This window comes from Notolepis coatsorum (genome assembly GCF_963971535.1).
Source record: "Notolepis coatsorum genome assembly, chromosome: 1".
NCBI lineage: Eukaryota > Metazoa > Chordata > Actinopteri > Aulopiformes > Paralepididae > Notolepis > Notolepis coatsorum.
In genome coordinates, this window is record NC_140165.1 from 228,167,377 (window position 1) to 228,239,465 (window position 72,089).

Here is a 72,089-nt window from a genome sequence, read left to right on the forward strand (position 1 = left end):
TGTCTTCACTGGTGTCTTCTCTTCAATGGTGTCTTGTCTTCACTGGTGTCTTTTCTTCACTGGTGTCTTCTCTTCACTGGTGTCTTGTCTTCATGGTGTCTTCTCTTCACTGGTGTCTTCTCTTCACTGGTGTCTTCTCTTCATGGTGTCTTCTCTTCATGGTGTCTTCTCTTCACTGGTGTCTTCTCTTCACTGGTGTCTTGTCTTCACTGGTGTCTTCTCTTCACTGGTGTCTTCTCTTCACTGGTGTCTTCTCTTCACTGGTGTCTTCTCTTCAATGGTGTCTTTGTCTTCACTGGTGTCTTTTCTTCACTGGTGTCTTCTCTTCACTGGTGTCTTGTCTTCATGGTGTCTTCTCTTCCCTGGTGTCTTCTCTTCCCTGGTGTCGTCTCTTCACTGGTGTCTTCTCTTCACTGGTGTCTTCTCTTCACTGGTGTCTTCTCTTCAGTGGTGTCTTCTCTTCATGGTGTCTTTGTCTTCACTGGTGTCTTCTCTTCACTGGTGTCTTCTCTTCACTGGTGTCTTGTCTTCATGGTGTCTTCTCTTCCCTGGTGTCTTCTCTTCCCTGGTGTCGTCTCTTCACTGGTGTCTTCTCTTCACTGGTGTCTTCTCTTCAATGGTGTCTTTGTCTTCACTGGTGTCTCCTCTTCATGGTGTCTTCTCTTCCCTGGTGTCTTCTCTTCCCTGGTGTCGTCTCTTCACTGGTGTCTTCTCTTCATGGTGTCTTGTCTTCACTGGTGTCTTCTCTTTACTGGTGTCTTCTCTTCATGGTGTCTTGTCTTCACTGGTGTCTTCTCTTTACTGGTGTCTTCTCTTCACTGGTGTCTTCTCTTCATGGTGTCTTGTCTTCACTGGTGTCTTCACTTCACTGGTGTCTTCTCTTCACTGATGTCTTGTCTTCATGGTGTCTTCTCTTCACTGGTGTCTTCTCTTCAGTGGTGTCTTCTCTTCATGGTGTCTTCTCTTCACTGGTGTCTTCTCTTCACTGGTGTCTTCTCTGCATGGTGTCTTGTCTTCACTGGTGTCTTCTCTTTACTGGTGTCTTCTCTTCAGTGGTGTCTTCTCTTCACTGGTGTCTTGTCTTCATGGTGTCTTCTCTTCACTGGTGTCTTCTCTTCACTGGTGTCTTCTCTTCATGGTGTCTTCTCTTCACTGGTGTCTTGTCTTCATGGTGTCTTCTCTTCATGGTGTCTTGTCTTCACTGGTGTCTCTTCACTGGTGTCTTGTCGTCACTGGTGTCTTCTCTTCATGGTGTCTTCTCTTCATGGTGTCTTGTCTTCACTGGTGTCTTCTCTTCATGGTGTCTTCTCTTCATGGTGTCTTCTCTTCACTGGTGTCTTCTCTTCATGGTGTCTTCTCTTCACTGGTGTCTTCTCTTCATGGTGTCTTGTCTTCACTGGTGTCTTCTCTTCATGGTGTCTTCTCTTCAGTGGTGTCTTCTCTTCACTGGTGTTTTGTCTTCATGGTGTCTTCTCTTCACTGGTGTCTTCTCTTCACTGGTGTCTTCTCTTCATGGTGTCTTCTCTTCATGGTGTCTTCTCTTCATGGTGTCTTCTCTTCACTGGTGTCTTGTCTTCATGGTGTCTTCTCTTCATGGTGTCTTGTCTTCACTGGTGTCGTCTCTTCACTGGTGTCTTCTCTTCATGGTGTCTTCACTGGTGTCTCTTCACTGGTGTCTTGTCGTCACTGGTGTCTTCTCTTCATGGTGTCTTCTCTTCATGGTGTCTTCACTGGTGTCTTCTCTTCATGGTGTCTTGTCTTCACTGGTGTCTTCTCTTCATGGTGTCTTCTCTTCATGGTGTCTTCTCTTCACTGGTGTCTTCTCTTCATGGTGTCTTCTCTTCAATGGTGTCTTCTCCTCATGGTGTCTTGTCTTCACTGGTGTCTTCTCTTCAATGGTGTCTTGTCTTCACTGGTGTCTTCTCTTCACTGGTGTCTTCTCTTCACTGGTGTCTTGTCTTCATGGTGTCTTCTCTTCACTGGTGTCTTCTCTTCACTGGTGTCTTCTCTTCATGGTGTCTTGTCTTCACTGGTGTCTTCTCTTTACTGGTGTCTTCTCTTCACTGGTGTCTTCTCTTCATGGTGTCTTGTCTTCACTGGTGTCTTCTCTTCACTGGTGTCTTGTCTTCAATGGTGTCTTGTCTTCATGGTGTCTTCTCTTCACTGGTGTCTTCTCTTCAGTGGTGTCTTCTCTTCATGGTGTCTTCTCTTCATGGTGTCTTCTCTTCACTGGTGTCTTCTCTTCAATGGTGTCCTTGTCTTCACTGGTGTCTCCTCTTCATGGTGTCTTCTCTTCCCTGGTGTCGTCTCTTCACTGGTGTCTTCTCTTCACTGGTGTCTTCAATTCACTGGTGTCTTGTCTTCATGGTGTCTTCTCTTCACTGGTGTCTTCTCTTCACTGGTGTCTTCTCTTCATGGTGTCTTGTCTTCACTGGTGTCTTCTCTTTACTGGTGTCTTCTCTTCACTGGTGTCTTCTCTTCATGGTGTCTTGTCTTCACTGGTGTCTTCTCTTCACTGGTGTCTTCTCTTCACTGGTGTCTTGTCTTCACTGGTGTCTTGTCTTCATGGTGTCTTCTCTTCACTGGTGTCTTCTCTTCAGTGGTGTCTTCTCTTCATGGTGTCTTCTCTTCATGGTGTCTTCTCTTCACTGGTGTCTTCTCTTCAATGGTGTCTTTGTCTTCACTGGTGTCTCCTCTTCATGGTGTCTTCTCTTCCCTGGTGTCGTCTCTTCACTGGTAATAATAATAATAATTAATTTAATTTATATAGCGCTTCTCAATAACCCGAAGTCGCTGAAAATGGTGTCTTTGTCTTCACTGGTGTCTTCTCTTCACTGGTGTCTTCAATTCAATGGTGTCTTGTCTTCATGGTGTCTTCTCTTCAATGGTGTCTTGTCTTCACTGGTGTCTTCTCTTCACTGGTGTCTTGTCTTCACTGGTGTCTCCTCTTCACTGGTGTCTTCTCTTCAAGGGTGATGCAGGGATCTCTGATCGGCCATATCATATGCCATTGGATACATGAAAACGTTGTTACAGATTCCTCCAAACCGACTTGTTAATGTTGCTTTCTTTGCTTCCTTAACACATTAACTGCCACGCTTCTATCCATCAATGTATGATCACTGCCATCAGTCTAAGCCTATGGAGATGTTCACCTTCTTTGCAGGGCTATAACTTTTTAAATTGTATTGCTAAATTGACATTACTATGGCCCATTAAGTATGTTTTTAGACGGCAGCTAAATTGTTTTAGAGGCCGACTTCCGGTGATGACGTCAGTGTGAGAGAGACGCTTCTGCTGTTCTCCCCAAACCCCACCGAGAAAATGTTAGTTTAAACACTACTTATAGTCAACAAAGTTTTAATCCATGGTAGAGTTGAAGTAACCCTAATAATGTCAACCAACGAGGAAAAGAAGAAGAAAGGACAAGGACGCGCCACAATTGAAACTCGCTCAGCGACAAACAAACAGGACGACGCCGACGTTGAACTTGAACCTGGCGCTGCGGGTGGCTGCGACGAGGAAAGTAAATGGGAAAACATCGCTGCCCGTGTGGTTCGCGATGTGACTGAAAAGTTAAGGGCCCTGATGGACCTAAAGCTTACTGCCCTGACTGCAATACTGGAGGGCTTTAATAGCCGACTGTCAGACAATACCAAACGCATTACAGAGGCGGAATCCCGCATCTCAGCGGCCGAGGACAACTCATCAACAATAGAAAACAGACTGAAAAAGCTGGAAAAAACAGTGACGACTTTGCAACAGCGGGCGGAAGATGCCGACAATCAAAGCCGACGTGAAAGCGTTTGTATTATGGGTTTGAAAGAGGGGACAGAGGGCACACAACCTGTTAAATTCTTCGAGACCTGGCTTCCAACTCTGCTTAATATCGATACAGAAAAAGGCAGTGTGAAGATTGACAGGTGTCGCAGGGCTGCAGGAAACATCCAGCCTGATAAAACCAGACCTGTGGTCATAAAATTTCAAACCATGCGAGATGCACAACGAATTATGACAGCAGCACGGGCGAAAGGCGTACTGAACTACGAGGGCAATAAACTTCTGATCAGACCAGACATCTCCTATCAGACCAGGATGGAAAGACGTAAATACAACACCGTGTGTGATCAGCTCATCAAAAAAGGGATACGATTTAAAATGCGCTTCCCTTCGAGACTAACCATTACACACAACGGCGAGGACCACTCTTTCAAGACCCCACAAGAAGCGGAAGACTTTCTGAAAGAAGGGGATTAAAGGTACTGCCCACCCAACACATATCGGACTGATGGAATGCGCTCATGCAGAACGGACTGAGATCTCTCTCTCTCTCTCTCTCTCTCTCTCTCTCTCTCTCTCTCTCTCTCTCTCTCTCTCTCGTTTTGTTGCTTGTTTTTTTTTTTTTTTTTTTTCTTTTTTTCCTCCCCATTTTTTTTTACTGGCTCACTTCACATTATACTGGTATAGGTTATTAATTATTATGTATTAAAAGACTAGTTTTTATGATTGAAATGTCCAGCTTTGATTTCAGACACAAATATTGGGGCTCCCCCCAACCCCCACAATGAGTTGGAATGGAGTAGTCCGGATAAAACTATGGCAAGCATATCTATAACCTATGAAGTGCTACAGTAGTTCATGGTTAGGATGATATTTTTTTTATAGTCACCGTAATCTCCCGGGCTCTCCCCACATTTTTTTTTTTTTTTTTTTTTTTTAATTTAATTTGTATCACTTTGTCTGATATGGGCTATACAGTTTCATGATATGCTTTAGTCACGTGATTTATGGTTTAAATACTCTTAACTCCTTCAGATATCAAACAATGGATTCAAAATCATGATTATAGATCAGTGGTACAACTATCTTTGTCTTATTATTATTATTATTATTATTATTATTATTATTATTATTATTATTATTATTATTATAATTTTTTTATTATTATTATTATTATTATTATTATTATTATTATTATTATTATTATTATTATTATTATTATTATTATTATTATTATTATTATTATTATTATTATTATTATTTATTACACTGTATTCATGCAATTCAGACAAACAAACAGACCAATGTAACTCCAATTTGAATATATACACAAAAAAATATGATTCATTCCCATAGTTTATTATTATTATTATTATTATTATTATTATTTTTCTCCTGATTGCAATTTTTCCTTTAAATCCATAAGGGCCACAATATGTGGACAAAAATAATGGTAGTAATAGGTGGGGGGGATTAAACAGAAGAAAATGGTCATACTATTTTTGGTCAAATTATCGGATGCGAGTAGCCTATATTATCTTTAAATATCTGATTGAAATTACACCTACAGACAAGGAGTGAAGCTCCAGTACTGTTGGGTTTTGTAACTATTTACTACCAATTGATACGGCGGTGTGGGGATGGGGGGGGTGTGCGGAGAGGGGCCGATTTTATCACTCGATAGATTGGCCTTTTACTCCCCCGCGGCGGGACTCCTCTCAGCTTCACTGGAACGATGTTAATCATTTTAGCCCATCCATTAGGGATGGGCCGTATGTGTTTTATGTGTAACCCGTCTGTACAAGACGGCAGGGTTATTTTGTTTTATGTACTTCACCCCCTCCCCCCTCCGTTCACCTCCTCCTTATTCCAGCCATTTAGAGACCTGCCCACATTAGCCTCAATAGAAGCGTCAAAAAAAATATTGCATTACCAACAACCATACAACAACATGTATAGATTATGGCTAGTTTGAACATAATGATATGGAACACTGGTGGAATAAATAAACAACACAAACGAAAAAGCGTGCTCACACTGATGAAAAAAGAACAGGTGGACATAGCTCTGCTAAGCGAAACGCACATTTTAGAGAAAGACATAGATATGTTAGCGGACAACACATATCATAACATCAGTCACTCTTCCTTTGGAACGAGAACTCGGGGAGTAGCCATAGTCGTTAGACGGAAGTTGAATATTGAATTGAAGGGAGTATGGTCTGATGCAGATGGTCGGATAACTATAGCTAAGATTTTACATAAGAACAGAAAAATAGCGTTGGTAGCGGTATACGCCCCAAATTTATACGAAGTTAGTTTCTTCACTACACTTACCAGAGCAATGTTAGACCTTCCCGAATACTCATTTATAATCGGTGCGGATTTTAATGCCATTTGGAACCCAAGGATGGACAAATCAAACCCCTCCTTTTCCAATGAACAAAAAAATGCATCTAATGCATTAAAGGATTGGTCGAAGATTACAGGTGTAAATGACTTATGGCGTTCACTCAACCCCATGACCCGGAAGTACTCTTGTCGATCTGCGAGACATAATACATTATCCAGAATAGATTACGTTTTCACAACCCCGAGACTATTTGATAACTACGATGTGGAAATGATACCCAATGCATTGTCTGATCACTGTTATTTACTCTTAAAAGGAACATTTGGTATACTATCATCCCGAGCCCCAAGATGGCGATTTAACACGATGCTGCTTAATAACAAGGAATTCATTACACAAATCAAAGAAGCTCTTACGGTATTCCTACGGATAAATGTGAATTCGGTGCAGGACCCCAGAATATTATGGATGTCGACAAAGGGAATGATCAAGGATTTCACTGATAGCTTTTCCTCCCAAATACGCAAGAATCGATGCTCAAAACTGGCTGAACTGGAAACACTTTACTCAACGTTATTTAATTCTTTGCAATACAACAACTCGGTTCAACTGGAAAATCAAGTCAATATACTAAAAAAAGAGATTAACGCCATATACAGACAACAATCTGAATTGCAAATACGTAGCACAAGACAACAGCAGTAGTCCCAAGGTTCCAAACCAAGTCACCTATTAGCTATGCGACTAAGAGTCAACGCAAAATTTGCAGATATAACTACCATTAGAGCACAACAAGGACTTGTTACAGAACCCAAAGAAATAAACACGACATTCAAAGAATTCTACTCCAACTTATACAAATCAGAAACGACCTTCGATCAAAACAAGATGGACACATATCTTAATCAAATTAACCTCCCTAAACTTTCAGAGGATGACGCTAAACAGTTAGAAACACCGATCACACTAGATGAACTTAGGGAGGCCATATCTGAAATGCAAAGTGGAAGGGCCCCTGGAAGAGACGGTATCCCACCAGAAATGTACCTCTCTTGTTGGGACATAATTGGACCCTTATTACTAAATATGATTTTATACTCAGTCAAGGAGGGGAACTTCCATAAGAATGACAATATTGCACTCATAACAGTCCTCCTCAAAAAAGACAAAGACCCCACCGAGTGCGGTAGTTACAGACCTTTAAGCCTCCTCGGAACCGATATCAAACTGTACTCTAAGGTATTAGCCATCAGACTACAAAAGCATATGACGTCTTTAATTCATCCGGACCAAACAGGCTTCATAAGAGGCCGCCTGATCACTGATAACATAAGACGATTACTACACGTACTAGATGCTAACAAGGAAGACAACACACCTAAGGCGATGCTGTCCCTGGATGCAATGAAAGCTTTTGACAGGTTGGAATGGTCGTATCTATGGGCAGTGTTAGAAAGGATGGGGTTAGGAAAAGGATTCATTGATATGATTAAAGTATTATACAAAGACCCATCGGCCATGATTACAACAGGTACAATCACCTCCGAAATCTTTCCAGTATCACGGTCTTCCAGACAGGGTTGCCCCCTTAGTCCCGGACTATTCGATCTATCATTAGAGCCTTTAGCACAATATATAAGACAATCCCAATCCATAGAACCAATCGTAATCAAGGGCACACAACACAAAATTAGTTTATATGCGGACGACGTAATACTGTTCATGCAAAACCCCAACACCGCATTGCCTCATATTCTCAAGTTGATTGAGGACTTTGGAGATTTATCGGGATTTAGGATAAATTGGCCGAAGTCGGCCTTCCTCCCACTTAACGCCCCTGCAAAAAGAAATATAACCCTCCCAGAAGAGATACCGATGGTAAAACACTTTAGATGTTTGGGAGTTGAAATATTCCCTACCATAAGCCAAACGGTGAAGCACAATTACATAAAAATCCAAAACAAAATCAAATACGACCTTGTCAGGTGGTCAAAACTTAAAAACTCAGTACAAGCACGAATATCAATAATTAAGATGGACGTCCTACCTAGAATCAACTTCTTCAGCTCAATGCTACCGTTACCCCCTCCAAAGGGTTACTGGAAAGAATTACACTCCTCCACATACAAATTTATTTGGAATAACAAACCACCACGTATAAAAAGATCCACCGCACAGAGAAACAAAGCAGACGGTGGTATGGCATTTCCAGATTTCCACCACTATTTTAAGGCATACACTTTAAGACCACTGACAACATGGTTTGATCCCCAAGCATCAGTATCCTGGAGAAATTTAGAAGAAAATATAGTAGCTCCACATAGGCTGAAGGACATAGTGTACACCAAATTATCAATTAAGCAATGCGAACGGAAATTTGGCCCCATAATCACTCATGCAATCCGGATATGGCGTGAAACACAAAAAAAAGACTCTATCCCACATACATGGCATAATCATACTCCCTTATTCAATAACAATGCACTCTTGATTGGAAAACAACCTATAAGATTCCCTAGATGGGAAAAGCAAGGCATACACACATTAGGAGACGTTTTCAACAAACAGGGTTTTTGTAGTTTTGATGAGATATGCAAAAAATTTAATCTCACCAAGTCCTCATATTATTTTTACGCACAGTTATTGGCATGTTTGAAGGCTCACGGTGTTCCATTAAGGATACCAATTGTACACCACAGATACCACAAATTCTTCTATGAAAGAGAGACATCGAGAGGTTTTGTTTCAGATTTTTATCATCAATTACTAACGGCCTCGTATGAAACCCTACATCTAGACTCAGTCTGGAGGAGGGATATACCAGACCTGGAGATAGACTTTGACTGGCAAGAAGCCTGGGCAAATGTACGCCTTGCATCAAGGAACCCGGACCATCAACAAATCAATCTTAACTATATTCACAGGACATACTTAACTCCTATAAGACTGAACAAAATGGGTCTTAAACAAGACTCCAAATGCTCCTTATGTACAAATGGGGATGAAGGGACATTTATGCACATGTACTGGGACTGCCCACCAGTTAAGATATTTTGGAAAGAAGTGACCCAGCAATTGTCAAATCTCTTAACTCTGGATATACCTGTACACCCCTCTGTATTACTGCTGAATGATGTCTTTGAGCATGCAGTACCTCCACAGCTAAAGAGATTGGTTTTATCCGGTATCACAGTGGCTAAAAAGCTGATAGCATCACGATGGTTTCAACCGGAAAAAATGTGCCGTAAGGTCTGGATTCTTACATATCTCGATGTGATTTATCAAGAAATATCAACAGCTAGAATTTTGGGTCTCAATGAATCCAAAATGGCAATGTGGTTAGAAGTGGTGGAGAGAATAAAAGCCAGCATATAATGGTAGTGTCTGGTTAGGAACAAATTATAATGGTTGGATTATCCAATGGGGGGTCCGGGAGAGGGGGGTACGAGCTGGAGCATATGTGTATTTGTATATCCTATTGTGTGTTGTCATGTTTGTTTATGTGTTTGTTTAAAAAATAATAAAAAAATAAAATACAAAAAAAAAGTATGTTTTTATCGTTTTCTGCAGTAATTCCTAGAACGCTAGTTATAGGCCTAAACGCATAATATAGATTATCGATTGCAGTTTATTCGCGATACACGATATATAAAAAAATCCAACTGAATACGATCCTAAACGTTATGACTCATCATGCGCGGATGAAAGGGGGGGGGGGTCATTTATAATTCCGTGATCGTCAGTAAATGCTTTATGTAGTATGGGTGATATATTGATCAGAGCGGTTTGCATTGAAAAAGAATAAACAATCAAGCTGAAAGTAACGTTACTGTCCTCTTACCATTCGCCGATGAGACTGGAGGAAAAAGATCCCACTTATTTGACGTTGATCAACTAGATCCATTTCCGGTTTGTATGGCGCAATAAACGCCCAAATCATATCGATTATTGAGTTATGGCAGCGATCCATATACACGGATGTGTGTCTAGAGTCCCACAACAATATGTGACTGCCGGACGGATTTCCCAGATGCACCGAGATCACCAGAGATCCATTTCCGGTTGTAACTCGCCCGATCATCCACCAGGCGGCGGTATTGAAGCGTTGCACGGTTGTGCAGAGTCCCACTGTCTCAGCAGAGGCTGGGTGGCGGAATTATGAATACCATGGCGAAAAAATTAAATATGATCTCAATAACGGCGTACGCCGTGGCTTGGCGGAATTCGCATGATCAGCAAACCCGTCGTACAACGTGTTTGGCGGTCAATGTGTTAACCCTCGAGTCACCCTTGTCGCAATTCTGGTCAAATGGGTTAGGGTTTTCTTCACGTGTGTTTGTGGATAGCGTTGGCTATATTTTATGTATATGCCAGGAAAGTAGCTCAGTATCACATCTTTGACCTACATTACAATAATCCATGTTTGTTTTTTTAAAAGCAGTCACTATTAACACATTGGGCGCCGGGGGTTGTGCCCATCATTGTACCCAGTCTGCCACCGTTGAAAGCCTATGGAGATGTTTACCTTCTTTGCAAGGCTATAACTTTTTAAATGTTATTGCTATATTGACATTACTATGGCCCATTCAACATCGATTATCTATCGTTCAGGATGTGGGAACGTTATATTTTTTCATTCATACATTGTTGTGTTAATACCGTCTAGAATATAAGTATGTTTTTAAGGTTTTCTGCTGTAATTCCAAAAACGCGAGTTATAGGCCCTGACGCATATGATAGATTATTGATTGGCGTTTCTTTCCTATACACGCTATATTAAAAAATTCAAATGTATATGATCAGTATACATTATGCTTCATCATGCGTGAAGGAAAGGGGGGGGGTCGTTTATAATTCCTTGATCGTCAGTAACGGCTTTATTTAGTATGGGTGATATATTGATCAGATTGTTTGCAGTGAAATGAATAAACAATCGGGCTGAAAATAACGTTACTGTCCTCTTACCGTTCGCCGTTGAGACTGGAGGAAAAAGATCCCAATTATTTGATGCCGATCTCCTAGATCCATTTCCGGTTTGTATGGCGCAATAAACGCCGAAATCCTATCGATTATTGAGTTTAGAAAGCGATCCAAATGCACTATAGTGTTTGTCTGGATCCACGTAACAAGATATTACTGCCGGAGGGATTTCCTCGATGCACCAGCGCCACTTCCGGTTATGGCGAGAGTGTAACTTGCCCGACCATCCACCAGGCGGCGGTATTGATGCGTTGCAATCTCATACAGGGTGCCGCTGCAGTCCGGAGAGAGACTGGATGAATTATGAATGCCATGGCTAAAAAATTAAATATTGATCCCAAAAACGACTTACGGCGTTATTGGCGTTCAACGCATGGCGGGCAAAAATGGTGTAAGTCGTTCTTGTTAACCAATGTGTTAAGCGCATGAACAACACGTGTCACAACTTTCACCCTAGACGCAGAACTGGACAGGTTAGGGTTAGGGTTAGGGGGTTAGGGTTAGAGTTAGGGTTAGGGTTAGGGTAACCCTAGGGTAACCCTAACCCTAACCCCCCAACCCTAACCCTAACCCTAACCCCAACCCTAACCCTAACCCTAATTTAAGAAATGGTTAAAATCCTGAAAATGGATAAATATTCCATATGTATGGTGAGGACTGAAGTTAATAATGATATTCATGAAAGAAAATGGGAACAATACATGAAAAAGAGATCGCAATTTCGGTCACTAGGGAGACAGGTAGTGGGTTTTTTAAAGGTTGACTCGAGGGTTAACTCAAGTTTGGTCTCTGTCTTTTTCTTGCTCTCACTCCCCACTTCTCTCTTGCTCTGCTCCACTTTCAATCAACTCAGCTGAGGGCTTATATGGCAATTAATACCGCTCGTCTTAAAGGGGCAGTACCAACAGGCCACTCTGCTACAAGTAGGGATGGGCATTTTAAAGAAGAATACAGATCGATTGATCGCAAATACTCGAGTGATCGTGAATTACTCGTCGAGGAAAACGCTGTACAAAATAAACGTCTTTCCCGGTGTTTTAGACTTTGCTCTTTTATTTTGAAAACGACCAGAAGTATTGTTGTTATTATCGCTAGTGGAACCTATCTATGAGCGTACAACTTGTGTCGTCCGGTTCTGTGTTTTTGAGTTAACCTTAATACAAATGTTGAGATTGTTGGTGAACAACTAACTTTAGGTTAGTTTTAACGTTAGCTAACGTTAGATCGGCAGCGCGTCAAAGCCGTATAATAGAATAGCCCTGTGGTACATAGGCACGACAGCGCAGATCGAAACTACCTGTTGTATTAAATTAATTGATGTTTAACTTGTCCCTGTGTCCATGTCCTTTCGGTCACTAGCCCCACCCGTTCATTGTAAACAATGATGAATGTAATTGTATTAATGTTATTGTGTGTTGTAGCTATGTTATACATTCTGAATGGCATTAACGTTAGTTGGTTAGCTATTTAGCTAATGTTGATAGCATTGAATAGCATCAACGCTAGCTGGCTACAACGAATTCTCACAAGCTGGTTCGAGTTTTCTCATAGCCGCGAGTATTCTCATAGCCGCGAGTAATCGATTACTCACGCCATTCCCTAGCTACAAGCACAACGAAAAACGGTTTGGCAGAGTGCAAATGTAACAGTTAAGTGAAATAGTAATATACAATGTGCAGGAGATTAAAGTGAGTATTAAATATATAAATTAGTACTACTGAGTGTGATATATGATATGATCACACTCTATACTATATGATTTTGATCTGTTTTGTTCTTATGGACTGAATATGTAATTTTGTATTTTATGGTTGAGAATTGTGATATCTAACTATCTATTATGAATATTGAGTGAGCTTTTATTCACTGTTTTGTTCATTGTGATGTTTTCTTGTGAGTACTTCAATGTTTGTGGTTTTATATTTCTATTTAACCGTTTTTGTGTGTGTTTGTATTTTTTATGTTTGGACCCCAAGAAGAGTAGTCTCACTTTGGTGTAGACTAACAGCTCGGGCACATAGAACGCGCACGAATTTCACGCACGGGTTCCGTGCGGGATTGCGCGCCTGGCCAGACACACTGCCGACTTCAGAGCGCGCTGCAGCGCGGAGCCCTCCATAGAACCAACAGCAGCACTCGCTCTCTCTCTCTCGCTCTCTCTCTCTCTCTCTCTCTCTCTCTCTCTCTCTCTCTCTCTCTCTCTCTCTCTCTCTCTCTCTCTCTTTTTCTCTCTCTTTTTCTCTCTCTCTCTCTCTCTCTCTCTCTCTCTCTCTCTCTCTCTCTCTCTCTCTCTCTCTCTCTCTCTCTCTCTCTCTCTCTCTCTCTCTCTCCCTCTCTCTCTCTCTAGAGGGAAAACGAGAAAGAAAGAGAGGGGGAGAAAGAGACTGGAGAGAGAGAAAGAGAGAAAGAAAGAAAGGCAGGGAGAATAAAGAGAGAGAAAAAGATAGAGCTGTACTGTATTGTACTCATTCTGCAATCTGTTAATAAAATTTCCAATCAATCAATCAATCAATCGCATGGCACACGCCTCCCGCGCCGCCTCGAATCCGATTGAAGCGGAAAAGATAGCTTGCCGCCCGGGAGCCGCCCGCGAGGCGCGCTCCCGCTTGCGGCCAGGGTGCACGGTAGTGTTTTTTCTGGACCTCCAACGTAGTTTTCTGCTAACATGAAGCGATGCCTATAGACTGTAGCTTGGAATACATTTTGGGACGCGGATTTCAGTGTGCAGTAAAGGAATATATCATCAGCCAATGGACATATCGATCTACCAGATGGCGATCGATAACTGGTAAATCCTTTGGGGGATCCAACCGGCCCACGGTAAGATATTTTTCACGTAAATTACATGCTGATCAGGGCTTGTTATGATAGCCATCCACCCGATCAGCGAATGTGGCTACTGAGGCTAACGCGTTTATTGGTAATCAATAATCAGAAACGACGTCCCCCGCCCCCCCCTTTCATGCATTCATGGTGGACCATCATACCAATCATATGCAGTTTGAGTTTTAATTGTAGCTTCTCTATAGCCAAAATGCCATTGGATTTAACGTTAGTAGCTTAGCGGCCTGTATCTCGCCTTCCAGGAAATATACTAGCCGAAATCCCTTATAGCGCTTATATTCAAGACGCTATAAAATGAGAACGTATTGATGAAAAAATTATTTCTTTAAGCCATTTTGAAGGGACGGTTTATGGTGTCAATTGACAATGAGAATGGACAGATAGCAATACTATAAAGTATAGATTTAGCTCTACAAACAGCCCCATGGACTATGCAAGTCTGTTTAGAAATGCTGGCCGTCTAGAGTGATTTTAGACGGATCCAAGTGGCCGCGAAAGTGTTAAGAGCATTGTAAGGAACACAGGTCACAAGCAGTCGCGGACTGGGACCATAATTCCTACCGGAATTTGACTCAGGCAGGCCGGGCCAAGCCAGGCCAGGCCAGGCCTATCCCCCCCCCCCGGGGAAACAACTGCGTTTTGTATCTCTTTTTTATTTAACCTTTATTTAACCAGCAAGTCCCATTGAGATACAAGATCTCTTTTGCAAGGGAGACCTAGCCAAGATGACAGCAATAACATTTGCAATATATCAGTATAAATGTGACCTGGCTTCAGCACCATGGACAGCGACGCTGTCACAAAACGGACAATACAAGTTGTATACACTACACCAAAGTGTAGAATAACTACTTTCCAAATAATGGATTGTCCAAATGTCGGGTTATAATACGATAAGTTTACCGGTGCACGTTTCATTACATTTCTCTACTTCACTGGCGCTATTGAATCACTGCTGCCGTCAGTTCACATAATGACGCGCTCCTTACATCTCGCGGCTTCAATATCAGCATCCAAATCAACCATCAGACTTATAGCTGTTCTATTTCACGGTCAGGTTCCAACAAACTGTCTTCTTTAACTCCCAGCAGTAAATCCAATAAAGTGATCAAGTGATCCGGAGTTTCCACGTCAATTTCAATGTCCATCTGATTCAAAACATGCGTAATAACACCTCTGATTGCGCCCCGCTGTCGTCTCATTCTTTCAATTGTAGTCCGACGTTCATCTTCACCCATTCTAGAGATATCCAAAACGTTCATATCTCCCGGGTTTCGGCAGTTGATCTCATCATGATTTAAAATAATAGGCTTGTTTGAGATTGGCGACTGCCGAGGCCTGCGCAGGCGCACTGCATCGCGCTGGGTTGTGAATAACAAGTTAACTCATTCCTGCCTAAACTTATATATGCGCAAATAGAAACATATATACCGACCTAGCCTGCTTCGGAGTTCAGTGGCCTGACTACGGGCAAAAGAAATAAAGCATTTGCCAGTCTGCCAGGGCAGCTAGGCCATGCCAGTCTGCCAGGCCACCGGGAATACTCCCGCTGCTCCCGTTGGTCAGTCCGCTAGTGGTCCCAAGTGTGTGTGTGGGTGTGCACTGTGTGTGTGCGTGTGTGTGTGTGTGTGTGTTTGCACACTCAAGTTCATCAATAATGAGAGCAGAGGGACACACACAGACATACACACACAGACAAACACACATACACACACACACACACACACACACACATACACATACACACACAGAGAAACACACATATACGCACGTGCACACACACACACACACACACATACACACACAGACACACACACACACACACACACACACACACACACACACACACACACACACACACACACACACACACACACACACACACACACACACACACACACAAACAGGAATAAAAGATAAAAATGGGGGCCTTGATCAGAGCATGCAGTGTTCCACCAGGAAGCATACTAGGGCCGCTACTGTTCCTAATTTATGCAAATGACATGTCGTCAGCTTGTGATTGCAACGTGTTCCTGTTTGCGGACGACTCAGCCCTGCTGGTCTCTGACAAGAACAAGTTACAGGTTGAAAAAACCCTCAGCTCGGAACTAGGCAAAATCTGCATATGGCTCGCTGATAACAAACTATCATTACACATGGGCAAAACAGAGTCCATTCTCTTCGGTTCAAATAACAAACTCAGCAAGACCGACGGCTTCTCAGTTACAGTGGGTGACAATATTGTCACAAGGAAAGAAGAAATTACCTACCTGGGTTCCATCCTAGAGGCAAATATTTCCTGTGACAAAATGGCATTCAATGTAATAAAAAAAGTCAATCAACGAACTCGATTCTTGTACCGGATCTCCTCTCTGGTAAACAAGAATACCCTGAAGACTCTGGCAGGAGCACTCATTCAAGGGTACTACGACTATGCTTGCACCTCATGGTACCAAAGCACCTCAAAGGCGCTAAAAACTAAATTACAAACATCTTAAAACAAACTGGTCAGACTACTGCTTGACCTTACTCCTAGAACCCACCTCACCCCTGCCCACTTTGACAACCTAGGATGGCTTAGAGTAGACGACAGAGTACAGCAACTTGCAATGGGCCTGGTCTACAAGATACACTACACGACCAAGGTACCCATGTACATGTCAAAATACTTCCCAAAGGTCAGTGAATACCACGATCACAACACCAGAGGGAGCTCCACAAATCATGTTAAACCCAGATTCGGCTCAAACAAGGGACTAAACATGTTTCGCAATTATGCCACATCAATGTGGAACGCCCTACCCAAAGCTGTAAAGGAATGTGAATCACTACCCACTTTCAAAACCACTCTCAAAGAACACCTACGGGAGACTGCAATTCGAAACTGGCCCCTGTAAATGACTTAACCCAACCCCCTCCAATGTACAGTAAATGACCAAGTATGGTTTTGTCAATATTCCAATGTACAGTTTTGCTTGTATAGCTGTACAGTGTCCCCCACCCACCCCTCCTACCCAACCCCCCCCCCCCCCCCCCCCCACTCCACCCAACCACCTCCAATGTACAGTCCTCCCCCCCCACTCAACCCCACCCCACCTACCCAACCTCCTCCAATGTACAGTTTCTACGTCAAATGTATATACTCTCTTTTCTGGACTCTTTTTGTATCACAAACAGTACTGTATTTGCAAATCTGGTATATGTCATAAATGTATAGATGTAGCAGTAGGCCCTACTGGCTATCTGTATGTCGTGTATGTCATATATGTTATGATGAATAAAACATGGGGGACCCTGATGTAAACAAGACGGAAGTCTTTCTTTGGTCTGCATCCCCTTAACAATTGTATGTATTGAGCTGTACTGTACTGTACCCATTCTGCAATCTGTTAATAAAGTTTTCAATCAATCAATCAATCAATCATGCGAGCAGAGTGGAGCAGGGAGCTGAGCACCATTAATTTCACCTGAGAGCATTTTCATATACGTCACTCAAACTCGCCAGGCCACTCAAATTCACCCCCATTCCGCTCACGATGCTGCATTGCAGAAGCCCAATTAGTATTAGCTTATTATGGGCAAACACTTAAAGAAAGGATACCGGCACAGAACTTGTAATTCAATGTTAACATGTCCACTCTGCCCCCCTGTCGGCCGCTGTTTACACTGAGCTCGGCGAGCGGAGGCTCCTTTCACTTGAAGGTTCAGCAAAGGCTTGTTATCAATATTCATGCCGCTCTGTATATTTAATTGCTATAAATTCGTTCACTTCAGATGTCTGCTCACCTCCTGTGTCAAACAGTCCCCCGGCTGCGGCTGCGTGTTGATAATAGCGGCTGGCCTCTCTCGTCTGCCGGGCTTTGATTGGCAGGTTAAGGGCAGCGGAGTGTACCACGGTGGAGAAAATGAGATGGGAAACGTTGGAATCCTTGATTCCTTTATGTAAATGGCCGGTTGTGCGAGCACTGACGCATATAACGCCACTCGCACAATCGAAACTCAAAATACCAATTTTGATGATCACGTTTAAGTAACAGTACCAGCAGCAGAGAAATATTGTCAAACACTTCACAGACACATGTTCACAATTAACTTTTTCTACAATAAGCCATTGTAGGATGGATATATGGAATGCATGTTATATGTTGGGGGGAGACAGTAGCTCAAAAGGTAGAGCAGTTATCTGGTAATCAGAATGTTCCTGGTTCGATTCCGGCTCAGGGTGCAATGATCATCACCACTAGTAAACCTAAGAGCAGAATTATAAACAGCTACCTTCAATGGGCTTAAGGGTAGAGGCAGCGGCATGCCTATACATCAGATCACCATAATCCATAACAGAGAGAAAAACAATCCTTTTCCTACAGAGCATGGGAAAGTTAGTTATATTTCTATTAAAAAAGAAAATTCATAATTTGTTGACAAGATTGTCTGTATGTGTTATATGTTATATTATATTCCTTCTGTCTGTAGTGATGGTTTTTTCCTGTCATCATGTAATGTGTGAGACTGTTTATTGATGAACGACAAGCAGTTACAGATATCACAACTAAAGTAGGAATGGATGGAGTTTGCGTCATTATCTATCCACGGGTCTGTCTGACCATCGTCCGTTGATTCATCCATCTGTCTGTCCATCCATATATCCTTATTTTTTTTGCTTGCTTAGTTGCTTCATAATTATTATTTTTTACACACTTTTTTAACCGCTTAAAATTCACTTTTAGTGCTAACGTGATAGAGTAACATAGGTCTGAACTTGAGTTGTAGAAAAACTTGTTACTCAAGTTTTTCTGTAGTAGAACAGTCCAGAGGTAGTATTTCCCCAGAAGGTGGTATGGCTTACAAATCCAGACGGAGCCATAGCCTGAAGCCTTATGTAGTACATATTCAAATTGCACAAAGATCCATTCAGAAATGAGTGATTATGAGTGATTTTGGTAAGAAAAACTCAGTTTTCTCATAGACTTCAATTCATTAGGCTGTTTTTCTCTTCCTGTTTTTGTTCGTTCGTTTTTTTTTAGTTTTTTAGATTCATACATCCCCATGTGGTGTTTAATTGGTAAGCCACACTCATTGGCTACAACGATCCACAATAATTTTCGAGATCGGATCTAGATTGACGGAACTACTGCAGCCTGAGTCGGGAGTGGTATTTTGCGCAATACCGTGTACTTTGCACAAGCCTCAAATACCGGCATGTAACTCGAGAACCGCTCAATGGATTTTGTCACCAGATAGGGCTATCCACAGGCAACAAATGGGGCTTTAATTCGATATATATATTGTATTACAAAATATGCACACCCGAGCCACTAGGGGTCGCCAAAGTGCCGGTTGCAAAAAGTCTGAAAAACTTCCCATATGTGGGACGTTGCATGCTAAGAGGTTGCTGCTGTGACCCACTGTCACCTCCATTTATATTGTAAACACTGCATCGGAACGTGCAATTTTACTCACTGTGCCTTGTATATATTATATTTATCTATTTTTACCTTATTTATTAGCACTCACTTGTATTTAAATATGTTTTCGTTAAGTATTGTGTGATTTTGTGTGAAGGGCGGACTAGCAAAGTAAGATTTTCATTGTATGGCAAACTGTCTGTTTAACTGTGCACATGACAATAAACAATCTTGAATCTTGAATCTTGAATCACTGCATTCATGTCTCAATCATTTGCTTTCTCCTCTCAGCCAGTTACTCCTTTATTCTCTGATAGATGGTCTGTGGCGTACGTGGAGAACAGTCTTCTAATATGACTTTTAGAAAAGCACAGTGTTTCCACTGACTTAAAAAAAAACACAATCAGGAGAGAAGACAGGAAGAGGTGCGAAAGAGGGAGAGCAGAGGAGATGAGATTCTATATCCCTCTCTCTTTTCAGAACCCAACACCCCCACCCCCCACTGCAGCCCCCCCTACCCCCCAGGTTCCCTACGGATCTCAGCCTCTACTCTTTTATCGTTCCACTAGTCATCCTCCCATCCGAACAGCACCACTCCACCAATTAGAGCTTTGCAGGAGCATTGGAAAGGGTAGAGGAGGGTGAGATAGTACTCACGTACAGCGAGGGAGAGAGAGAGAGAGAGAGAGAGAGAGAGAGAGAGAGAGAGAGAGAGAGAGAGAGAGAAAGAGAGGATAATGTGTATCATAACAAGTAATGATGACCCATGATCTAAAGTTTCTGGTTTCTAACTCCCACTGTTTTTCTGTCTTTGTTAACTCATGCTCCAGTTATCTCTCTCTCTCTCTCTCTCTCTCTCTCTCTCTCTCTCTCTCTCTCTCTCTCTCTCTCTCTCTCTCTCTCTCTCTCTCTCTCTCTCTCTCTCTATCCCTGTCGGTCGGTCTGTCTCTCTCTTTCTCTGTGTCTCTTTGTGTATCTCTCTCTCCCACAAAGCATGTGGCAATTACCAGATACACACTCACGCACACATCATATGCATGGATGCACACACATACACACACTAACAATGCTTTGTGACATCTTTACAAAGACCTGTTGCTTCCACAGATAAAAAAAAACCCACTATATCCACAAGGGCTGTAACGTACTTGAGTAATTGTACTTCGTTACAATACTTAAGTACTGTTTTGGGGGATTTGTACTTTACTCAAGTGTTATTAGGTTTGTGTACTTGTACTTTTACTCAATTACATTTCAGAGAAAAAAAACATACTTTTTACTCCTTACATTTCAAATGCAGTCCTACAAAGTACAAATCTCGCAGGTCCAACTATTTTAATTAGTATTAGTTTCTCTGGCTGAACTAACGTTAACGTTATTAATCCTGCGGCTGCACAAAACGTTAGGTTATGTAGATAACCAAGTTCTGTTAGTTATGGTGCGCTCAGCACCAGTTGCATATATCTCGCTTCAGCATATATACACTGAATAATTTCACAAATGTACCTTTAAATGCCAGCATTCATCTGGCCACACCCCCATCCGCTTACCTATATAAGCAGGGATGGTGCCACACACTCATCTCCTTCCCAACAAATTTCATCACAATGAAAAATCAAGGGCCGCAGCGGCGTCCTGGTGCTGAGCGCACCATAACTAACAGAACTTGGTTATCTACATAACCTAACGTTCTGTTCCGTTATGGCTTCGCTCAGCACCAGTTGCATAACAGGAGCTGAGCGGGAGCCATAGCTCGACAAATACACCCCGCTGAGGCCCCCCACAGCCATCAGATCAGGGAGGGCCGAGCCCCCCCGACCCACCCTAATGGAGGGCACCCCCCCTATTGGTGACTTCACAGGAGGGCAACGGACCCGACCGCGCGAAGAGGCACTCAAGCAACTCAACGCACAGGGTGAGCAGAGCGTGGCTTGACCCCACGACTACACACACGCACAACCCGCATGCCACCCGGGAACGAACGGAGGAAACAACCTCGTTACTGCCCCCAGAATCACGGGGTCAAGGGCAAACCCAACCCCGTGGCAAGGCCGTAGCAGCGGAGCGCGAAGGAAGACCCAGACCCACCAAAAGGGCTGGACTCCCTGGAATGGGGGCCCGGAGAAGTCCATGATGCCAGCATCAAGACCCCACCAGGTGGGCACGTAGTGCCCCGCCCCCCACATCGCCAGCGTATTCGGACAAAGGCCCCTCATTAAAGCTTACTGCACCTGGTATTCCCAGGCGGTCTCCCATCCAAGTACTAACCAGGCGCGAACCTGCTTAGCTTCCGAGATCGGACGAGATCGGGCGTGTTCAGGTTGGTATGGCCGTAAGCCGAGCGGGCCCTGTCCCCCCAATAGTACACCGCCTGGCACACTGACCCTGCAGAACAGGCAGTCAGCATGGCCGTAAGCACACAAAAAAGGTTAACCAACGGAAGCAGGCAGCGCACCGGGGAAAAACCAGGCAACAGGCTGTTAACCCTAGCCTGGAGACTGCGGACGAGACAGGCGCCAGAGGGGACAGCTGAACACAGCCGCACCGGCGGAAGGGGCGTATGCTGGCGTTGTTGCATGACCAAGCCTCCATTTAAAAACCCCCACCCAGAGGGGTTGAGGCCGAGAAGGCTCACACGACTGGCAGACGTCATGAACGTGCAGGGGCACCCTCAACCGGTGAACCCGAGAGTTGACACTGCTCCAACACACCAGGGAATCAACCACCTTGGCGTTACCCAATGCGATGGTTGTTCCTATAACCCCTCAAGAAAAAACTCCAAAACACACCTGCGGGTATACACCGGCTATACCGCAGTACAAGTGTTTCAGTTTTCAAAAAAGGGTTAACCCAGGCCTACGGGTCGACGAAACATTACTTCGGACCGGGCCTGGCGGTACGGGAAGCACAGGGTCACCAGAGGAAGTCAAAAACCACCCCCACAGGCCCCTCTTCGCCATGCGTGAGAGAGGAGCGAAAAAGAATGGAGAACCAGCCCCTAAGCACACCGTACTTGGTATTCCCAGGCGGTCTCCCAACCAAGTACTAACCAGGACCAACCTGTGTAGCGGCCGAGATCCGACGAGATCGAGCGTGCACAGGATGGCATGGCCGTAAGCCATTACGACAGTGCTTAATAAAAACGTACCCAACCAGGGTCTCCATAGCGCTTAACCCTGTGACACCCGGACCGACCTGGCATTTTTCCCCCTGAAAAAAGCCCAAGTCCCTCAGGGTACCAGAACAGCAGATCTGCATCCCCGGCGGACAACGGGTTCAACTGATCCGGACCAGCGTGACCAGAACCAGTCCCGTGCCCTAACCACGCAGACATGCCTACTCCAGGAGAAAGGGCAGATATGCGTGTCGATCTTAACATGAAAAGAAGGCGCCACCCAGACGTTCGGGCGAACCGCGCCTGGTGGCCCACCCCAAGGGCGTGAGACCCCTCTACATATGTTCAGATCCATTCCGTCATCATCCCCCAGACATGAACGAGAATCCGTCGAAAACCAACCCAGGTCGTGGGATTTGGTCGTCGGAAGAGGAAAAACCCCCATCTCAGTTGCTTTATAAAAACGCTGTTTTAACCACAAGCAACCAAGGCGCGCCAGTCAGTCGCCTGTTTACAGCAAGCTAGCACTATACGTGCGTCGGGACACAACCCCATCAATGAACAGGCTATTTAGACCTGTCATTGAATCCCCAAGGCGCCCAGGGGAACGACAAGAGGGGTGTGACACTCCCTAACTCCAACACTTTTTGAATAGAAAAGAAGGAAGCATCAACAGTATGTATCCCAGTCTACACAGCCGGGGGTAAAAAATTTTCACATTTTTACATCCCACCACCCTCCCATAGGAAGGAGACGGGGATCCCCAGAGAGACTTCCCACGCGAGCTGTACAGATTGAAAAGAATATATTGCACCTTGAGCCATGTAAAAAAAAAAAAAAAATGGTTTTAGGGCTCTCCGGGGAAGAGGCACTGAACCCATACACACTCAATAATCGAATTGAATCGAATACATATACAATAGAATAGGACCCTTCTAGAGGGTCCACTCACTTTGACAATCTGAGGAGGAAGGCTCTGTACTCTGATGGAGGCTCCCTCACATGGAAGAAGGAGTCCGAACTCACAGAAGGCCCGAATAGGCGCTTGGTGAGGAGGAGCCCTGACCACCCCCCTGAAACAGATCCATCACATGGACCTGAACAGCACACGGAAGTCCTACCAACAGAGACGCGCACGGTGACGTACTCTATGGTGGGGGAATTCCTGCGGTGCACATGCCCAATATACCAAGCCGTGGGACCAGGAAACTCCCCCCCCCCCCCCGTAACGTGACGGGAACCTTGAAGGACAGGGGGTGTACCCCTGACCGACAGAAACGATGAGGAGAGGAAAGGTTACCAGTTCACCCCTTTACGACCCCACACCCATGATACGATGTAATGACAAAAAGAGAACATGACACAGTCATAGTCAGCTCTATGAAGCGTTTGACAGCTCCACACAGCGCATGAGCTAACCTGCTATCTGATTTTTACTAAGGAAAAACACAGAATAGAGAGGGCTCTAAGAGCCCCGGTCCAACATACACATGTGCTTCTGTGGCCAGTCCAACCCAGTTGTAGGTCACATGACACACACAACCCATCATCACCTACAAAAAATGGCAAAAACACTCTACAGAGGAACGCCGTTTTTCATAATGAGAGAATACATAATTCTCTATTAGTATCGGCCACAGGCCTTGCTAAGCACACACGAGAGCGACCAAACAATCTTTTCTTCTAGGAAAATAAAGTTTCTCCAGCTGTTTTAGCACAACCTCAGCAATCAAGCTAAGGGTTACATCGCATCCCTACCACACAAAAGACACAATTAGTGCACAACATGTCTGATAGGAGGATGAAAAAGTCCCCAGGGAACCGGGGGGAAACACAATCCTCTTATTTTACCCTTAATACGGCCAGTTAAAACAGGAAAACCTGTTAATATGTGAACACACTGTTCATTGTCATCACAGGCTGAGAAAAGAACATTCTTTTACTCACTTGTCACTAAGCATAGCTTCATAGGTTAGTTACCTTAGTTGTGAGTACACGGTACATAACAACACACATGATGTTTCTCACACAACAACCAGATCATTTCCACATCTGTAACAACCCAATTTGCACGGAGAAGCTAACTGCCAGTGACAAGACAGTTCACACATAACTTGCGTCGTATCCTAAATGCATTGCAGCAACACACGTTTTGGGAAAACATCGTCATTCACAAAACATTTAGAAAAGTAAAACCAGAAGACGTGTTATAAGGTCTGGTCAACCTTGTCCTACCCGGAACGTAGGTCAGCGAAGTGCAGACTCAAGAAAGACCCCGTAGACAACACAGCCGATCCTGTGTTGCTCGAACTGGGCAGCGTCGTCGCTCCAACCAGTCGCTACAGTCCTCTTTGTTGACGCAATCCCCGTCCAGGCCCAGGGCAGGGGCGACGAACATCCCCTGTCAAGGATGACGTCGTAGTCAAGAGTGTAAAACATGTTAAAATCAAAGCACGTTCAACAGAGTAGCATTAAGCTAACGGCCGCTCCAACCGTTTGGGCGCTACTGCCCCTGCTCGCGAGACGGCGAGCTAACGGCGCACGCGACCAGAAGCGAACTCGCGGCGGCGCGCGAGGAGCTAAAGCTACCCCGCGCCAGGCCTAGGCCTATAGCAGCAAGCTAACGTTACCTAGCGATCACGACATGCTAGCGCCGCAGCTAACAGCTGACAGGCTAACAGTAGGCCCAACCTAAGTAGGCCATGCAGCGATCCCAGCAGGCTAACGCAGCAGCTAACAGCTAACTGGCTAACCGTAAGCTAAGCAGCTATCACCTGAACATGTATACAATGACATAACACTCACCCAGACAGGCCGCCGTTCTGAACCTCTCCTCACTTTTTAAGAGAAAAGAGAAACAAGATGTCAACACTGCTTTACAACGGTGATTTTACCAACACCCGACGGAATCAGCACAATACCAAACTGGCCTGTGTAGCTGACTTGAACATGGATCTGCCGCTATCGCACATCCATGCACATATCTCCTCGTGAAGGAATACTCTCATTTGGATATGAAAGAAGGGGCTTAACACGGGACAGAGAGAAATCCACTCGTCCAGAAAACACAGGGATCACCAGTGTTAATGGTCGCGGCCCACTAGTTAAACTAAAATGGCTTCAGACCAAGGTCTTCCGTCGTCTAGGAGACTGAACAAAGGACCCTAGCCTGGGCCCGGTTTCCATAAACATTGTCAATTAGTCCCCATAGCACTAACAGACAAGTGGAGCCTGCCAGCAAAACACTACTCACCCAACCTGGAACGCACCGCCTCTCACAACAGCGGCGCGCCACTACAGTCCCTGCACCGCCGGAGGGTTTCACTCCGTCCAGCCGCATCCAAGAAGACTGTAGCTGGGAGGTATGTAGCGGCGTGAACCCCCAATACGAAACCGGTGGAGTTTGTGGAATGATCACCATCTTCCAGACACTCCAGTACGAAGACAATATCGCCGTATTTTCTCTTTTTAAAATAGTGAGAGAGAAAATAAAGATATGATGTCAACGTATTCTCCTTATTCTTCCTTTCCTTAGAGCAATATTTTTCTCCACGTCAAGTGGGCATATAGCAACACGTTGCTTGTGATGAAATTTGAGAAGGAGATGAGTGTGTGGCACCATCCCTGCTTATATAGGTAAGCGGATGGGGGTGTGGCCAGATGAATGCTGGCATTTAAAGGTACATTTGTGAAATTATTCAGTGTATATATGCTGAAGCGAGATATATGCAACTGGTGCTGAGCGAAGCCATAACGGAACAGAACAGCCAATAAAATCCCCATCAATGAAAAATTAACCCGCCCATACCCATGCTGATTGGTCCTTGTGCAAGACTAGAAAGCGGGGATCTTTGATTAAACACCTGCTATCAGAAGAATAGAGTCCGAAAAAAAGTTTTTTCACTTTAACTTTTTAGTACTTAAGTATATTTAAAAGTAGAAACTTTTTTACTTTTACTCAAGTGTGTTTTTAGTCAGATACTCTAACTTTTACTTGAGTACGAATTTGAGACGGTACCCATACTTTCACTTAAGTATAATTTCTGGGTACTTTTTACACATCAGTGTACAGTTTCTACATGAAAACACAGCCTGTGATTTCACTCCCACCTTTCCAGCGGATGATAATCACAGTAAACAAGTAAAAACAAGACCACAGATTAATTGAAGTGGATACAGACCACTAGCCTAGCTTAAAGGCTAGGCTAGCTGGCCTGTATCTGCTTCCATTCATTTGTGCTGAGCTAGGATAGCTTGCAGCCAGATAGCTTTCTATTTAACGCACAGCGAGGAAATTGATATATATCTCCTAGTCCGCCTGCTCTCTGGACGCTGACATGTTGATTCAAACGTTCAAATAATTATTTTCCCTCAAAGTCACATTCGATTCAACATGTCAGCATCCGGAGACACCGGGATGACCTACACCTTTCACACGCTGTCTGTTACAAGGATGGCAGTAAATCTATACAGCTATTAAGAGGGGGGAAATAATCTGTCAAAAGATATGATCTACTGTTGAAAGCACTCAGCGTTTGGTCATACAGCTGATCTACATGGTTGCAGAGCTGTCCGAGTAGCCATTGCTCAAAACTTTCAGAACATTTCCTCCGACGGTTGTTGTGGCATGCTCATCAGAACTCAGAATGATGTTTTATTTATCTTATAGTTGGTCAATTGTTCCGCCTGCAGGTTTAGTGAATTGGTTTAGTTTAGTTGATTTATTTTACACACACGTATGTGTTCACAATTTAAAACTATTACAGAGAGTGACTGAAGTGCAGGAGAGGTAGCAAACCCTGGAGTGCTTTACGAAGACCTCCCACCGAGAAAGAAAAGAGACAGAAAAGTTATGTTTGCACAGAAGAATTATAAACAAAACATAAATCAATATCTGACCAGTATTTTTGTGAAATTTATTGTACAACTCCTCTTTCTGTACACTAGAATCACAAGTTTGCCTGTAAGATTTCCTACAGTATCTCCCCTTTTATTGTCTTTATTGTCTGTTATTGTTATACATCAGAGAGTTAGAGAAGTTAGCTTTGAAGTTGTGGAGCAAATACTTGGAACTGCTCTGCTGTACATTACACTTACAGCATTCATTTATACTGTAGAGGTAGCCCTATGGGGGTTTACAGTACATGCTGTATATCAATCAATGTTATTATATACTGTATCTTGCTTATTGTGTTTAGTTTATTATTTCTCAGTTCCCCTCCGGTTCATACTGTATATGAGGTCGCTGCTCAGTAAAACACCAGCAGCTTGGACACATCTATCCAGACTCCTGTATTCATCAGAATGGCGTTTGGCTTACAGCTGAATGTGGAACGATGCACACCAGTGAAGAGAGAAGTTCAAGCTGCAATAACTATTTTCTAACAGTATTTTTACCATTTTCAAAACTTCTAATTACCAACTGCTATCAGAAGGTCTCATTGAGTCATGGTGTCCCACTCAATCAACCCTGCTATCAGAAGGTCTCACTGAGTCATGGTGTCCCACTCAATCAACCCTGCTATCAGAAGGTCTCATTGAGTCATGGTGTCCTACTCAATCAACCCTGCTATCAGAAGGTCTCACTGAGTCATGGTGTCCCACTCAATCAACCCTGCTATCAGAAGGTATCATTGAGTCATGGTGTCCCACTCAATCAACCCTGCTATCCGAAGGTCTCGTTGAGTCATGGTGTCCCACTCAATCAACCCTGTTAACCGAAGGTCTCGTTGAGTCATGGTGTCCCACAGTGGCGGACTGGGACACAAATTCAGCCCGGGACATTCAGACGCACCAGCCCACACACCGGCCCACGCACCGGCCCCGAAAGAGCTAGTATAGGCTAGCTAGCCCTCATGAACCGGCAGACACCAACAGTAGAATATGCACTAGGCTACTGCACGCACCTGTCATGTTACTGTTGGTTCCTTCCACTTGAACTTCATCATCATTAGCAGCAGCAGCTACTCTAACGCCAGCCCTTCCTCTACTAAACATGTCTGTAATTTTAGAACATTGTTCTGCGTCTTTTACTAGCAATTTTAGTTTTTTAATTCTAGCTTTTTCAGCTCCACCTTTTTTTTTTTTTTTTTAATTTTTTTTATTATTGCAAAACAAAACTTATTAAAAGTCAGTACTCAACACACAATGTATAATGAAACTTTCAGTAAAGGTGGTTAAAATATATGCAAGTACAGAAACAGGATAAAACAAAAATAGTCAATAATAACATTTTAACCGTATACCGTGTATATCCAGCGAAGTTACAATTATATAAATGTTAGTATATAATATACCCCGAATACCTATTTTCTAAAACCCTACACACATATGCTCCAGCTCAAATCCCCCCCTCCCGGACCCCCTCTTGGATAGTACCTCTATTATCCCTCACTCCTAACCAGACATCACCATTATAGGCTAGCTTTTATTCTCTCCACCACTTCTAACCACATTAACATTTTGGATTCATTGAGCCCTAGAATTCTTGCTGTTGATATTTCTTGATATATCACATCAAGATATGTAAGAAACCACACTTTCCGGCACATTTTTTCCGGTTGAAACCAACGTGATGCAATCAGTTTTTTAGCTACTGTGATACCCGATAAAACCAATCTTTTTAGTTGTGGGTTCACTGCAAACTCAAAAACATCATTCAATAGCAATACCGCGGGGTGTACAGGTATATTCCAAAATACGAGTATTGATAATTGTTGGGACACATCTTCCCAGAATGCCTTAACTGGTGGGCAGTCCCAATACATGTGCATAAATGTTCCTTCGTCCCCATTTGTACATTGGGAGCATTTGGAGTTTTGTATAAGCCCCATTTTGCACAGCCTTATAGGAGTCAAGTATGTCCTGTGAATATAGTTCAGATTGATTTGTTGATGATCCGGGTTCCTTGATGTAAGTCGGACATTTGCCCAGGCTCCTTGCCAATCAAAGTCATTTTCCAGGTCTGGTATATCCCTCCTCCAGACATTGTCTAGTTGAAGGGTTTCGTACGAGGACGTTAGTAATTGTGAATAAAAACCTGATACAAAACCTCCCAATGTATTTCTGTCATAGAAAAATTTGTGGTATCTGTGGTGTTCAATTGGTATGTGTAATGGAACACCGTGAGATCTCATACAAAGTTTTAACTGTATGTAAAAAAGCCATGTGGACTCGGTGAGGTTAAACTTTATGCATATTTCGACATAACTACAGAGGCCCTTGTTATTAAAAATATCCCCTAATGAGTGTATGCCTCTTTCTTCCCATACAGGGAATCTTATAGGTCGTTTTCCCATTAAGAGAGCATTGTTATTGAATATGGGAGTGTGATTATGCCATACTTGATTGTTAGGAAATTTCCTTTGAGTTTCCCGCCATGTCCTGATTGCATGGGTTATTATTGGGCCAAATTCTCGCTCACAATGCTTGATTGAAAGTTTAGTGTATGCTATGTCTTTCAATCTCTGTGGGGCTACTATGTTTTCTTCTAATTCTCTCCAAGATACCAAAGCCTCGGGGTCAAACCATATCTTCTTCAATGGTCTTAATGTGAAGGCATTAAAATATTGTAAAAAATCTGGGACTGCCATGCCACCGTCTGCTTTACTTCTCTGTGCGGTGGATCTTTTTATGCGAGGTGGTTTGTTATTCCAAATAAATTTGTATGTGGAGGTTTGTAATCTTTTCCAGTAGCCCTCTGGAGGAGGTAACGGAAGCATTGAGCTGAAGAAATTGATTCTTGGTAATACATCCATCTTAACTATTGATACCCTTGCCTGTACTGAGTTTTTAAGTTTTGCCCACCTGTCCAGGTCGTCCTTGATTTTGTTCTGTATTTTTGTGTAATTGTGCTTCACCGTTTGTCTTATGGTGGGGAATATTTCCACTCCCAAGCATCTGAAATGTTTTACCATCGGTATCGCACCTGGGAGGGTTATATCTTTTTTTGCAGGGGTGTTAAGTGGAAGGAAAGCCGACTTCGGCCAATTTATCTTAAATCCCGATAAATCACCAAAGTTCTCAATCAACTTGAGCAGATGAGGCAATGTGGTGTTGGGGTTTTGCATGAACAATATTACGTCGTCCGCATATAAACTAATTTTTTGTTGTGTGCCCTTGATTACGATTGGTTCTATGGATTGGGATTGTCTTATATATTGTGCTAAAGGCTCTAATGATAAATTGAATAGTCCGGGACTAAGAGGGCAACCCTGTCTGGCAGAGCGTGATACCGGAAAGATTTTGGAGATGATTGTGCCTGTTGTAATCATGGCCGATGGGTCCTTGTATAGTACTTTAATCATATCAATGAAACCTTTTCCTAACCCCATCCTTTCCAATACTGCCCATAGAAACGACCATTCCAACCAGTCAAATGCTTTCATAGCATCCAGGGATAGTATCGCCTTAGGTGTGATGTCCTCTTTGTCTGTATCTAGTACGTGCAGTATTCGCCTTATGTTATCATTGATCAGGCGACCTTTTATGAAGCCTGTTTGGTCCGTATGAACTAAAGACGTCATATGCTTTTGCAATCTGATGGCTAATATCTTAGAGTACAGTTTGACATCGGTTCCGAGGAGGCTTAAAGGACGGTAACTACCGCATTCAGTGGGGTCTTTGTCTTTTTTGTGAAGAACTGAAATGAGTGCGGTATTTTGGTGTTCGATGAAGCTTCCCTCTTTGACTGAGTATAAGATCATATTTAGTAATAAGGGTCCAAATATGTCCCAGCAAGAAATGTACATTTCTGATGGGATACCGTCAATTCCCGGAGCTTTGCCGTTTTTCATTCCGGATATGGCCTTCTTGAGTTCTTCTAATGTGATCGGTACTTCTAACTGTTTAGCGTCTTCATCTGTAAGTTTAGGGAGAGTAATTTGATTAAGATATGTGTCTAATTTGTCTTGATCAAAGGTCGTTTCTGAGTTATATAAATCGGAGTAGAATTCTTTGAATGTATCGTTTATTATTTTGGGTTCTGTTACTAGAGCTTGTTGTTTCCTAATGGCAGTTATATCTGCAAATTTTGCATTAATTCTTAGTCGCATGGCTAATAGGTGACTAGGTTTAGAACCTTGGAAGTACTGCTGTTGTCTAGTGCTGCGTATTTGCAATTCCGATTTTTGTCTGTACATTGCTTTGATCTCGGTCTTTAGAATGTTAACTTGGTTATCTAGTCTAGTAGAGTTGTTGTATTTTAAAGAATTAAAAAGCGTTGATTAAAGCGTTTCCATTTCAGACAGTTTTGTGTTTTGATTTTTGCGCAATATGGAGGTAAATCTATCCGAGAAATCCTTGATCATACTCTTTACCGACATCCATAATATTCTGGGATCTTGCACCGAGTTAGCATTAACTTGTAGGAATACTGTGAGAGCTTCTTTAATTTGTGTAATGAATTCCTTGTTGTTAAGCAGCATCGAATTAAAACGCCATCTTGGGGCCCGGGTAGATAATGTACCAAATGTTGCTTTCAGTATTAAGTAGCAGTGATCTGATAGCGCATTGGGTGTCATTTCCACTTCGTATTTATCAAATATTCTCGGGGATGCAAAGACGTAATCAATTCTGGATAGTGTGTTGTGTCTCGCCGAACGACAGGAGTACTTGCGGGTCATGGGGTTAAGTGAACGCCATAAATCAGTTACTCCTGTTGATTTCGACCAATCTTTTAATGCTTTAGATGAATTCTTTTGTTCGCTGGAGAAGGAAAGGTAAGTTTTGTCCATCCTTGGGTTCCAAATGGCATTAAAATCCGCACCTATTATGTATGAGTACTCGGGATGGTTTAACATTTCTCCTGTTAGTGAAGTGAAGAAACCCACTTCGTACAAATTTGGGGCATATACCGCTGCCAATGCAATTTTCCTGTTATTGTGTATAATCCTAGCTATAGTTATGCGCCCCTCAGCATCCGACCATACCCCTTTCAATTCGATATTTAATTTGCGTCTGACGACTATGGCTACCCCTCTAGTTCTCGTAGCAAAAGAAGAGTGACCAATATTATGGTATATGTTATCCGCTAACGTATTTATGTCTCCCTCTAAAATGTGCGTTTCGCTTAATAGTGCCACGTCCACATGTTCTTTTTTCATCAGTGTAAGCACGCTTTTGCGCTTGTGTTGTTTGTTTATCCCACCGGTGTTCCATACCATTATATTCAAACTAGCCATAGTCTATGCATGTTTTCGTGTAGTTTTTGGTAATGTTTCTGGAGTATGAAGCTACAATAGATGCACATCCAATTAATGAGGTCCCGTTGAGAGCTGAGCTTAAAAACATATATATATACAAATAAAAATCCCCTATTTTCCCCTCTCCCAGAAAGTCGAACATGCCTGTGTTCCAAGAACACATCCTCCGCGATTGACTTTCTCCCATGGTCCACCGGATTGCCCAACCTGAGCATTGTAATCCTAATTTTCCTATGCTCATTGCCATAGGATCTAACATTTCCATTCTATTGCAATAGAATGTCGCTTTTGGTCTTGCACCTTCCCTTACTGTAATGAAGTATTGTGATAAATAACCTAAAGATAAAAATAAAAAATAAAATAAAAAGAGAATAAACCTTTATCGACATATTCCTTTGAACCCTCCACCAACGTGTGAGGGGAAAAAAAGGAAAAGATTGTAGATCAGTATTGACACTTAATGTGAAGAACATTGGAAAAGAATAATGTAAGTTACAATATATTTAAAAAATATATAGTAATATTGACACCTTAATGTGAAGAACATTGGAAAAGAACAATGTAAGTTAAATTATATTTAAAAAATATAGGGTGATGAGAAGAAAAAATTTAATAAAATAAAAATCAATGGAAAGATATAGATAAGGAATAAGAGATAAATAATTATCAACGTGGAGAAGCCACTAGAACCGATTTAACTGATTAGATAAGATAGAAAAGCAGCGCCTTTTAGCGCTTCAATGTGCCTTTAATGGAGTGATTACTTAAATTGTTAGAATAACCTTGCTGTGCCCATACGTTTATGTGTGGATAATTTTAAAGTATTATTAAGGGCTGATTGCACTTCATTTAATTCATATATGCTATGTGTATGCACACCGAATGTTATTGTTAGAGTTGTATGCTTCGTTGTCATGGTGCCTTATATTCTAGAAGGTTGTAGAATATACTAGTGCCTAGACTATTTTACTTCGTTGTCATGGTGCCTTATATTCTAGAAGGTTGTAGAATATACTAGTGCCTAGACTATTTTACATTCCAGAATGATCTAAGAGACCCAGGGCATTTGAGCGATAAACCCAGAATATTCCAGATAGATCTTTTTGTATTGATATTTATTTGTCCCCTCAGAGACCAGAGACTGAAATTATAATGTATTATGAATCGTATTATACACAGTAAACATTGTTATAGACGACTTGCATATCGTTTGCTACTTTGATGAACACAGCAATGTTATTCCAACACTGGTGGAATGACCTCATTGATGAACACAATAAAGTCATTCCTACACTGGTATATATTTAGAGAGAGGCTTAACTGATTCCGGCATTTCCGTCATGCTTTGGGTTATTTGCTGCATTTTGAATCAGGAAATCCTCAGCATCAAAGGGTGTAAATGGACCTGACCTGCGGCCGTTATTGTCCAAGAATGATAACAGCGCCGGATATGCTAGCCTTGGCTTGTGGCCGGCTGTGTACAGCTTTTGCATCACAACTTTGTATGGTTGACGTCGGATGATGGCCTCTCTGCTCAAATCTTCGTAGATAAATATTGGTTTATCACCATACTTCAGCATCCCACGTTGGTTGCGAGCATATTTGATGATTTCATCCCTTGTTGTAGTTTTCCGTAGAGTGACAATGATGACTCTCGGCCCGTTGATATTTTGCCCCTGGGAACCAATTCTGTAAACTTGTTCCACTTCTGGCACTTTGTTTGGATCGGAGTTATTCAAAATCGTTGATAACTCGTTTGGAAAGTTGATGTCATCGCAGTTCACTGATTCATCAAGCCCCACAATGCGGATGTTATTCCGCCTGTGGTAACGATGGGTTTCTAGTTGCCTCTCCATCACTTCGTTTTTAAGCAATTTTATTTCCCTCCGGTATTCATCTTTAACTTTTTCCATCTCTTCTCCCATCACTGTCATGATACCTTCGTTCGCCTTGACTGCTTTTGTGTTTTCTGTCACCGAAATCTCCACTGTCGTGATTCGCACGGACAGCAAAGTGACTGCTCTCATAACCTCTTCGAATTTAGTATCGATGTGTTCAGCGTGTGCGACCAACTGTTCTTCTACGTGTGCTTTGAAAGCGATCATCTGTTCTTTTATCAGGGTAGTCAGAGAGTTGAAGTCGGGCTGTGCAACTGAACTGCTTGTGTCAGTTGATGTTGTTGGAGCAGTGAGGGATCCGATGGATGATTGTGCTATTATCTTCTCAAAATCGCCTGCTTTTTCCTTCACGGTACTTTTTTCTGATGTTCCTGCTATGTTGTCATCTGTTGTCTCCATCTCGGGGCCAGTTGTCCTTGGTCCCTGTGTATTCTCCTCTATATTCCCCGCGCCGGGGCTCACCAACGGATCTGCCACAGCGTCGCCTGTCATTGTCTTTGACCGAGTTTCAATCTGCGCCGTTAGCTTTGCCGTTTCTTGTTTCTTTCCCGTCTTTTCCCTATCCCTAACCATGTTGTCTTTTGATATAGTTAGTAGAAGGTCTTATCAATACATACGATGTGGTCTAGTCTCTTTTGGTACTGTCCAAATAAGGTTTTTAAACGAAATTAACGATAACGGGAGCGGAGCTATAACCAATTGCGTGCGCTACATATTGCAGCTTAACCGAAATAAAAAGCTCCACCTTTTTATTTTTTTTCGTTCTCCATTTCTGCGCTTCTAGGCCTACTCGCGGTTGGGAGGAAACATGAATCTCATTCACTGATGTCTCATGTCTCATTCAAGACTGGCTAACAAAAGCATGTCTTTCACTTAACACCAAGCAAACTGTGAGGATTGGTTCTTTCCCCACCACAGGCTTCTTAAAGTACTGTGATGATTGGTCCGTTCCCGGCCACACGCTCCGTTCCTTTAAGGTACTGTGAGGATTCTGTGATGATTGGTCCGTTGCCGAACGCACACTTCTAAGTCAAGTATCAATTGCCATCACGCACCTGATGTGTGTTCTAATCAGCGCCCCAGAGGCTTCATATACTCTGACCTTCTGTCATTCGATGCCGGGTCATTTTGTGTACTACTGTTCTGAATTACACCTGCATATACCTGCTTTCCCCGTCGCTGTTGCTGTTTTTTTGCTCTCCAGGATCTTTTGTGGAGAACTGCTGTGGAGAACCTGGTTCCCCGTTCGGAGCTACGCCTCGTTATCTGCCCGCTTTACGCGTTGCGCTCTGGTGAGTTTTTGGAAACAGTCTTTTTGGATCATCAGTTTTTTGTGTGTTTGTGAAACACCGAAGAGATCCCGTTTTTGTTTGTACTGGACTCACGTATTTTTGTGTTGGATTTACACTGTGGATTACCGTATTGTTTTTCTCTGGACTCTGCTAACTGGTGTGTGGTACACCGAAGATCAAGTCACTTGGATTATTACTGGACCAGTCACCTCTCTGTCTCTGTGTGTTCGTTGGGCTAACTCAGATTTTCTCTCTCTCTCCGTTTCCACCGGGAGTGAAAGCTGGGAGAATCTGCAGAGCCGCTACGACGTCACAAGCCAATTCCTCACCACTTCTACTGGGAGTATCTGCAGAGCCGCAACATCATCTCCTGCCAGATCCCCGTTTGTTCTATTGCTGTACTTCATTCCTTCGTGTGACTCTGTAAATAAATACGCCCTAGCTTTTGGCCAACTCTGAAACTTCTCTCTGTGCCGTTGCGTTTGAGGTCGGTTACAAACCATAACATTACGACCCGGCCCTGACGACCTCAGCTGACACAGAGAGGGTTAGGGCAGCGTTGGCGGTCCAGATCGAGTTGGTCAACGACCACACCCAACAGTTGGGTGCGGTTGCGGCCGCTTTACAGGACGTCCGGGCCGAGGTCCAGCTTATTCTGGATGCCATTGGCACTCAGGAGTATCAGCAGGCTGTTGCTCTGCACCAGCTTCAGGCTCTCCGTACATCATTAAACACTCTGCTTTTGACCCCACCTGTCCCAGGAGTCTCGGCCAGCTCACCACCCACGGCAGACCTCGCACCTCGGGAGCCCCGTCTCTCCGAACCACGTCTGTTCAATGGTAACTTCGAGGATTGTGCCACATTCATCATGCAATGTGAGTTGGTCTTCCTTCATCAACCCAGCCGTTTTTCGTCAGAGGGATCCCGAGTAGCCTACATGACTAACCTGCTCACGGGCCAAGCAGCACAGTGGGTTACTGCCTCCTGGGCAAATGGGGCTGATTTCTGTTTTTCCTACCCAGACTTCGTGGCTGAGCTCCGCAGGGTTTTTCACCACCCAGCCCGTGGCCAGGACCCAGGAGCTCGGTTGGGCACCTTCCGGCAGGACAGTGGCAGTGTCAGAGACTACACGCTGGAGTTCAGACTGGCCGCAACGGAGAGCGGTTGGAACGATCAAGCGCTTCGTCTCACCTTCCTGAGGGGGCTCAACGACGCAGTAAGGGACCAGCTCGCGACCCAAGAGGAGTCCGATTCTCTCGAGGGCCTGATCAGCCTCGCTATCCGCATCGACGGACGCCTCCGGGAGAGAAGGCATGAGCGAGCACGACGGGGACCCCCAGACGTACCCCCCGAGTACCACGACCTCGAGGAGGTATTCAGTAAGTCCAGGGCTCAGGTCTTTCCGCCTCACCGGCCTTACGACTGTGCCATCGACCTCCGCTCAGGGGCTCCCTTTCCCGGCGGCCGTCTCTACAGTGCTGACCGTCCTGCCCCCTCCGTGACTGGTGGGTTTTTTCCCTCCCGAGCCGTGACCGAGGAGGAACCCATGCAGCTGGGACGCAACCGCCTTAGCCCGGCCGAACGGGAGTCCAGGCTCAGGTCCGGTCTTTGCCTCTACTGCGGCCGGGATGGACACCGTGTCTCCAATTGCCCTACCCGGCCAAGAAGACCAGGCTCGCCGGGACCCCGGGAGATCCTGGTGAGCCGTTTTTCCTGTTCCCCCACCCGTGCACCACCTAACCGTCTGGCGGACGTCACCCTAGCCTGGGCGGACCAGCGGGCGACAGTGGGTGCACTCATTGACTCTGGTGCTGATGGGAGTTTCATGGACGTTGGGTTTGCCACCCGGGCCAACATTCCACTTGAGGACCTCGAGAGGCCCTTGGAGGTCTTCGCGCTGGATCATCGCCGCCTGGCTGACGTCACTCAACGCACCTGTCCAGTCCTTCTCACCATTGCTGGTAACCACGTTGAGAGACTCCAGTTTTACATCACCAGCTCTCCTCTTGTCCCTGTGGTCCTGGGCAGGCCTTGGCTCGCGATGCATGAGCCCCACGTCGCCTGGTCCTCCGGCACCATCAGGGGGTGGGGCCCCTCCTGTCGTGCCCAGTGTCTTCAGGTGCTTTCCAGCCCCCTCACCGGGTCCCAGTCCCCATCTCCGGCCTCCCTCGCCGGTCCTCTGTCCCCGTGCCCGGCCTCCGCTGTCGGGCCCCAGTCCCCGTCTCCGGCCTCCCTCGCCGGTCCTCTGTCCCCGTCTCCGGTCCCCCTCTCCGGGCCTCTGTCTTTGTCCCCCTCTCCAGTGCCCCTGATTGCCGGCTTCCTTCGGTCCCGTCCGGGCAGGCCGGGGCCGAGTGGGTCGCCGGGTGGCTCCCGTGGAGGGGGGGGGTACTGTGAGGATTGGTTCTTTCCCCACCACAGGCTTCTTAAAGTACTGTGATGATTGGTCCGTTCCCGGCCACACGCTCCGTTCCTTTAAGGTACTGTGAGGATTCTGTGATGATTGGTCCGTTGCCGAACGCACACTTCTAAGTCAAGTATCAATTGCCATCACGCACCTGATGTGTGTTCTAATCAGCGCCCCAGAGGCTTCATATACTCTGGCCTTCTGTCATTCGATGCCGGGTCGTTTTGTGTACTACTGTTCTGAATTACACCTGCATATACCTGCTTTCCCCGTCGCTGTTTTTTTGCTCTCCAGGATCTTTTGTGGAGAACTGCTGTGGAGAACCTGGTTCCCCGTTCGGAGCTACGCCTCGTTATCTGCCCGCTTTACGCGTTGCGCTCTGGTGAGTTTTTGGAAACAGTCTTTTTGGATCATCAGTTTTTTGTGTGTTTGTGAAACACCGAAGAGATCCCGTTTTTGTTTGTACTGGACTCACCTATTTTTGTGTTGGATTTACACTGTGGATTACCGTATTGTTTTTCTCTGGACTCTGCTAACTGGTGTGTGGTACACCGAAGATCAAGTCACTTGGATTATTACTGGACCAGTCACCTCTCTGTCTCTGTGTGTTCGTTGGGCTAACTCAGATTTTCTCTCTCTCTCCGTTTCCACCGGGAGTGAAAGCTGGGAGAATCTGCAGAATCACCACTTCTACTGGGAGTATCTGCAGAGCCGCAACATCATCTCCTGCCAGATCCCTGTTTGTTCTATTGCTGTACTTCATTCCTTCGTGTGACTCTGTAAATAAATACGCCCTAGCTTTTGGCCAACTCTGAAACTTCTCTCTGTGCCATTGCGTTTGAGGTCAGTTACAAACCATAACACAAACAGTGTGTATGATGTTCACAAAGTCACCAGTAGAGGTCACTCACTCTAATGTGTTTCTGGGAGAGGTGGAGCTGGACATTGTACATTAATTCAAGTATCTTGGGGTCACATTGGACTCTACATTGACCTTCAAAAAGTCATGTGAAGAAAGTGACAAACACAGTCAAGTTTAACATCGAAAACTTCAGCCAGATCAGGCCCTGCCTGCCAGTTAATGCTGCAAGGATGTTTCTGCATTCAATGATTTTATCACACATCGAGTACTGTTTTATCAACTGGTCTCTTTCATATGTCACTACTCTTACACCAATAGAATTACTCTACAAAAAAGCCATAAAAGTATTTGATCGGAAACCAATTTCATTTCATCACTGTAATGTTTTAGAAAAACATAACATGCTAAGTTTCGAGAATTTCCAAGTTTTCAAATATACTTACTTCATGTACAAGATTCTGCATGGACTTGCCCCTCCCCCATTGAATGAGTTCATCCAACAGAAAGCAGACACTGGCATTACTACCAGGGCCATCAGTAGAGGGGACTGTAAGGTGCCTTTTCGGTATACTACCTTAGCAAAAATTGTGTTCTCTGTTAAAGGTGGTAACTACTGGAATAGCCTACCAGTTGTGATTAGAGAGTGCCCTACATACTCCATGTTCAAGACCCATCTTAAACTGCATCTTAAGGCAAACCAGAACTGTGATTTTTTATCTGATTTAGTTTATGCAACTTGTTTATTGTTTTATTGCCGGCCCACACACTGGCCCACACACCGGCCCACATAATGGCCCACACACCGGCCCACATATGGCCCACACACTGGCCCACACACTACACCGGCCCACACACCAGCCCACACACCGGCCCACACACCGGCCCACATTAGTGGCCCACACACTGGCCCACACACTGGCCCACACACTGGCCCACACACCGGCCCACACACTGGCCCACATACTGGCCCACACACGGGCCCACACACCGACTCACACACTGGCCCACACACTGGCCCACACACTGGCCCACACACCGGCCCACATTAGTGGCCCACACACTGGCCCAATTTGGACCAGCCCACTTTGGTTCCGGCCCATCGGGATTCATCCCGAACGTCCCGATGGCCAGTCCGCCACTGGTGTCCCACTCAATCAACCCTGATATCAGAAGGTATCATTGAGTCCCACTGAAGGTCTCGTTGAGTCATGGCAGGCCCGGACTGGCCATCGGGAGCACCGGGAGTGTTCCCGGTGGCCTGGCCTGCACAGATTAAATTTTTTTTTATTATATATAAAAAAATTTAAAAAAAATTATAATTTTTTTTTTTTTTTTTTTTGCCATGCCATTGTTTCTAGTTGTGGCGGCGGCGCGGCGCGATAGTTAGATAACCTAGGTGGGTGGGGAACAACCAGGATTTCACTGTCTGCGACAGAGTTGGAGAACTATCTGACTCTCTCCCTCACACGGACACACACACACAATGGACCTGTGCTGCCGCTTGTGATTGGTGGAGGCGGGACCAGGCGATACAACTGATTGACAGCGGAAGCGGCGAATGGAATGGCAGACGGCACTCAGATGCAGAATAACAGCCAGGCAGTGAGCCAGGTAGTGAGGGACTCGGGAGAGATCAGAGAGCGAAAGTCAATTAACGTTGATGTCAAGATGGACAGTGGAAGAAAGAGAAAGGGTGGAGGAGAGAGGGATAAAACAAAGAAAAAGAAAGGCCCTTACAGGAGAGAGTGGTTAACTGTATTATAATAGTAAATAGAAAAATATGTTGTGCTTTTGCTTTTTTCTTTTTGAAGGTGGAGAGAGTAGCATTGCTAGTGCCACAACAGTTTTATTTGAGGTCCATAACAGTACATTGTACTAAGCAATTGTTGGCTCATTAGTTTGTGATTCACATGCACTAAAATTCACCAGAATGCAGGAAATTAAGTCTTTGTAACAAAAAAAATCCTGGTGGGGGACCCCCAGACCATGGGCGGAGTTTATGGGGGTTCAGGGGGTGCATTGCACCCCCTGGTGGCCGGGGGTGAAATTGCCTTTTTTTTTTTTTTTTTTTTTTTTTTTTTTTATCAAGATTATTTTTATTTTAATAAAATTATAATAATTGTGAGAAACAAATCTGAATTCTATTATGTTTTGTTTTACAATACATTCATTTTATAGTAGTAATCATGTCACATTATAAGGCGAACCTTCTGTAGTGTGGCAGTGAAAGGGTTAACGGCAACGCGCGGCCAGCAGCAGCAGCAGCAGCGCGATACAAAGCCACTTATTCTGAGATGATAATTAATGTATCTGGATAACCAATGCACGAATTTTGTCGAGGCAGGTAGCGTTATTTCGGGAAAATTGATATCTATAGCCTGGTATATTTTTCGTCCACGAAAAATGGAGGCTGTAATAATTATTATTGCTCGAGAGTCTCTATGAATAATAATAATTAGAGCCTAAGTCAGTTAAAAATGATCCCCCGTAGTGCTGTGTGTGTGAGTGTGTGTGTGTGCTGCTGTACTACCTAAATAAAATAAAAAATTAGGGGTTAGGGCATTGTAAAAACGCTAAAATAATAAAATAAAGGTCAAAAAAAATCGTGCGCGGGTGTAGTTCGCCAAGCAGTCGCACCCCCTGGCGTCAAGTTCAAACTCCGCCTATGCCCCAGACCCCCCGCTTAAAAAGTGGCCTGATTGGGGCTATATTTCGCGCTATATCTCCCGGTATGAATTATTTCCCCAGTCCGGCCCTGAGTCATGGTGTCCTACTAATTCAACCGTGTGCTACCAGCGCGCAGTCTGTTGCCATAATTAATTGTCTTTGTTGAATATAGAACAGCTCTGCCTATTTTATAAACCTATGCATTTAAAATGTATTTATTTCAGCAAATGTCTTAATTACAGTACATCAATATTGTGTTGTCAGACCAGTATGATGTTTGCAGGTGAAATATTTACCTACTTTGTTTAACAATCAGGAAATGGCCAAGAGAAAGTTCTGTTTATTTAGGTGAAATCTAGGGATGTCCGATATTATCGGCCGACCGATATTATCGGCCGATATCGGCAGTAAAATGTGATATCGGAAAATATCGGTATCGGTTTAAAAACAAAAAAAAACAATAACAATATTTGTTATATATATATCCAGTGAAATTATTAGTTACCTGAAATTATTCAGTTTTTTGGACGGGGAAACCCTGCATATATCGGTATCGGTTGATATCGGTATCGGAAATTAAGAGTTGGACAATATCGGAATATCGGTATCGGTAAAAAAGCCAATATCGAGCATCCCTAGTGAAATCGAATAATTCATGCACAAAAACAATACTTTTCTTTCTCAGGGAATCTCTTAGTTACAAGTTTGTGTATTGGGTTGTCAGAATATTATTGCAGCTTTAACACCTTGAAACATATCACAAATTGTCATGTGAGGACCCACAAAAAAAAGCCTGCAGCCTGTTTGGGGTCCAAACCCATAGTTTAAGAAACCAGGCTCTTTTTCAGAGCAATCAGAACAATTTAAATGAGCGTTGGTGACATGCCTCCCGCATTTATTGAATGAAGTTCTGGAAAGTCTGAGTTGATAACAGCTGAGATTAATCTCTTTACTTAAAGTTGATTACTTTAAATTACACAGCTTTCTCTTTCCATAATTACAGTGACAGAATGTTGCAATTTCCATCACAGATGGTTATTTTGCTAACCAAAATCCAAATCGTTCAACTGACCTGTCTACTGTCTAATTAAGCCATACTGAAATGACAGAAGTGTAACGGGTTACTTTCTGAGATGTTTTGGGGCTCACTGCAGGCATCAGCAGGAGCCCTGGAGACGTCCCAGGAAGGTTCCAGCAGGACACACCGCTACACCTTTTATCATGAGACTTAACTTAGACTGGTGGGCACTGGAGCGTACACACACACACACACACACACACACACACACACACACACACACACACACACACACACACACACACACACACACACACACACACACACACACAAACACACACACACACACACACACACACACACACACACACACACACACACACACACAGACAGAGACATATACACAGACACACACAGACACACACACAGACAGACATATACACAGACACACACACACACACACACACACACACACACACACACACACACACACACACACACACACACACACACACACACACACACACACATACGACACACACATATAACACAACCATGCACACACACACACACACACACACGCACACGCACACGCACACACACACATGCACACACACACATGCACACACACATACACTCAATATTTGTGCAGGAACACAGGATCAAATGGTTGTTGGCAAGGTGAGATCAAAGGCTTAGATCACCCCCAGCCTTTGCCAAAAATGAACCTGCACGGTGTGTGTGTGTGTGTGTGTGTGTGTGTGTGTGTGTGTGTGTGTGTGTGTGTGTGTGTGTGTGTGTGTGTGTGTGTGTGTGCGTGCGTGCGTGCGTGCGTGCGTGCGTGCGTGCGTGCGTGCGTGCGTGCGTGCGTGCGTGCGTGCGTGCGTGCGTGCGCGTGTGTGTGTGTGCATGGCCGCCTAAACTTTATTTAACAGATTGCAGAATGGGTACAATACAGTACGGCTCAATACACACAATTGTTAATGCGATGCAGACCAGAGAAAGACGTTTGTCTTGTTTACATCAGGGTCCATGTTAACCCCTTTCGTGACTGTGCTGCACCGAGTGAATCCACAGTCACTTGCTCCTCAATGGGAAACCAACCTAGATTTACCATGAAGGACTGGTTCTGGCCGAACCGTTCGTTATACAAGTATCACAGAGACATTACAAAGGTGCTCACAGTTGCACGAGGGGTTCGCACAGAGATACAGGATGGTTTGAAAGCTCGGCGTTGCTAATAAATATTTTTAATATTTTTTATAAACTGCTCAAAGCGGCATTATTTCCGCCGTTGGGTGATCACAGCGCCTGCGCACCATCCCGTATCTCTGGATTCACTCGGTGCAGCGCCGAGGCTCACCATACGAGAAATATTCAGTTTCAATCTGTTTGCGCATTTAGTATACAGTCACAGTGTTCGACTTACATGATGATTTGCTCCATTTTGATGTAAACGCCGAAGAATAATCCTCACAATGTTATCCAATATCCAGCCTGAATTTTTCAAGGGCTTTCGAAAAAGCCGCCTCCCCCAACATGTCGTATACGTCATGCCGACGAACCGTGGCCCGTGGGCACTGGATCAAACCATTAAAGTGGGGGGTCACACAATCTTTGGAAACTTAAAAACTTGCTATTAAGTGTCATTGCGTATTATTAATTTGATTGAAATGACTTAGTTATGGTTAGATTTATATATGGGGGGGGGGGTATATCATATTTTTCATATGATCAAAAAGTGGGGGAGCAAAACCAGACGTTTGCCCCCCCATGTTCAATAGTCGTAGAGCAAATGCTCCGCGTGCTCTATTGCGCAGGCGTCTATGTGTGTGTGTATGTGTGTGTGTCAATGGACATAATGGGTCCACACGGGTCTTTCTCAGTACGGCCACACATCAGGCGTGATAGGCCAAGTTATCCATCAATTACACCTTTTTCTGCCTAAGTCAGAATCCAGAAGAAAGAATTGGGTCAACTGGCTTGAATGACAAGAGGAAGCAGATCGACGAGGTCGACCGAGTAATCCTCTAAAGGGGACATGTCATGGAACATGGGTTTGGCCGTCCAGCATGTTATTTAGACATTACATAATGTACTCCTCGCTGTTTGGCCAGGATTTATCTTTTTATCTTTTATTACGGATCCCCATTAGTCATCACCGCAGCAACAACTAGTCTTCCTGGGGTCCACACACAACAAAACAGTACATACATAACATTATAGTAGCATACATTTAAAAATATATTCCAATATTCCTACATATAAAAATGATTCCAAATAGCATTACAAACACAAACACAAACAGAGTATCAGAGATCACAGAAAATACAATAAAATGGATTAAACTCTCATTTATTTTTCTCTTAATGCTGTTTTCAAATAATTTTTTAAACTTATCTTACTGGTTATCTGAGTAAGATGTACTGGCAGTTTATTCCAATATGACATGGCTCTATATAATACAGTTTCCTTTGCTGCATTGGTTGTTGGTAGTAGCAGTGTGAACGTTTCCCTACAGGCATGCCTAGTACCATAATTGTGTCGATCATGTGTACATGTTAGCTGTGAATACAAACAGATAGGTTCTCTTGAGATATATATATATTCCTCTTGAACAAGATCAGGCTGCAATCCAGTCTGTCTTCCACCTTCAACCACGACAGCTTGGTATGCATCCCCTCCACACTGTTTCTCATTGAGCAGTTCAGGGCCAGACGGGCCGCTCTGTTCTGAGTGAGCTGGATCTTATTAAGCTCTTGTCTTGAGGCATTAGACCAGACAGCTGTACAGTAATCAAGGTGAGAAAAAACTAATGACTGTATCACTTGCTTCAATATCAGATCGGTTAGAAAATAACTACACCTTCTGATAATTGAAATACCTCTGCTCATTTTGGCAACCACATTGTTGGTGTGAGTTCACTGAGTTGACCATGAGAGTGTTCCATCAAGTGTGACACCCAATAGCTTTGCCTCTCTAACTTGCTCAATAACTGTTTCAAGTCTTCAGATTAACAATCTGGGTTTTAAATCTTCCAATTAACAATATGGGTTTCAAGTGTTCATATTAACAATCTGGGTTTGAAGTGTTCAGATTAACAATCTGGGTTTGAAGTGTTCAGATTAACAATCTGGGTTTGAAGTGTTCAGATTAACAATCTGGGTTTCAAGTGTTTATATTAACAATCTGGGTTTCAAGTGTTCATATTAACAATCTGGGTTTCAAGTGTTCAGATTAACAATCTGGGTTTCAAGTGTTCATATTAACAATCTGGGTTTCAAGTGTTCATATTAACAATCTGGGTTTCAAGTCTTCAGATTAAAGGGAGTAGTACGCTTTTCTGTTTTCGCTCCCGTCGAGTCTCTACTTTTTGTTGTTTTATCTTAATTTAATAAGCTTACGGATTTACATAACTTAGTGAATCTTACTCAGGGTACATTTGTTCAAACCGTTGGTCATTTTTTACACGGACAGATGGCATCAAACCTTCGCAAATTCAGATACATCCCTACTACAAGTAGGCCTGAGAAAGCCTCGGGTTCCGCCTCTGGGCCACCACCGACCACACCGTCAAAGATGGCCGGCGTGGATACCACAGCCTTAAAGACGGAGATTCTCCTCGCGCTGAAATCCGAAATCGCAGAGATAATACAATCGGAATTGAAAGGTGCACTTTCCAAGGAGTTCGACCTCATCAGAAATGATTTGAAAGCGATAAAGGAGGAAATGCGAAGCTGTGTAGCGACACTGCGTGTGGACATGAACAAAATGGAGGTTGCGGTTAAGGACGTGGAGGGTGGTCTCTTGAGGTGGTCGGACGAGGTGGCAACGCTACAAGTCACAGTCGAAGACCTAAAGACGGAGATGACTGGTCTCAGGGGAAAGTGTGACGATATGGAAGGAAGGATGAGGAGGTGTAACGTGAAGATACTTGGAGTAGCTGAGATGGACGGCTCAAGCTCCACTGCATCGGTCTCAAAGCTGCTGAAAGACGTGCTGCAAATGGACGATGAAGTAATAATAATAATAATTAATTTAATTTATATAGCGCTTCTCAATAACCCGAAGTCGCTGACAATAGTCGGGAGCAAGAGTACAAACAAAGAAACAAAAGCAAAGAAACAAAAACAAAGAAACAACAAAGAAACAAAAACAAAAGGAACATGAGACCATGGGGGGAACAGGGAAGACAGCATGATAGCACAAAAAAGACTGGAGACAGAGATCAATCAGGTTGGAGGGGGGGGGGGGGGGGTTATGGGTGGGGGGGGTTGAAGGCAAGGGATAACAGGTGGGTTTTGAGGCGAGCTTTGAAGGTGGAGAGTGTAGGGGAGTCTCGGATGGACTGGGGGAGGGAGTTCCAGAGTCGGGGGGCAGTACAAGAGAAGGCCCGATCTCCAAAGTTTTTAAGCTTGGATGTCGGGACAGTGAGGGAGGCAGTGGAGGAGGACCGGAGGGAACGGGTGGGGCGGTAGGGAAGAAGGAGATCAGTCAGGTAGGGGGGGGCCAGGCTGTGGAGGGCTTTGAAGGTGAGGAGTAGTGTTTTAAAGTTTATGCGGTGTTTGATCGGGAGCCAGTGGAGGGAGTGGAGGACAGGAGTGATGTGTTCGCGGGACCGGGTGTTAGTGAGGAGGCGGGCGGCTGAATTTTGGACAATTTGCAGTTTATGGAGGGAGCGGGAGGTGATACCAGTGAGGAGGGAGTTGCAGTAGTCCAGGCGGGAGGAGATGAAGGTGTGAATGAGGGATTCAGCAGCAGGGGGGGAGAGGCAGTGACGGATTTTTGCAATGTTGCAGAGGTGAAAGTAGGATATTTTTACGATGGAGCGGACGTGGGGGTCAAATGAGAGGGTGGGGTCAAGGAGGACACCAAGGTTTCGGACTAGGGGGAGGATGGTGGAGTTGTTGATGGTGAGTGTGATGGGTCCAGATCTGGTGAGGGTGGTTTTGGTGCCAATGATGAGAAGTTCAGTCTTGTCACTGTTCAGTTTGAGGAAGTTGTGAGTCATCCAAGTTTGGAGTTCGGTGATGCAGGATTCGATGTGACTGAGGGGTGGGCTGTGGGGGGATTGTGTACTGATGTAGATTTGGGTGTCGTCAGCGTAGCAGTGGAAGTTGAGGTGGTATTTACGGATGATGTGACCAAGGGGGAGAATGTAGCAGATGAAGAGCCTTGGGGGCCCCCCCTGTGTGACTGGGGAGGGGGAAGAGGTGTGGCCGGAGAGGGAGATGAATTGGTGTCTGTCTGTGAGGTAGGATGAGAACCAGCCAAGTGCTGTGCCCTCAAGACCAGCCTTTGGAGGAGGATGGAGTGACACACTGTGCTGGTGGACCGCTCGCATAGAGCACTGGGGCCGAAGAGGCCAGACGGGAAGCCCCGTGCTATCGTGGCTAAACTCCACTATTACCAGGATTGTGTCGAGGTGTTGAGACGGGCGCGCACTGAGGCTCCATTACAGGTCAACAGAAAGTCTATTGCAATCTTCCCCGACTATGCCGCGTCTATACAAATAGTAGCTCCAGTTCTGCAGACCCCTCTCTGATTGGTTGAGCTCCATTTCTGCAGCCCCCTCTTTGATTGGTTGAGCGAAGCCCCTCTCTGATTGGTTTAGCTCGTCATGCGGTAAAAGGCGGATGTAATGTTATCATCTCAAGAAGATAAAAATAAATGTACTACCAGATTCGCGTTTATAACGTTATTTCGCGTGACTTCGCGGTTTATTCATAACGTTATGCACATTTCACAACACAGCCAGCTGTTAGAAACTGTACATTGTAACATTATATAACATAACGTTATGTTATTTCGCGGTTTATTCATAACCCTCCCTCCCAAATCATATTCAGAAAGTATCACAGAGACTTCTATTGACCAAGGAATTAGTTATTATTTCGCGGTTTATTCACATAAAAGTTATATTGTTTACACTGTCTTTCTTCTATTATAACCCTCCCAAATCATATTCAGAAAGTATCACAGAGACTTCTATTGACCAAGGAATTAGTTATTATTTCGCGGTTTATTCACATAACGTTATATTGTTTACACTGTCTTTCTTCTATTATAACCCTCCCAAATCATATTCAGAAAGGCACACACAACATATTCCAGTTAACGGTATATTTTTTTAATGATTCGTTATGGCGTAATCAATACTTCCATGCGTATAAATTGCGTTCGCGACCTCCATGTTTTGGGGGTAGTCATCAGAAACCTCGGATCCGGGATTCGCTCCCATCCGTCGGGCAAGAACTGTGTGTTTTCAGCCTCTCTCTCTGGAACTTAACGGAGTTTCCTCCGGAGTTTCTGGAGGAGCTTGTCGCGGCTCATGCGCATGCGCGCGCTCAACCAATCAGAGAGGGTCTTCGCTCAACCAATCAGAGAGGGGGCTGCAGAAATGGAGCTCAACCAATCAGAGAGGGGTCTGCAGAACTGGAGCTACTATTTGTATAGATGCGACTATGCCACGGGCGTCGCAAAGGCCAGGGCTGCATTTACGGAGGTGAGGAAGATATTACGCGGCTGTGAAGGCATCCGATACGGATTTTTTTTTCCAGCCCGACTTCGCATAACGCACGGGGGAAAAGAGAAAGAGTTCACCGATGCAGAGGAGGCAATGAGCTACGTCAGAAAGAACATTGTGCGCGCAGCGGCGGGTGAGACCACATAGAAAGAGAGATGTATCGGTGTGTACGTGCTGCTTATGATATGCAGGCGATGTGAACAATGTATCATATTAACTACAACAGGACAATATATATATAGAGGCTACTGTAATGTCTACTGTGTGATCATTTATGTGTAGCATCTTCTGCCTAGCATTGAGAGGATACCACTGGACACTATTTACCAAGCTAAGTGACTCACCAACCTCCAGCAAATTCATTGCCCTATACTTATGATGTACAGACGATGTGAACAGTGTATAATTTTGGCCCCAATAGGACAATGTGTGTATACACATACAGACATATACATATGTACACACATGCTCACACCTAAGATGGCGCACGCGCCCGCATACCTAATGGATGCACTACCTAGAGATTCTAGGCGTACTACACACACGTGGGCGCGCACTACGCGCATGCACAGACACACATTAAGACACGCAAACACATTTACACATTATACAGACACGGGGGCACGGACCTACACACTCACGCATACACACCCATACGTTTACACCTTGGCTGTGTTCAGTGGCGGACTGGGACACAAATTCAGCCCGGGACATTCAGACGCACCAGCCCACACACCGGCCCACGCACCGGCCCCGAAACCGGCCCACACAACGGCCGTTATGAAACACTTGTCCAGTATTAAACAACCCAAGGCTGTGGCTAAGGAGTCAACATCAGGGAGACCAAATCTACACACCGCCCCTAGATGTGCACTCATGCACAGTGCACACACACACACACACACACACACACACACACACAGAGACACACACATACATATACCGTTACTTCCTGTCATTGGCATATGTTTTTTTTTTTTACTAACATGTTAGTGCCTCATTAGCCTAGGGATTAAGGATACATGAAGTATTAACTACACCATAATAATATTGAGGTTTTGATCCATAGAAAAGGTCTGTGCTACACAATTTCAGTTAGATTGGATTTATTGTCCTTTAATTTGGCACTCATGACATTAGTTGCTTGCCGTTTAATCAACATCGAAAGACCCCCCACTTCCTCCCAGACACCCATTCCAAGAGCTTGTTTTCTCTCTCTCTCTCTCTCTCTCTCTCTCTCTCTCTCTCTCTCTCTCTCTCTCTCTCTCTCTCTCTCTCTCTCTCTCTCTCTCTCTCTCTCTGTGTATGTGTCTCTGTGTGTGTGTGTGTGTCTCTCTCTCTCTGTGTCTCTCCCTCTCTCTGTGTGTCTCTCTCTGTGTCTCTCTCTCTGTGTCTCTCTCTTTCTCTCTCTGTGTGTCTGTCTGTCTGTCTGGACTGGGCTCTCTCTCTCCCCTCAGGGTCAGCTGTGCTGGACTGGGCACTCTCTCTCCCCTCAGGGTCAGCTGTGCTGGACTGGGCGCTCTCTCTTTCCTCAGAGTCAACTGCATAAGAAGAACATCAGCAATCAATAATAATGGCTTGAATTCATACAGCGTTTTTCAGCCTTTTGAAAACACCCAAAGTAGTAGTAGTAGTAGTAGTAGTAGTAGTAGTAGTAGTAGTAGTAGTAGTAGTAGTAGTAGTAGTAGTAGTAGTAGTAGTAGTAGTAGTAGTAGTAGTAGTAGTTTATTCAGTCATCATCTCACACAATACAATATACACCATCATTTAACAATATTTGATTTTACAGTGACTGAGAAGGTACAGACTGAAGCAATGCTTATATAGCCTATGCCTGTCCTATATTCTTAACAAAAATTAAAAAAATTAAGACTCAAACAGTATTCTAAAAGAAAATAGCAAAAAAAAAAAACACTATTATTCACCCTTGTAGTTTTCAAAAATAGCTTTACAAACCATTTTCTTAAAAACCAAAAGCGAATTACTCATTCTTAACTGTATATCAGCATTGTTCCACAAAGCGCTTCACAGAAACCATCAAGCATTCACACTCACACAGTCATACGCTACTGGTGGTCGTGAGCAGCATCAGCAAACACAGCTTCCCTGTGGCAGACTGACGGAATCATGTCTGCTATTCAGCGCCAACCACCATCAACAACCTTCATAAATACATTCAACATTAATGGAATAGGCTAACTACCAACTTAGCTGTAGCAGTTAGCTGTTATATGCAATCACATTTGTTTAACTACGGGGTAGTAGTTGACCTAGTTGTTAGCTTAAGCTAGTTAGCTGTGGTTATCTACAAACATGTAGATGAGACTAATCGAGAACATGGCTAACTGTTGGGAATTCTAAGGTACATCTTATTTAAGCATGTAAAATGGCAACTAATCAATTCAATCAATTAGATTACCAATATTATATCAACATGAACATTTGAAAGGGAACATAATAGTATTTTATTTGAGTATTTACTATTATAATATTAGTAGCCAATTAATTTGCAGCCCTTCCTAGGTTCTGATTGGCTCTCTAGGTTAGCACTTTAGCTTCTGATGCTGTGGTGGGCACTAGTCCTAACATTGCTAACTAAACTTTTAGTCAGAGAAAAAACGTCACGAGTCACGACTATTTACGTCCACTTGCTGTAAGGAATCAGGAATACGGAAAGCACATTGTCTTGTAATAGAATGACTGAAATCACTGCAAGAACTAGTATAGGCTAGCTAGCCCTCATGAACCGGCACACACCAACAGTAGAATATGCACTAGGCTACTGCACGCACCTGTCATGTTACTGTTGGTTCCTTCCACTTGAACTTCATCATCATTAGCAGCAGCAGCTACTCTAACGCCAGCCCTTCCTCTACTAAACATGTCTGTAATTTTAGAACATTGTTCTGCGTCTTTTACTAGCAATTCTAGCTTTTTCAGCTCCACCCTTTCTTTTTTTGCATTCTCCATTTCTGCGCTTCTAGGCCTACTCGCGGTTGGGAGGAAACGTGAATCTCATTCACTGATGTCTCATGTCTCATTCAAGACTGGCTAACAAAAGCATGTCTTTCACTTAACACCAAGAAAACAGTGTGTATGATGTTCACAAAGTCACCAGTAGAGGTCACTCACTCTAATGTGTTTCTGGGAGAGGCGGAGCTGGACATTGTACATTAATTCAAGTATCTTGGGGTCACATTGGACTCTACATTGACCTTCAAAAAGTAATGTGAAGAAAGTGACAATCACAGTCAAGTTTAACATCGAAAACTTCAGGCAGATCAGGCCCTGCCTGCCAGTTAATGCTGCAAGGATGTTTCTGCATTCAATGATTTTATCACACATCGAGTACTGTTTTATCAACTGGTCTCTTTCATATGTCACTACTCTTACACCAATAGAATTACTCTACAAAAAAGCCATAAAAGTATTTGATAGGAAACCAATTTCATTTCATCACTGTAATGTTTTAGAAAAACATAACATGCTAAGTTTCGAGAATTTCCAAGTTTTCAAATATACTTGCTTCATGTACAAGGTTCTGCATGGACTTGCCCCTCCCCCATTGAATGAGTTCATCCAACAGAAAGCAGACACTGGCATTACCACCAGGGCCATCAGTAGAGGGGACTGTAAGGTGCCTTTTCGGTATACTACCATTGCAAAAACTGTGTTCTCTGTTAAAAGTGGTAACTACTGGAATAGCCTACCAGTTGTGATTAGAGAGTGCCCTACATACTCCATGTTCAAGACCCATCTTAAACTGCATCTTAAGGCAAACCAGAACTGTGATAATTTTTAATCTGATTTAGTTTATGCAACTTGTTTATTGTTTTATTGCCGGCCCACACACTGGCCCACACACCGGCCCACATAATGGCCCACACACCGGCCCACATACGGCCCACACACTACACCGGCCCACACACTACACCGGCCCACACACTGGCCCACACACTGGCCCACACACCGGCCCACACACTGGCCCACACACCGGCCCACACACCGGCCCACATACTGGCCCACACACTGGCCCACACACCGGCACACACACTGGCCCACATTAGTGGCCCACACACCGACTCACACACCGGCCCACACACTGGCCCACATACTGGCCCACACACCGGCCCACACACCGGCCCACATACTGGCCCACACACCGGCACACACACTGGCCCACATTAGTGGCCCACACACCGACTCACACACTGGCCCACACACCGGCCCACACACCGGCCCACAGACTGGCCCACATACTGGCCCACACACCGGCCCACACACCGGCCCACATACTGGCCCACACACTGGCCCACACACCGGCACACACACTGGCCCACATTAGTGGCCCACACACCGACTCACACACCGGCCCACACACTGGCCCACATACTGGCCCACACACCGGCCCACACACCGGCCCACATACTGGCCCACACACCGGCACACACACTGGCCCACATTAGTGGCCCACACACCGACTCACACACTGGCCCACACACCGGCCCACACACCGGCCCACAGACTGGCCCACATACTGGCCCACACACCGGCCCACACACCGGCCCACATACTGGCCCACACACCGGCACACACACTGGCCCACATTAGTGGCCCACACACCGACTCACACACCGGCCCACACACTGGCCCACATTAGTGGCCCACACACCGACTCACACACTGGCCCACACACTGGCCCACACACTGGCCCACTCACCGGCCCACATTAGTGGCCCACACACTGGCCCACACACCGGACCACATTAGTGGCCCACACACTGGCCCACACACTGGCCCAAAAAAAAAAAGTTAAAAAAAAAAAAAAGTTAAAAAAAAAGTATACTTTTTTTTTTTTTTTTTTTTTTTTTTTTTTTGGACCAGCCCACTTTGGTTCCGGCCCATCGGGATTCGTCCCGAACGTCCCGATGGCCAGTCCGCCACTGGCTGTGTTCGATACATCCATATACACACACACATAGGATCACATGCACGCAAATGCACAAACACTGAAGGGCATATGCCCAGGTACACACCCATTTGTAGACGCACGGACACACGCACACTCCCACACCTCTTCCAATTCAATTTATTTTATTCTATATCACCCAATCAGGCACCCTTTTTTGTGTTTAACGGGGCATGTTGGTTGCCCTTGCTCGGGAGTAAGATGTTTTGCCTTATTTCAGGGCCTGCTTGATGTGAGGTTGTTAATGTTAATGTATTATTGTTATACTTACCGTTCACCGCTGCCACCTATATTACCCTACCTGGTTGGGTGTATCCCAATGGACAGCTGAAGACCTTATTATAATACCAAGATCTGAGTAAGGTTTAAAAAAAAAAAAAAAAAATGTACTCTTATTTTTCTTTTCTTTCTCTTTATTATTTTCTTTTACCTAAGGGGCTCGATGGGGGCCTGAGCAGCTGGCTCCATAGGTAGAACACCTCCAACATAAGCACATTATGTGTGGATTAGTTTCTGAAGGGTATTTTGGGCACCTTGTTTTTTATAGGTGTCAGGGGGGGGGGTTACCGGACTTGTACAGTTGTGCTGAGCTCTCTATAGGTTCCAGATGCATGGCCTCTCTCATCAACTATGATCGACACGGGTGATACCATGGGGCTGGAAGGGTGCTCTGTCAATTTCGTGAGTTGGAATGTTAAATCACTCAACCACCCAGTAAAGCGTAAGAAGGTACTTACACATTTAAAACAACTCAATGCAGACATAGCGTTTTTACAGGAGACGCATTTAAAAACTGCGGACCATGTTCGACTGGGGGGAGGATGGGTGGGACAGATGTATCACTCCAACTTCCACACAAAGGCCAGAGGAGCAGCCATTCTGATAGATAAAAACACGGCATTTACTATGTCATGTGTAGAGGCCGACCCTGCAGGGCGCTATATTATAGTGGTGGGGAAACTGCATTCATTTCCGGTCATTTTGGCTAATATCTACGTACCAAACTGGGACAACCCTACGTTCTTCACCAGCCTTTTTTCCCACCTACCGGATATGACCTCGCACCATCTCATCTTTGGCGGCGACATGAATTGTGCACTCTCCCCAGTGCTGGACCGTAGCTCGCCCAGGAAGGCCCCCCAGTCTAGCTCGTCCCGTGCAATCCGGCGCTTTCATAAATCATATGGGGTAGCTGACGTGTGGCGGTTTCGTAATCCTACATCCAGAGGATACTACTTTTTTTCCCCGGTCCATAATACCTTCTCGCTCATAGACAGCTTTCTCCTGGATAAGAGACTCCTTCCCCTTGTAACCAAATGCGAATACGGAGCGATAGTTATCTCGAACCATGGTCCCTTAGTTATGAAAATGAGTATCCCGAATACACGGCTCGGCCACCGCCAGTGGAGACTCAACCCGTTGCTTCTGTCGGAGGAAGCCTTCACAAGCTTCATCACCTCGGAAATTACATTATTTCTCGACATTAATAAGACTCCGGGAATGTCTTCTTTAACCATTTGGGAATCACTGAAGGCGTACTTAAAGCCCAACTTGCAGGTTAAACCCTACTCTGCAATTATGGGTAGTTTACATCATTGGTATCTAATTTAATTATTTTTTTTTCCATTTGACGCCGGAAATTTCACTCAGAAATGGTTAAAAAGGTCCACGCACGAATAACATGCACGAGCAAATCTAAAAGCTTATCAGACGCTAGCACGGCCGTGACGTCACTTCAGGAAACGTATGCCTTATGCCCGTCCGGGTCATAGTACTACTGGATATATGGCGCTGGCTAACGTTAGCATTATGTCTACTGTTGTGAACCATTTTAGATCGGGGCATGTAGAGGAGTTTGGGGAACGAGTAAAATCATGTGCAGGTCCTCTTCTCAGACCTGTGTGGCAAAGCACTGCACACGCATCATGCAAGCTACACGTCGCTGCATGTTGATCAATGGTGGCCCACTCGGTGCATTACAGTGGGCTACTATTGTGCTAACAACGTGCCGCGGCGTCCGGCTTGTCGGCCGGCATGAGTGCCCGATTTGGGGTGGTTCTCTCCTCTTTGTGTGCCCCCGTCCTCGCGGGTGTCCTGCCGGGGAGCTTGTGGACGCGACCATAGATATATATAGAACATGGACGCGACAACAGCGGCGGCCGTAGGGTGTTTGAGCCTGTAGCGTTAGTTAGCTCATAGCTATCGTGTACCACTAGCGTTACGGGCTCGAGCACCCTACGGCTGCAGCCATTGTCATGTCCATGGGCTCCCCGGCAGGGTACCCATGGGGACGGGGGTGTACAGAGAGGAGAGAACCATTTTGGGTCGGGCGTTCATGCCGGCCAGCGAGCCGGACGTCGGGATATGTTGTTAGCACAATAGCTACCAAGCTAAGCTATGTTAGCTTCTAACGGTGTATACACAATATGTACAACGACACAATGATTTACATTATTACAAATATGGTAACGTGGTTGTGGCTTTTACAAATAGTGGTTAGCTTTAGAGATGGATGGCTATGATCACGGAGCAATAGTGTTGTTAGGTGAAACAGATACATTTTCATTCGGCTAGTAGTAGCAAGGCTCTCTGCCTGCAGTGCCTGCCACTAGCTGTGTGTGACTCTCAGAGCCCCCTGGTGCCCTGCACCTGTTGTGACGACATAATTTCGATTACACGCGCACGTTATGAACCATTGATTAAAATATCCATGTGCGTGGTGATTGTGTTGGGCAGACAAAATGTTTGATAAAAACACTAAAACTGGGTCAATTTCAATATTTTTTTTTTACTTCTTCATGAAAGTCACCGTTGGCCTAGTCCACATTGTTTATTGAACAAAAATACAACATGCAAGTTGGCCTTTAAGGGAACAGGTGATTTCATATTGCGCCAACCAAAAGAAGATAAACACGGCACGCCAACTCAACCAACACTGTGAGGATTGGCTCATTGCCGCCACACGCTTCTAGGTCAATTACCAATTGCCGTCACGCACCTGTTGTTTGTTTGTAATCAGCGCTCCAGAGCCCTTCATATACTCGGGTCTTTCTGTCAATCGTGGTCGGGTCGTTTTGGATTATCACTGCTGCTGCCTGTTCCCCCCGTTGTTGTACCTCGTCTGTTTTTCTTCAGGACGTCTATGGAAGTCGCCGCTGTTGTGTTTCTCTATCATCCGTTGGAGCTGTGCCTCGTTGCCCGCTTTGCGCATTTGCGCTTTGGTGAGTTTTTGGAACGAACCTTTTGGATTCTCTGTTTTCTGTGTGTTTGGATAACACTGAAGATTTGCCGTTTTTGTTTTGTTCTGGACTCAGCTAAACTTGTGTGTTGGCAACACTGAAGATTAAGTCACGTGTGATTGTACTGGACTCAGCTAAACTTGTGTGTTGGTAACACTGAAGATTAAGTCACGTGTGATTATACTGGACTCAGCTAAGAAGGACTGGACTGCCTCTGTATTCCGTTGGCTTGTTTATTGACCACTCTCTCTCTCTCCGTTCCTTCCCGAGTTGGATCCTGGAGTAGCTGCAGAGCCGCAGAGGCAGTGGCGCTACGCCGCTTCACCATCTCAATACCGGGACGATCTGCAGAGCCGCAGACAACTCTGCCAAGAACATTCTCCCCTTTGTTGTTCTTATTGTTATTTCGCTCATTCCTGTTTCAGAAATAAATACGCCCTAGTCTTTGGCTAACTCTGAACTACCTGTCTGTGCCGTGCTGTTGGGGTCGGTTTCAAACCATAACAAACTCGTTGAAAAAACGTATATCGCTGCGAACTGAGTTTGACCTCCTGTCAACGCGACAGGCTGAGTACCTCATTACAAAACGCGATAGGGGTACTATGAACATGGGGAGAAGGCCGGACGGATACTTGCCCATCAGCTGCGACAAAGAACTGCCAACCAGTCCATCCCCTCTATCAACGACGAGCAGGGCTCAAAAGCCTTAAAATTAATAAAAGCTTTAAAACTTTCTACCAATTGTTATACACCTCGGACTCGCAAGTGGGGCCCTCCATGCTAGACGATTTCTATAGGACCCTCCACGTCCCGACAGTCGACCCAGAGAGGGCCGCAGATCTGGAGGAGGGACTTACGGTTGCGGAGATTACGTCAGCAATTAGATCTATGCAGAGTGGCAAGTCCCCGGGGCCAGATGGTTACCCTACAGACTTCTACAAAAAATTCTCAACCGAGCTGTCCCCACTGCTGCTAGCCGTATTTGACTAATCATTCTCGACAAATTCTCTTCCTCCGACCATGCGCCAAGCGGTTATCTCCTTAATCCTTAAGAAAGACAAGAACCCCCTGGAATGCGGCTCGTTCCGTCCAATTTCCCTCCTTAACGCCGATGTCAAACCTGGAGAGGTTTGGGTTGGCCCTAAGCTCATAGCTTGGATTAAAATTCTATATACGTCTCCGATGGCTACCGTTCGCACCAACAACAATCTATCCACCTACTTTGAACTCCATAGGGGTATGAGACAGGGATGTCCTTTATCTCCATTCCTTTTCGCGATCGCAATGGAGCCCCTTGCGCTGGCTCTGAGGCAGAATACCGATATCAAAGGGAACATGCGCGCGGGCTCGGAGCATAAAGTCTCGCTCTATGCGGACGACATGTTGCTGTACATATCACAACCCCAAACGAGTCTTCCTCGGTTGATGACCCTACTTGTGGACTTTGGCAAAATATCCGGATACAAAATCAACATTCAAAAAAGCGAACTGATGCCCGTTGGCACCTCGGCGGATCGGATAACTCTGAGCACATTCCTGTTTAAAATTAGCCCTAAAAAGTTCAAGTACCTCAAGATATGGATCACGCATGCACATAAGGACCTATATATGGCTAACTATCAACCCTTACTGTCCAACCTGGCGAGAGATATTGAACGTTGGGACCCCCTATCGCTATCCCTGGGTGGGAGAATCAACACAATAAAGATGAATGTATTGCCGAAATTTCTATATGTATTTCAGAGTCTTTCAATCTTTCTCACCAAAACATTCTTCTCCAAGATAAACAACCAGATATCTTCCTTTATCTGGAACAAAAAAACGCCCCGGATCAAAAGATCTATGCTGCAGAGACCCCGCATAATGGGTGGGATGGCGCTTCCAAACTTTATTTACTACTACTGGGCAGCAAACATAAGATCGTTATTATACTGGGTAAGGGGGGAGGACACAGCCCCCTGGTGGACAGTACTGGAGAGTGCGTCGGTTAAATCCACCTCCCTATCTGCCTTGTTATGTGCTAAGCTCCTGTTCACACAGCCCATATCTAGCTTTACCTCGAACCCAGTTGTCATCCACTTGATGAAAGTGTGGAACCAATTTAGAAGAACCTTCTCCCTCAGGGAACTATCACTGGCTGCTCCGATCACAAGAAATCACATGTTTGTCCCATCAACGATGGATAAGGCCTTTGACAGTTGGGTTGGGAGTGGAGTGATTACGCTGTCTGACCTCTATATAGACGGCAACTTTGCCTCCTTTGATCAGCTAGTACAGAAATACAAGATCCCTAGGTCACACTTCTATAGATACTTGCAACTCCGGAGCTTCGTAACTTCGAACTCGGACTGCTACCCAGTGTGCCCTCCGGCCTCCCTTTTAGACTCAATCTTGAACTGTAAACTGATCCAGAAACAGGCTATAAGCAGAATTTATGAACTACTTAATAGAAGCAACTCGACCTTTAGACCTCCTCAGGGGCAGATGGGAGGCTGACTTAGGTGAACCAATCACAGAGGTCACATGGGACAAGATAATACAGGGGATTTTCTCCTCTTCCATTTGCCTTAAACATGCAGTTATCCAATTTAAAATTGTACACCGACTGCATTGGTCTAAAGACAGGCTCTCTAAGATATATCCCGACATAGACCCTCTATGCGACCGCTGTAGACAGGCTCCAGCCACTCTGCTCCACATGTTCTGGACGTGCCCAAAATTGCACACCTACTGGCAGACCATCTTTGACACCTTCTCTAAGATATTTGGAAAGGAAGTGGAGCCATCACCATATATTGCATTGTTCGGAGTGGCCCCAGCGGACATCCACTTTAGATGGTGGGAATCTAGAATGTTGGCCTTCTGCTCACTTTTGGCCAGAAGGCTGATACTATTCAAATGGAAGGACCCGGGACCACCTGTCTTCGGCCACTGGATGAGAGAGGTCATGTATCATATTAAATTGGAGAAGATCAGGTATACTACCAGAGGCTGTACCGAAAGATTCCACAATATTTGGGATCCTTTCCTAACTTTCTTTGAGGGTATGGAAGCGGATAATGTGACGGAGGCGATCTGACTGGCTTCCCTGGTCTCTCAGCTTGTTACGGTTTATTTTTCCTATTGTGTTCTTAATTTTCCTCTTCTCTATCTGCAGAATACAAGGGATATGTGACTGCTGTCGGGTGATTTAAAAGCTAAAAGGAAAAACAATGATTAACAAACGATCTAAGATATTGTAGAATGATTTTGTCTGGTATAGGGGTGGGGGGAGGGTGGGGGGAGGGAGGGCCTTATTTTCTTTTTCTTTTCTTTTGGCCCATGTGGGACCACCTGTAAGAACAAAATCTCAAATAATAATAAATAATAAAACCTTGATAAAAAAAAGTCTTCAGATTAACAATCTGGGTTTGAAGTGTTCATATTAACAATCTGGGTTTGAGGTGTTCAGATTAACTAAATTCTACTGACTCACAATACTGTGTTTATTGTATTATAATTTAGAGATAATTACTATATTGTGTTTCTGCTGCCACTTTGCACACAATACACCTGTACTGTCTCTGCTGGAAAGTAACTAAATTGTTTTATTTAGTTGTTAAGTAAAATGTTTAGATACTTGATGTTACAGTCACAGCCAGGGCCTCTCTCTCACCTGCTGCTTCCACGCCCTTATATGGGCAGCTTCCTGTCCCTTCTTCCACACGCTGTCAGACAAGATACATCTGCACACCTGAGACTTGTCAGGTCATCACCAGCCCTGACAAGAGACCTGCGTTTCCTGCCACTTCCTGTCCGAGTGTTGCTACACCTACCTAGGATCATCTGCCGCCCGGTCTACGCTGCCTCCCGAGACACCACCCGCCAAGACGATCCTGTGAATCGCGAGGAGTGCTCCTGCTCACACCTGTCGCACATTCCTGATCATTCTTACCCTGTCTGTTTGGTACCTACATTAAACAACCTAAACCGCCACATTCTCCTCTCCCCTGTGTTTTGCTCTTGGGCTCAAGTTCACGCTACCCTAACACTTGAGTGTTTTAATTTTAGGGAATTTTGTACTTACTCCACTACATTTCAAAGGAAATATTGTACTTTTTACTCCACTACATTTATTTGAACCCATCAGTTGCCCAAATCTACATCAGAACAAAATCCTCCCAAATCCCAGCCCCAATCGAGTCCTGCTTATCTGAAATAAAATCCTGGCTGACCCATCACCTCCTCAAACGAAACAGTGACAAGACTGAACTATTCCTCATTGGCACCAAATCCACCCTCAGCAAATCCGGACCCATTGATTGATTGAAAATTGTATTAACAGATTGCAGAATGGGTACAATACAGTACAGCTCAATACACACAATTGTTAAGGGGATGCAGACCAGAGAAAGACTTTCATCTTGTTTACATCAGGGTCCCCCATTTTCAATTCATCATAACATATATGACATACATGACATACAGGTAGACAGTACGGTTACATCTAGACATTTATGACATACCAGATCTATACATGTACAGTACTGTTTATGAGTCCAAAAAGAGTCTGAAAAGTGAGTTATTTGAGGGGGAAGAAACTGTACATTGGAGGAGATTGGGTAGGTGGGGTGGGGGGGGGGGGGTTGTTTGATTGATTGATTGAAAACTTTATTAACAGATTGCAGAATGGGTACAATACAGTACAGCTCAATACACACAATTGTTAAGGGGATGCAGACCAGAGAAAGACTTTCGTCTTGTTTACATCAGGGTCCCCCATTTTCAATTCATCAGGACATATATGACATACATGACATACAGATATACAGTACTGCTCCATCTATACATTTATGACATACCAGATTTGCAAATACAGTACTGTTTGTGATACAAAAAGAGTCCAGAAAAGAGTATACATTTGACGTAAAAACTGTACATTGGGGGAGGTTGGGTAGGTGGGGTGTGTGGGGGGGGGGGGGGGGGGGGGGGGGGGGGGCTGTACATTGGAGGTGGGGGGTGGGGGGGTTGGGCAGGAGGGGTGGGGGGGTGGGGGGGGAACACTGTACAACTGTACAAGCAAAACTGTACATTGGAATATTGACAACCATACTTGGCCATTTACTGTACATTGGAGGGGGTTGGGTTAGGACATTTACATGGGCCAGTTTCAAATTGCAGTCTCCCGTAGGTGTTCTTTGAGAGTGTTTTTGAAAGTGGGTAGTGATTCACATTCCTTTACAGCTTTGGGTAGGGCGTTCCACATTGATGTGGCATAATTGCGAAACGTGTTTAGTCCCTTGTTTGAGCCGAATCTGGGTTTAACATGATTTGTGGAGCTCCCTCTGGTGTTGTGATCGTGGTATTCACTGACCTTTGGGAAGTATTTTGACATGTACATGGGTACCTTGGTCGTGTAGGGTATCTTGTAGACCAGGCCCAGGGGTAACTGTACATTGGAGGTGGTTGGGTGGGGGGGGGGACTGTACATTGGAGGGGGTTGGGTTTGGACATTTACTGGGGCCAGTTCCGAATTGCAGTCCCCCGTAGGTGCTCTTTGAGAGTGGTTTTGAAGGTGGGTAGTGATTCACATTCCTTTACAGCTGTGGGTAGGGCGTTCCACATTGATGTGGCATAATTGCTAAACGTGTTTACCCTTGTTTGAGACGAATCTGGGTTTAACAGGATTTGTGGAGCTCCCTCTGGAAATCTCCCATCCCAATCCTCCCATCACACTCACTATTGAAGAACATTCAATAGCAAATATTTCTCAACTTTTACTTAAGTAGAGTTTTGAATAGATAACTTTTACTTTTACCAGAGTACTATTTTCTCTGAGTATTTTACTTAGGTAAAGGAACTGTACTTCTTCTACCACTATGTACTGTAACTATTATAACTCAGAGCCACTTTAGCAATGATTCTGCTCCCCAGTCACTTTGCATACAGGACACCACAGACTGAGATTATTGTATTATATTACCAATTTTTGTCATTGTTTCTGATGCTACTTTGCACACACTACATCCAGGGGTGTAAAAAGTACAGAGAAATTATACTTAAGTGAAAGTATGGGTACCGTCTCAAAATCGTACTCAAGTAAAAGTCAGAGTATCTGGCTAAAAACACACTTCAATAAAAAAAAAATTTGGTTATTCTTCTGATAGCAGGTGTCTAATCAAAGATCCCCGCTTTCTAGTCTTGCACAAGGACCAATCAGCATGGGTATGGGCGGGTTCATTTTCCATTGATGGGGATTTGATTGGCTGTTTTTAAATAAAGTGCGACCGTAGGATTAATATTAAACAAATATACTAATTACAATTGTTGGACCTGCAAGATTTGTATTTTGTAGGTCTGCATTTTAAATGTATGGAGTAAAAAGTATGTTTTTTTCCCTCTGAAATGTAATTGAGTAAAAGTGCAAGTATACAAACCTAATAATACTTGAGTAAAGTACAAATCCCCAAAAACAGTACTTAAGTATTGTAACGAAGTACAATTACTCAAGTACTTTACACCCCTGACTACATCCATACTGCAACTATTGTATTGTAATTTATCTTTATCTATTTTTATGCAGTTTTTTTTATTACTTTTGATACATTTCATCCTGTTTTATTGATTGAGGCAGAGGAGCCAGAACAGAAGAATGTCACTCTTTGTATGATTGTAGAAAGTGTGGGTGACGTGACAAGCTGAATCTAACAAGCCTAAACAAGCTGTTCAATGACTTCACCTCAACAATGTCACAATGGGAACAGAAGTGGTGAATTAACTTTGATTTGTCAATTAGCTGTGCTTTTCCGGGAACCGGGAACACTGCCTACCTAATGTTCTGCTCAGTTCTGAATCTGTGGGGTAGCCAGGCAGAGACAGAAATAATACATTTTAGATTGGGTGTGTGCCGTCCCCACCAACACCTGCATGTCCATTACAAGGTGCTTGAAAATAAATAATTCGAATTAGATTGAATCGTTTATTTGCCAAAAAAACTTAACAACCCTGTTCCACAGAAGTTGTATAAAATCGTTGAAGAGATACATAATATGTGCCCTTTAAAAGGTTTGACCTGGTGTCTCACTCTGCATAATACCTATAACCCTGTTCGCTGTATACGTCAGACTCAGTGTGCGCACGCATCAGTGGGGCAAAAGTAACGCAAATCCTGGTCAGAACAACAGGGCAGACAACAATATATTTGCATTTGTTAGCCATGCTAATGATCTAAACAATCAATCCATGCCAAAACTAGATATGTAAAAGGCGAAAGACTCACAGCATGTTGATTTGGCAAAATGACATCCAGTTGTTTTTGTTTGAAACAACTTTTAGTCAGGGGAGTGTCATGGTTTCTCCATAGAGCCCTGTCTGTACTTTTCTTAGCACAGCAGCTAGCGCAAGTAGTGGGCAACTTAGTCACGTGACTCATTTGGTATTGCTGATTGGCTCGAACACGGTATGTTTGTAAACAGCGAACCATCACCATCCGAGGGGTGGAGGTGGAGGTGGTGGACTCATATAAGTTCCTTGGGGTACACCTGAACAATAAACTGGACTGGTCGGATAACACAGAGGCCCTCTACAGGAAGGGACAGAGCAGGCTGTTCTTCCTGAGGAGACTCAGGTCCTTCAACGTGTGCAATAGACTGCTGCAGTCATTTTACCAGTCTGTAGTGGCCAGCGTCCTCTTCTATGCTGTGGCATGCTGGGGAGGCTACATCAACTCAAGGGACACCAACAAGCTCAACAAGCTGGTGAGGAAGGCTAGCTCTGTGGTGGGAGTCGAGCTACCTAGACTAGAGGTGATGGCAGAGAGGGGGATGAGAAGGAAGCTGGCTGCCATCATGGAGAACCCCTACCACCCCCTCTACGACGAGCTAGTCAAGATGAGAAGCTTGTTCAGCCACAGACTCATACCCCCCTGACACTCAACTAACCGCCTCGGACAGTCCTTCATACCAGCGGCCATCAGGCTCCACAACAGTGGGCAGCGACTAGCGGCCTCCAGGCTCCACAACAGAGGGCAGCGACTGCTGCCAGACATTGACCTGGTACTAATAGGAACCCAAGGAGGACAATTTACACTACTTTAGGCATACTGCACCCTATGTGGATACTGTGATACTGTGAATAATGTATATTTCAGTGGATACTGTGATACTGTGAATAATGTATATTTCAGTAGATAGTAAATTATAACACTACCTTAGGCATACTGCACCTTATGTGACACTGTGAATACTGTGAATATATTTTTCAGCTAGTTAGATAGTAAATTATATTGACCTATTTGTTTACACTGCTTGTGTTGTTGTTACTACCTGTACCCCCCCCCCCTTCCCCCATGCTGCTATGATGCCTGAATTTCTCCAAGGGGATCAATAAAGGAATATCTTATCTTATCTTATAGGCTACCATGGAATTTGCTTTGCTGTTTGCATTTCATCTCTGCCGCTCTGAACATTTATCAACGTGTCATGCCTGGTAACTGCCACCAGGGGCAGAATGTCTAGCTGTAAGTGAGGGAGTGAGTGAGACATTGTGAGGCACTTCGTATCTTAAAAACAAACTATAAAAATATCTTATATTGAATTGGGAAACAAATTGTTACTTAAAGGGGAGACCTGACTGTAGATTTTTGGAAGATAATGATCTGTATTCTAGTTATTGATGATGAGCATTGAGTATTGAACCGCAAAGGAACACGCCAACATTTAATTTTCAAATGTAGCCAAGAGTAAAGACCATAACCCTGCCACAACAGCAGTAAAAGTGTATATTTTCAGCATTACGTTTGTTTACCAACAATTTTAACTGTTATTAGTGAAATATAAGATTATAGAAATATCAGGGCATTGAGTCGTAAACTGGTGCATATTGACAGGAGAAGTGGCACAGCCAAAAGTGAGTGTATAGTCTTTTGAAGGAAGAGACCCATGGCATTCGATGGGCTTTCGAATTTCAAAAAACTACACTACCCAGCTCGCGCCAGCCCCTGTCAATCATCTGACTTCTGGATTTACTTTTTTATTTCTCTTATTTTTCGGGATTATCTCCCACAAACCTGGACGTTATTGCCATAAAACAGAACACAGTTAGTTTCTCTCATTTCTGTCCGGATGGCAGAATTCAGTACTGTATCTACAAAACCTTATTTTTAATCATCTTCTCTTTATTCATTTGGTTAGATTTTGTACAGGTGATCTCAAGAAGGTGCCGAATGAGCTCAGTGGTAATTTTCCATGTCTGGTAAATTTTAGCATGGTGTTGTTATTCACCGTCAAATATGATACAAAATTAATAAATAGAATTGATATTCTCATTTGGTTCATTACAATTTATTTAGACCACTATCACTAGGGCACGTGCCCTAGTGATGATCATCTGTGCCCCAGTGATGATTTTTTTTTTTTTTTTTTTAACAAATGTTTTTTATTTTCCCTTTTTTAACATGATCAAATGATCATTTAACATGATCAAATAATTATTATAATATTTTTTACTTCGCTTTGAAATATTATAGTGAAATATTTTGCACTGCATTTATCTTGTTGAAATCCTCCAACAGGCTCTTTTTTGTAAGTTGACTGGTTTGCACACCAATAATACAGTGCAATAATAGAATAGTAGAATAGATAGTAAAATTATGCAATAGAATGGCCAGAGTAAAATAGTGCTACAGTACAATCAACAGCGGGGTGTATTAGAAGGCTATGGTGAAGAGGTACGTTTTTAGCTTATTTCTGAAAATATTAAGAGATCTAGCTTCCCTAATGTCCATAGGTAGTGTGTTCCATAACTTTGGTGCATAGTTAGCAAAGGCTGCATCCCTGATTTTCTTTAGACTGTGGCTTGGAACCTTCAATAGACCAGTAGTAGATGATCACAATGTTTATACTTTGTATATAAGGAGGAGGACCTTGAAATCAATTCTAAATGTTACCAGAAGCCAGTGTAGGTTACTTACTTGTAACTTCGGGTTTGATCCAAGGAGTAAGTTGCCCCATATTGCTCTGTAACATTTCTCTTTTTGGACCGACTAGTAGGATTTCAGTTTTGCCCTCATTTAATTTTAGGAAGTTGTTCGTCATCCATTTGTTTATTGCTAAGAGACAGGCGGAAATGGAGTTTATAGCTGTGTGATCATTTGGTTCAGCGGAGATGTACAATTGTGTGTCATCTGCGTAACTATGGAAACATACATTGTGCTTTCTAATGATGTCTCCTCAATGTTCAATGTTCAATGCAATGTTCAATGCAAGTAAAGCACTTTAAACTTTAAGTATGACTAAATGCTTTATTGACTATATATATAGTAACTGTTCCAAAATGCATAGATTTCTATGTATTTTAGGGGTTTGGGTGGCTAGCTCTTTTTAATATAAATGTCAGATTGTTTTATTTATTTCATAGATTTCTATGCATTTCAGGAGTTTGGGGGGCTGGCTCCCCAAAATAATTAAATAACATAACCCTAACCTAACCCTAAAACCGAAATAAAGTAAAAAAAAAGAATAGTTACAAAATCCACCCATTTTCGCCCACAAACCGGCCAAAACCGGGCAAATTTTTTTCTTCGTAGTTGCCCTTCTGTGCCCTACTGAAGTGCTGGGTCTAGATACGCCCCTGCTCAAGCCTAGTAACAGACACAACATTTCTGACACTTAGAATACATTTCCTGAGATCCATAGATGTCCCTAGATACAAGAACATGCAAATGGACCTTGTAGAAGTGGAGCAATCTTCCATTTACTTATGTATGTATTTTAGACGGATCTTCACAAAATAGGGTTAGGGCTTAAGAGGTTACCGCAGCTTTAATCACACCTCTAATGGCTCTCAATACGTCAATACATGTTAGTCATTGACATTGTGTTTTGCTTTGTTTACAATGGTAGCAGCTAATCTTCACAGGGTCCGCTACAATAATAAAAGAGAGGGAGAGATGTCACAGGTTCTTTAAACACAGTAACACAGCAGGAAACATGTGGAGGTGCGTGTAACAGAGGTAAATCTTTATTCAGAAAATGTAATGAAATGAAATTGCAAGGCTCAACATTCCTGGCCAAAATTGCTAATCATGTCTCTGACATAAAGGTCACCTAATCATCCCTCCTCCTTAATTAGTTCATATCAATCCTTGTCTCCTGAGCCTTTCAGCCATTGTGTAGCGTGAGATGTGCCTGGTGCCAGTGTACTGCAGCCATTGATTCTGCGTAGCCCAAGGTTGGGCGCTACACAGTGGTGGTTAGGAAGCCAATTTCCACCCTACATTGAAAAGTGCTTTGAGAGTCTAAAAAATGATGAAGCCCATTTGTGTCTCCGTGATCTCATCACACACCTATGGGAAGACTAGCCGAGGGTGGTTATCAGCCAATCCCCGGGTCCTCTCCTAACACAATTGTCCATCCACAGCTGCGCCCAATCACGTATCAATTAGTAAAAAAAATTCAAATGTTCCGGGAACAGCTGTGGGGGAGGCATCAAGCAGCACAAATGGCTCATAGTTGCCCCTCCGTTATGCAATAAATCCCAGGTATATATCCACAGTACTCCAACGATATGAACAATGAACATGGCGGGCATATTCCAATAGGCAGTAGAAATACAAAGTTTGTTTGTGACAAAAAACCACCTCTTACTTAACACATTGACTGCCAGCCATTGTACCCATCAAAGTACCCAGTCTGTCACCGTTGAAAGCCTATGGAGATGTTTACCTTCTTTGCAGGGCTATAACTTTACTGTCCTCTTACCGTTCGCAGATGAGACTGGAAGAAAAAGATCCCAATTATTTGACGCTGATCGCCTAGATCCATTTCCGGTTTGTATGGCGCAATAAACACCGAAATCATATTGATTATTGCGTTATGGAAGCGATCCAAATGCACGCCAGTTGTCTGTAGTCCCGTAGCAAGATATTACTGCCGGAGGGATTTCCTCGACGCACCGATCACAACTTCCGGTTTTGAGAGTGTAACTCGCCCGCCCATCCACCAGGCGGCGGTATTGAGGCGTTGCAAACTCATTCAGGGTCCCGCTGCAGCACCGGAGGTTGGCTGGATGAATTATGAATGCCATGGCGAAAAAATTAAATATTGATTTCAAAAACGGCATACGACGTTGTTGGCGTTCAACGCATGGCGGGCAAACACGTCGTAACCTTCCCATGTCATTTAAAATCTTTCTCTATCTCTGTCCCTCTCTTCCCTCACCCTCTCTCTTTCTCTCTCTCCCTCTTTTCTTTCAATAATGTCATTGTGCCCTTTGCCATCTTGCTTTCTCTCTGTCACACTGTCACTATCCTTCTCTCTCTCTCTCTCTCTCTCTCTCTCTCCCTCCTTCACCCCCTCATCAACAGAGTGGTATGTGGTGGAGTCTTCATGGTCGTCATTGATTTGTTTGAACATGACATGGTGTCAGACGAGACGTGGAGGTTAATGTTTGTGTTTGCTGCTCGTGGCTGAGAGAGAGAGAGAGAGAGAGAGAGAGAGAGAGAGAGAGAGAGAGAGAGAGAGAGAGATAGAGAGAGAGACGTCCTAGACTGACTTGTGTCTGTCTGTCTCTCTCTCCCTCTACTTACTCACACTCATTGTAAACGACCCTCCAGGTAGCGTCATTCAGCTTGTGTGTGATAGGGAACCTTTATTTTGAAGCACCGCCAAACCGGAAGTAGCTAACCGGAAGCAGATACCGCGAGCATGAGCTCAGCTTGACGGTCCAAATGAACGTTAGATTACGGCTACAAGGAAAGAGAGTTCTCCGTGAATATCTTCTTTATTCTTTTGTTATATGGAAATGGTCTACAAGGTAACTGCTGTGCACTTTCTATGGTTTTAATGTTGGTTTGAATTCACTTTTGTTTGTGTTTTGACAACTTAAAGTTATTCCTGCTACTGTGAAAATACGTTGTTTTCTAGCTAACTTGGTCATTGCAAATTGCTAGCTTGTCTACACATTTAATAAGGTCCAGAGTACCAGCATTTTAAGAGTTTTTGTTTGATTGTAGATCTGGAAAAGAAGACTTTCATGTGGGTTATGGTTAAGCCCCTGTTGGAGAGAGAGAGGACAAGGTACTGGGATGTCTATTTGTCCTATTTATTGATATGGGCTGTTTACTTTATATTTGTACTATTCATTTAATGTATTGGCTATGTCACTGTTATTGGAAGCCATTTGTGTCAAGTGTTATGTTAGCTTATTGAACAATGTGAATGTGGCACTAATGTATATAATGTATATATATCTGAGTATCTTTTCTTTGTCTTTCTCTGTCTTTTCACTTCAGCTCTTACGTTGTGAATTGAAATAAACATTCATGAAACACCAGTAAAGGAGTCCATCCATCACTCTCCCAGGGATGCTACAGTAAGAGCTTACTCTATGGTGAAGTGGAACTTCGGATATTCGTCTCCCGGACCCTGCACTGAACTTCACCCTCACTTGAGTTGTTAAGAGAAGGAACCGTTTTATTACTTTACTATAGACCTGATAATTAATTACTTTTTTTTTGTTTAAAAAATGCACACTTCATGTAGAGCTTCCTTTGTTATTGTGTGTATTCTAGTCATTGCTTTGGCATGAACACTGATGTAAATGCCCTTAGATAACACATTCAATGCTGCTTAATTGCCCTAATTTACCATTCAAAGTGTATGCATGCTGTGCTATTTCTCTGTCCATGTCTATGCTGCTCTGTATGAAGGCGCAACCACATTCACTTTATTCTAACGTTGAAAGGTGCAATAATTAGCTCATCATGGCATCCTTAGAAGGGAAAGGAGGGTTATATAAGGAAACTAGCTCCCCAGATGAGGTCAAAGGCGTAGGAGAAGAGCATCATACAGAGGTAGACCTAGGGTTGGAAGAGTCTGAAAACCCACAGAAGGAAGCTAGTGAAGAGGAAAAAGGTCCCACTGATATCCCTGAGGAAGAGGATGACCTAACTGAAGGTCTCCGACGCTCCCACCGTACGCCGCGCCCAACAGAAAGGATGCGTGCACACCAAGAGGACGAAGCATGCAAAAGGGAGAAAAGACTGCTGTACCTGTATGAAAAATGGAAGCTCGACATTTGCAAGGCAAGAGATGAGATGAAGACATACATGTCACAGGAGGAGCTCTGGACTCTCATCGACAAACTAAATAGGTCTAAGACGGACATTTGTACGATGTATGTCGAAATCAGAGGTTCCGCCGCGCCTCACAATGACATAAGACGACGAGTGGATACGTGCGAGACAGTAACCAATGAATTAGTCAACATCGCTCATGATAGAACCATAGGTTCAGAAGACGATTTCAATGTCCAACGGGAAAGGAGCCGACTTCATGAACTGCGTCGCCATGACTATGCAAGGTCGGTCTATGTAGCTGCCTCTGACGTCTCTGCATTAACTCAGAGCAGCAGGTCTGTACAAGGCTCGTCTATAATAACAACGAAGCGTGTGGAGGCAGCGGCTGAACTAGCCGAAAAGGAAGCCACCTATCAGATGATGCAAGTAGAGGAAAAACAAAGGGAAGTTATACGCGAACTAGAGGAACAACAACGAAAG